This window comes from Antechinus flavipes, chromosome 5 (genome assembly GCF_016432865.1).
Source record: "Antechinus flavipes isolate AdamAnt ecotype Samford, QLD, Australia chromosome 5, AdamAnt_v2, whole genome shotgun sequence".
Lineage (NCBI taxonomy): Eukaryota > Metazoa > Chordata > Mammalia > Dasyuromorphia > Dasyuridae > Antechinus > Antechinus flavipes.
Genome location: NC_067402.1, coordinates 92,435,395 through 92,496,342, shown reverse-complemented (window position 1 = coordinate 92,496,342; position 60,948 = coordinate 92,435,395). Strand labels below are relative to the sequence as shown.

General features: G+C 40.4%; 3 protein-coding genes across 5 annotated transcripts; all 3 read left to right on the top strand.

The window, feature by feature from the left end:
• The first annotated feature begins 410 nt into the window (after window positions 1-410).
• On the top strand, window positions 411-21,057 carry ZNF212 (zinc finger protein 212). The gene is made up of 5 exons (XM_052000622.1): window positions 411-585; window positions 8,161-8,550; window positions 8,697-8,823; window positions 10,379-10,483; window positions 14,384-21,057. Exons 1-5 carry the CDS (start codon window positions 562-564, stop codon window positions 15,268-15,270), a joined length of 1,533 nt encoding a protein of 510 aa, XP_051856582.1. The 5' UTR covers window positions 411-561; the 3' UTR covers window positions 15,271-21,057.
• Window positions 21,058-22,208: 1,151 nt separating this feature from the next.
• Window positions 22,209-33,510, top strand: ZNF783 (zinc finger protein 783). 2 transcript variants are annotated; one of them, XM_052000621.1, is made up of 7 exons: window positions 22,209-22,559; window positions 25,030-25,431; window positions 25,521-25,647; window positions 25,903-26,019; window positions 26,606-26,734; window positions 29,552-29,662; window positions 31,385-33,510. In XM_052000621.1, the coding sequence occupies exons 1-7, from the start codon at window positions 22,536-22,538 to the stop codon at window positions 32,224-32,226; spliced, it is 1,752 nt and encodes a 583-aa protein (XP_051856581.1). In that variant the 5' UTR covers window positions 22,209-22,535; the 3' UTR covers window positions 32,227-33,510. The 2 variants fall into 2 exon arrangements, with proteins under 2 accessions (XP_051856581.1, XP_051856580.1); XM_052000620.1 differs by having other exon boundaries at window positions 22,349-22,559; window positions 29,596-29,662; window positions 31,359-33,510.
• Window positions 33,511-35,672: 2,162 nt separating this feature from the next.
• Window positions 35,673-54,468, top strand: LOC127564205 (zinc finger protein 398-like). Of its 2 annotated transcripts, none has more exons than XM_052000618.1 (6): window positions 35,673-36,139; window positions 41,831-42,220; window positions 42,713-42,839; window positions 45,332-45,445; window positions 49,357-49,473; window positions 50,888-54,468. In XM_052000618.1, the coding sequence occupies exons 1-6, from the start codon at window positions 36,116-36,118 to the stop codon at window positions 52,081-52,083; spliced, it is 1,968 nt and encodes a 655-aa protein (XP_051856578.1). In that variant the 5' UTR covers window positions 35,673-36,115; the 3' UTR covers window positions 52,084-54,468. The 2 variants fall into 2 exon arrangements, with proteins under 2 accessions (XP_051856578.1, XP_051856577.1); XM_052000617.1 differs by having other exon boundaries at window positions 50,885-54,468.
• Window positions 54,469-60,948: the final 6,480 nt, after the last annotated feature.

Sequence of the window (60,948 nt, the reverse complement as noted above, 5' to 3'; positions counted from 1 at the left end):
GAAATTTAAAACTGCACCATACTCTTAGGAAATCCTGTATAGATCTTTCCTCCCTCGACAGAGGACAATTTCTTGCCCTTATTAACTTTATCTCATGTGTTCATTTTATTTCGCTTTCAAATTATCTTTGTATCTCCCCACATTGCTTTGCACACGGTAGGCGCTTAAATAACTTCTGAAAAATGGATGAAAGAAACCAGAAAATTTCAAAGTGAAAATACCCTGTCAAGCAAATTATTTGCTTTTGAAAGAGAGAACGGGTTAAAAAAGATGGCCTCTGCCCTTGGCCCGGTCCTGGCTCTGCGCATGCGCCGGACGCTCTGGTTGCTTTCCCTCCTCCAGAGCTAGTGGTGGCGCTATGCATCGTTCCGCTGCTCGGCTGATAACCGGAGGCTGCTCTTGGCAGCGTAGGCTGGCGGGGCGGGTCGCGGCTCCCAGGATGCAGTTTGTATCAACACGGCGGCGGCGGCGGCGGCTGCCGCTCCTCAGGGGGTCCGGACTAACCGACGACAGTTCGGCCTGGCACGCGGCCCGGTTGTGCGAGGACAACGGCGGGGAGCCATGGCCGAAGCGGTTTCTCCACCGGTGAGGTTCTCCGGGAGGGCCGAGGAGCTGGCCCAGGGAGGGGTGGACGGAGGCGGGCCCAGGGGGACCCCGAGGCCTGACCTGAGGTACTGGGTGCAGAGTGGGGACTGGCTCTGCCGGGGAGCGCCGCCCCTTAGGGGGAGGTGGCCCCCGGAGACCTGCGCTCTGCTTCCTCCCCAACGGTGCGGGGGCTGCGCTCTGCTGTCCTGGGAAGCTGGCGACAGCCCACTCCCTGGGCTTGGAATATCGCCTGATCTCAGCTCTTCATTTTACAGATGGGGAAACTGAGACCCAGGGAGATTTGCCCAAGGTCACGCCGAAGAGCCACCATATGCGGCGCTAGAGCATATAGAGGGGTTACGGATCAAGCGCTAAGTCATCTTGTTGGTTTAGATAGTCTGGAGGCCGGACCGATTTTGAACTCAGGGCCATGGACTCCAGATTCAGCGTTCATTTCACTAGGTGCTTGTTCCTGGGGTGTTTGTCTTAATCGGGCCTTTTTCTGGGGGTCCGGACCTGGGGGAGCGTCTTGGACCCGGTGCTCGGCGGCCCTCGGTAGGCCTGCAATTAACACCGTTTGTAGTCAGGCAGTGACAAGCTTGTCTTGTTTCTCCAAGCTCGTCCGGTTTCTCGCCTCCCCCTTCGTTGTACGTGACTCTCCTGAAACTTTTATTTCCTCTGCCTGGCACATAATCGGCGCTTTGTAAATGCTGACTGGCTGGCGGATCCAATTATAACATAGTCATTCTTTACATTCACATAGTGTGTAAGATACTTCGATGCTCTTCTTTGAGTGCTCCCACATGTCATCCCCATTATTATTGTGTTGTATCACGCCCTTCGTGACCCCTTTTGGGCTTTTCTTGATGAAGATACTTGGAGGGATTTGCCATTTCCTCCTCCAGTTCTTTTTACAGATGAGGCAACCGAGGCAAACAGTTAAGTGACTTGCCCAGGGTCACTCAGTAGTAAAGGTCTGAAGCCAGATTTGAATTCAGAAAGATGAATATTTCTGATTCTAGGCTCAGCACTCTATCCTCTTGGCCACTTAGTTGCCCCTATTTTACAGATTTGAAAACTGAAGATCGGCAGGGTTAATTGACTATCCTTTACAACATAAACTCGTGGGGACTTGATCGTGTTTAATTTCTGTCTTCATATCCTCAGAGCTTAGCACAGTGCTGCGCACAATCGAAGTGGTTAAATAAATGCTGCTTGAGTCAAAGTTTTTTTTTTTTTTTTTTTTTTTTTAAGTATATTACACTGAAGTGTATTGAACCTGCAGCCCCATAGCTCCCTCTCAAAAGTTAGTGTCTGCTTCTGGGCCTTTAGGCTGGACATTCTTGGAAACCTGCTGTTGCTTTGTTACTTCTAGAATTCTCTCAAATCCTGCTTTCAAACTTTAGCGTTGCCATGGTATATGTTTCTTCGGGCAAATCCTTTCTTTTTCTAAGACCTTAATTCACTTTGAATAAAAATGTGATAGTTAGGTTTGGTGATCTTTAAACTCTTTTGATTTTAGCATTTGGTGTAAAATTTAAAGCTCTCCTTATATATATATATAGCACTGGATAATCTTGTTACTTTTCCTCTGGAAGAGTTTGTGACTGGAATATTGGTTGGAAAGTGATTGACTTTCATTATAATGTGTGCTGGCCCTTTGACAAAAACTGAGTTTTGACATAAAGTACAGTTTAGATGAGTTCAACAAATATTTATTACTGTACTTGGAGTGAGAGGACCTGAGGTTATTAGCTTACAGCATTGATTTTTTTGGAGAATGCTTTATAAACTTTTAATGTGCCATATATATAATTAGAGTTGTTGTTGAATCCTTTATTTAGTTTCAGGGGATAAAAGATGAAGAATAACTCATTCCTTGTTCCTAATTATTGATTAATTATGTTTGAATTTTTCTGTTTTCTATTATGAGTGAATTTCAGTGGAACTTGATAATATATTAAGTAGTTTGACTCTTTATTGGGCTAAAAGAAGGTATTTCCAAAGGTGATAGCAAATTAATATCAACAAACATTTATTGAACACCTGCTACCATTAGGCCAATGCTTTCCAGACTTATTTAGACACAGAGCACTTGTGTTTTAATGGAACCCATAAATGCTGTTGCAAGAAAAATGGTGACTTCCTCTGGGATAAAAAAGGGGTGGGGAGGGCTGGAAATTTTGGAAGAAAATAAGCTTGTAGCCAGTAGTTTTGGTACGTTAAATAACTTATTTTATATTTTAGGAATGGAAATTATCATCACAATGGTATTACAGAACTCTCATATTTCTTGGTAACAGATTTCTGAGACTATCAGACTCTTGGTAGAATCTGAAATGTAACTGCAGCTATGTTCTCAGTTCAGTTTTAGAAACCATTTGTTTACATAACAATATGAGATTTGCATAACTTAAGATGGCAGTTGAGAATTCAAGGCATTCATTACTTATCTAATTGCCAAAATAAATGGTGCACTAATAGTTGTCTCCCTCTCTTAAAAACACACACACACACACACACACACACACACACACAAAACCCACCAAAAAACCAAACCAAAACAAAACCCAAAAAACTATTATACCTGAATTTTCTGTGACTTTATGGAAGGCTGGAATTGGTGCTGCTTTGTCTAAAAGTAGGAATTTTCTATTGCTATTTCTAACCACATAAATAACCTAAATCTAGGATTTGTGGGAGAATTGATCAGTTTGACTGTTAAATTTGAAGTAATTAGTGAGACTACTGGTGATATTTTAATAGGCCCTTGGAAGAAATTGAGGCCTGAGAGTCATTTACATTGATATGATAATTTAAACTTGGTTATAGATTAAGTCACCTGGGGAGAGAAAGTAGAAAGAGAAGAGGATTGACATCTAAACCTCCTGAATAGAAAGAGGAAAAGTCTCTGAAGAACACGGGTATGGGGTAAAAGAACCGGCAAAGTAGTTTCAAAGAAATCAATGATAATCCAAAGTCAGGGATGGACTTGTCCTTTGGGATTAGAGACCTTGGAGCTATTTCTGTAGAATGTAGAGGTGGAAGCAAGATTTCAAGAGTTTGAGGAATGGGTGGTTCCAAAAGTAGGTGAGAAAAATTAAGCAGTGAAAGAGGGAAGAAACAAATACTGTTTGTTGTAAACCACATTAGGCATACATTAAAATGGGTTAATGTGTATTGCCTTGTTGTTCTCTCTTCTTTCTGCTTGTAAATCCTGTAGGTAAGGGTATCTTACAGTATCTGTGTTTCCATTATGTTTTGCTCATATTAGGAATTCAACAAAAAACATTTGAATTCCAAACCAGCACATATAGTTATCGGATGTTGCTGGACTTCAAATCAGGAAGACCTGGGTTTTTATCTGCTCTCAGATTAACTGTGTAACACTGAGCAAAACACTTAAATGTTAAAATGAGGATAATAATAGCACGTAACTATTCCAGGGTAGTTGTGAAGATCATATGAGGTACTGTAAATTGCTTTTCCCAGTGCCTGGAACAGAGTAGTTGCTTAATATATTCTCATTCCTTTCCACTATTCTGTTAGAATGCCTTGGCCAGCAGGGAACTGTCATTTTTTATATTGCCTTCATTTTGGCACATATCCTTGTCTACTTTTATACCCTTGGAAAAGGTGTGGATGTATCTGTGTGTCTATATGACAGAGACAGAGAAAAAAGAAAAAGATCAGCAAAACAAAAATATTAATAGTCTTACAGTATCTATGACTTTTTTCCACTCATAGTCCCCCACCTCTGCAAAAATAGAAACGATATTTATTTCTTCATTTTTCCCCCTCCTGAGCTAACTTTGCGTAATATAATTATAATTTTCATTTTTTTATTCTTTGCTTTCACATTGTTATAGTCATTGTTTAAATTTTCCTAGCTTATTTTAAATTTTTTTATATCTATTGTTTTGTGTGACATAATATCTCATTATATTCATATAGCACTATTTGTTTAGCTCTTCCCTACTTCATGAGCATATACTTAGTTTTCACTTGTTTGCTACCACAAAAAGTGTAGCCATGAATATTTTAGTGTATCTGGGACTTTTCTTTGACATTCATTAAGTATACTTCCAGCTATGGGGTTTCAGCATAATTTCATATTACTTTCTAAAATGTTTGAACCAAAGCCAATAGTATTAATAAAAACCTGTATTTTCAAATCTCTTCATATAGTGACAATTTCCATCTTTTGTTATGTTTGCTAATTTTCTGGATATGAGGTGAAACTTTTTATTTGTTTTTTCATTTTCCTGAATATGAGTGAATTGGAACAGTCTTTTATATGACTGTTAATAGTTCTCAGATCTTTTAAGAATTGTTTCCACAAGCATTTTTATAACATGTTATGTATTTATCTTTTTTAAAATTTATTATAGCTTTTTATTTACAAGTTATATACATGAGTAATTTTACAGCATTGACAATTGGCAAACCTTTTGTTCCAATTTTTCCCCTCCTTCCCCTCCCCCCTCCCCCAGATAGTAGGTTGACCAATACATGTTAAATATGTTAAAGTAGAAATTAAATACAATATTAGTATACATGTCCAAACAGTTATTTTGATGTTTGAAAAGAATCAGATTTTGAAATAGTGTACCATTAGCCTGTGAAGGAAATCAAAAATGCAGGCGGGCAAAGTAGAGGTATTGGGAATTCTATGTAGTGGTTCATAGTCATCTCCCAGAGTTCTTTCGCTGGGTGTAACTGGTTCTATTCATTACTGCACTATTGGAACTGATTTGGTTCATCTCATTGTTGAAGAGGGCTGCCTCCATCAGAATTGATCATCATATACTCTTGTTGTTGAAGTATGTAATGATCTCTTGGTCCTGCTCATTTCACTCAGCATCAGTTCATGTAAGTCTTTCCAGGCCTTTCTGAAATCATCCTGTTGGTAATTTCTTACAGAACAATAATATTCCATAATATTCATATACCACAATTTATTCAGCCATTCTCCAATTGATGGGCATCCACTCTTTTTCCAGTTTCTGGCCACTACAAAGAGGGCTGCTACAAACATTCTTGTACAGGTCTCTTTCCCTTCTTTAAAATCTCTCTGGGATATAAGCCCAGTAGTAACACTGCTGGATCAAAGGGTATGCACAGTTTGATAACTTTTTGAGCATAGTTCCAAATTGCTCTCCAGAATGGCTGGAGGTATTCACAATTCCACCAACAATGTATCAGTGTCCCTCTTTTCCCGCATCCCCTCCATATGTTATGTATTTTTAAAGTCTGTTTTCTAAAGTGGAGGTGGACTTGTTTGATGGCAGCATTTCAAAACATTGGAGAGTGATATTGCATATTATATTGGGTAGAGGAGAAAATCAGTGATGGAAAGGGAGCTTCTAAATAATGAATTCATTGAAAGCATGGGATCTAGACATTTAGGGAACTGACAGCCTAAAAATAAGACAATGTTTAGAAAAAGCTTTCTAATGTCTTTCATGCCTTGGATTTGCCAAGTGATCCAGGTAGCAATCTCAGCAAGGATTTGAAGATTTTTATTCGTGTTTCTCTTCATCCTGATTTTCTCTGTTTTTATATTTATCAATTGATGATGGTCCTTTTATGAACCTAAAATTATAGGCAAAACAGACGTGTGTGTATAAGTTGTGTGTGTGTGTGTGTGTGTGTGTGTGTGTGTGTGTGTAAGCATCTTGTCTGTGTGTTTTGTTGTTTTCCCTTTTGACCATTTTTGGATATTTGAAGATGTGACATAGTTTTTTTGCCTGAGTATGGAATAGGCTGATAGGGCAGATAGCCAGGTTAATAACTCAGTTGCTTTAGGGCATGTTGCTAATGAGGCCATGCTTTTGGTCTTGAAACTCTTCACTTGGGCCAGTTGATTTCATGCTGTTTTGTAAAACTCTGGACTGTATATCTGACCTCATGCAAATGATTGATTGATCTATGCTTGTGGAACAACTACCTGGAAGTTTGAATGAGACCCATCATTAGTGATAGAATGACAACTTAAAATCCGTATCAAGTTTGAAAAAATGGATAGGGTGTCCAAGCATCACTTATATTTTGCTTATGTTAGCAGCCTTTCTGTAGACTCATCACACTTTGGAGCTGGAATAGACCTTTTTTTTTTTTTTTAATTAAAACTTTTAATTTGCAAAACATAATGCATGGGCAATTTTTCCAATTTCGACCCTTGTGTAACCTTTTGTTCTTTATTTTTCCCTTCTTCCCCCCATCTCCTCCCCTAGCTGGCAGATAGTCCAATACGTGTTAAATATGTTGAAATACACGTTAGATCCAATATATGTATACATATTTATACAGTTATCTTGCTGCATAAGAAAAATAAGATTAAGAAGGAAGAAAAAGAAAAATTGAGAAAGAAAACAAAATACAAGCAAATAACAGTGAGAATGCTGTTGTGATCTACACTCAGTTCCCATAGTCCTCTTTCTGGGTGTAGAAGGCTCTCTGTCGCTGCACAAGTAGAACTGAGTTTGAATATTCTCATTGTATTCAATGAGAATTGATCATCAGAATTGATTGTTGTATAATATTGTAGTTGCCATGTACAATGATCTCCTGGTCTGCTCATTTCACTCAGCATCAGCTCACGCAGGTCTCTCCAATCTCTGCTGGTCGTTTCTTACAGAACAATAGTATTCCATAGCATTCATATACCATAATTTATTCAGCCATTCTCCAATTGATGGGCATCCATTCAGTTTCCAGTTTCTTGCCACTACAAAGAGGGCTGCCACTAACATTTTTGCACATAAGAGTCCCTTTCCTTCTTTAAAATCTCTCTGGGATATAAGCCCAATAGAAATACTGCTGGATCAAAGAGTATGCACAGTTTGATAATTTTATGAGCATAGTAGAATAGACCTTTTTAAAAAATCTACTTCTGGTATCCTTTCCCTTTTTTCCTTTCCCCTTCTCTCTTACATTTTCTTTATTTTTTTCTTTTTGCCATTGTATCCTCAATGTGCTTGGAATGTACTAGATGCTTAGTAAATGCTTGTAGACCTGTTGACTGTGACTTCATTTGACAGATAAGGAAGACATTATTCATGCAACTAGTCAATCTTGGAGTAGGAATTGAAAACTTAGCTCTCTTGTTTCCTAATCATATTCTCCTTCCAATAACCCTGACACCTAGAACAGAATTTACCACACAGCAAAACAATAAATGGTTCTTCCAGTGGGATCTTAGCTGCTGAGTCTTCCCTAAGGTGGTTAAGTTGGTTGGAGGATTATTTATAGATTTCAGTTATTTGGATTAATACTGTTGTTTTTGTATTATGTTATTCCCACCTTCCCTCCCTTCTCCTCCCCCCCCCAAAAAAAAAAGAAAAAGAAAAAAATTCCAGAAAACCAAGATTTAGTTACACTGCTTTTGAGTTTCATCTTCAGTGTGTCTTCTACTTGTAGGATGATGCTAAATATCTGTAAGCTCAGTGAAATCTTGGTACTGCTTTTATTTTTTTAAATAGGCATTGTTAAACAACTTTGAAATATGATAATTTTTTTCATATTGTATGTTTTAAACTCTCATTTCTAATAATTCTGTCTTTCATTCCTCAGAACAAGGGAAAACGACGCTCTACACCTATAACTTCCTCTTCACTACTGCCTCCACCCTCAGAGAAAGATTCGTACCTACAAAGTACAGAGATCTCCCTCTGGACTGTGGTGGCAGCCATTCAGGCAGTGGAGAAGAAGGTGGAGTCTCAGGCTGCCCGATTACAGACCCTAGAGGGACGGACAGGGTCAGCAGAGAAGAAACTGGCTGATTATGAGAAGACAGCAGTAGAGTTTGGGAACCAGCTGGAGGGCAAATGGGCTGTATTGGGGACCTTGGTACAAGAGTATGGGTTGCTCCAGAGGAGGCTAGAGAACATGGAAAATCTTCTCAGAAACAGGAACTTCTGGATCTTTCGGCTCCCCCCAGGCAGCAAGGGCGAGGTTCCTAAGGTAATCGCTTTAAGTCTGGAGCTGGGGGTTAGAAGAGGATGCTCAACTTTATATACTCTTTGGTTTCTGGTTCTAGGCTTTTTTCTTGAAGGGTCAAAATGTGCCAATATGATGAGACACTAAATGTGAGACCTTTGTGATTTCAGGTTCCTGGGACTTTTGAAAATGATGGAGTCTATTTCTCAGAGCAAGAATGGGAGAACTTGGATGATTGGCAAAAAGAACTTTACAGGAATGTGATGAAGAGCAATTTTGAGACCCTCGTCTCTTTGGGTAAGGAAGCTTCCCTTTTTAGAATTATCTTAGTTATTCTAGACTCTGGGACAGTTGTTGATCTAGGCTCAAATTGTTGTAATTGGGCCCTTATAATATTCATTGCCACCAATTCATAATGTAGGACTCTTCCTTTTTTTTTTCTAATTTTGAAAGATATTTAGAAATCCCAGTGCTGGTCCTCTACCGTTTGTTGTTTTTGACCAACTTGGTAGGTCTTGCTAATTTTTCTTGCTAATAAGAGATGGGAAGAACAGTGTCAAGAGAATTGGATTTGTTTAATCACTTGTCTCTATATTCTTGGGTAAATCATTTTCCTTTTCTCATCAGGATAGACAATATATTTCTTATATCACTGGGTTTTTATGGGGATGAAATAAGAAAGTGATATTTTTGAAGGATAGTGTTGTAAATTGTATAGTACTCTTGCCTTTACAATCTAGTATATTCATAATATCGTAGATTTAGAGTTTAAAATATCTTAGAGATAATAAATGCAATCCTCAGCTTGATGGAATCACTTATTTATACTTCTCTTAAATTTGCTGTTTGAGTGAACTTGTGTTCCCTTATTAGTACACAACTTATAGTAGTAGAAGGTGGACCAGAAAATTGTAGAATGTGACAAAGAGTAAACTCGCTTGTCTTTCCTTGGATAATTTATGGTTGAGTTTTTAAGAATATTTCATGTTACTGCCCCATCCAGCAGCTTCATTACAGGTTCCTTTTGACTAAAAAAATTTTCTGTAAATTAGCTATAGATTCTATTCTATCCTCTAGGTGGAAAATGTTTTACTTTATTATTAAAACCTTATCTACATTTCTTTATCCGTAAAATGAAAGGGTTAAAATGATTTCCTTAGAAGCATATGTGTTAGAGCCAGGACTGAAACCGAGGTCTTTTAGAGGTCAACACCCTCATTCTTTTCATTATATCTTATTGTTTTTGCAATACTGCTGAAACCTTTCTTTTGCACTTAATCAGATTTTCTTTTGTATAATCATTATAAGTATTCATGTCTTTTCTGCTTTGTTAAATTATAAACTCCTTGAGAATAAAGTGTAGGTGATGCTGTTTTTGTATTCCCAGCAACTAACATAGTGTAGTGTCTTAGTGCCCATTTAATAAATATTTATGGAATTGATTAGGTTACTTAAGACTTTATTTCTTGTTAATATGTAAAATATCTCCAGAAAATAGAAAATGCATGAAATTGAAACACTTTGAGCAAAATAAGTTTAAGCACTCCTCATCTGTAAAATCAGCTGAAGAGAAAGTTATGAATCACTTCAGTCTTTGCCAAAAAAACCCTCAAAGGGACCACACAGAGTTGGACACAACTGAAAACAACTAAACAATAACAAAATCATACAATCTAAGAATTTATTAAGTGATCTAAGCAGCCTGGAAAGGGAAAATAGTTGTAGTTTTCTCATGAATCTTCTGAGGTCTAGCATTGGGAATTTTGGTTCCAATCATAAACCAGATGCTGTTTTTCTTTTCTTCCCCTTCCCCTCCGCCCCCCCCCCCCCATTCCCCCTTTCTTTTTCTCAGACTGTGCCATTTCCAACCCTGAAATCCTGGCCCACCAGGAAGAAGAATCCAGTACAGAGGACCTGGGAGATTTGGCTGGGGAGAGCCCTGGTGGTCCCTACCCAGGTAATGGGCTATGGGATACTTTTTTTTGTTGTGTTTGTTTGTTTTTTTGCTGAGGAGATTGGGATTAAGTGACTTGCTCAGAGTGGGATATTTTCTACTGCAACTTACTGTAGTCTCTTCCTTTGAAAGTCCTTATCCTCTTGCACGCCTCTGGAGCCTATCTTTGACTAGTTTGTGACAGATTTTAAATGAAGTGGTTTTTTTGTATTATTAATGAGTTTTTAATTAGCATTATAATAAACTTGTGAGCAAGAACCATACTTTATTTTCCTTCTGAATTCATTTTAAAATTCAGAATTCTAGATCTCCAGCTATATAATAGATGACATCATTGGGATAAAAAGGAAACTGTGCTAATTAAGCCACTGCCAGTTCCAATAAAGGAATTTGACTTTGGTCAGTCAGTTAATAGTCAACAAGTATATAAGCAACAGTAGTAACATGGTCCCTGATCACAAGAAACTCACAGTTTAATGGGGAGACAACATGAAAACAGCTATATATGTGGGATACGTTTAGTGTAAATGGGAGATAATCTCAGAGAAAGCACCATGTTTTCTTTTTAAAATTATATTTAATTTTCCTCCCAATTACATGTAAAGACAATTTTTTAAAAATGAGCTCCAAATTTTCTCTTTGTCTTCTCATTTCCCTGAGATAGTAAGCAAATTGATATGTTATCCATGTTCAGTCTTGCAAAACATTACCATATTAGTCATGTTATGAAAGAAGATTCATATTTAAGGGGAAGGAAATATGGGAAAGAAATACAGAAAGTGAAAAGTAGTATTTTTTGAGCCGCATTCAGACTCCCATTCATCCTTTTTTTTTTTTTTTTTTAGGTGGATAACATTTTTTTCGTGAATTCTTTGGGGTTGTCTTGGATCATTGTATTGCTAAAAATAGCTAAGCATTAACTGTTGATTATTCTACAGTATTACTGTTACTGAATACAAGAACTGCTGCTTTTTGCATTAGTTCATATAGGTTTTTCTGATATCAGTCAGCTCCTCAACCTCGTAATATTCTATTACAATTATATAACACAATTTGTTTCGCCATTTCCCAATTAATGGCCTTCCCCTTAATTTCAATTCTTTGTCACTACAAGAAGAGCTGCTATAAATATTTTTGTACAAATAGGTCCTCTCCTCCTTTTTAAAATCTCTTTGAGATACAAACTTAGCAATCAAAGAGTATACAGTTTTATAGTCCTTTGAGCATAGTTTCAAATTGCTCTTCAGAATGGTTGGATCAGTTTACAACTCTACCAACAGTGCATTAATTACCAGTTTCCCCCATATCCCTTCCAACATGTGTCATTTTCCCTTTCTGTCATGTTAACTAGGTTTGAAGTGTTGTTTTGATTTACATTTTTCTGAAAGATGTTTTGATTTGCGTTTCTCTAATCAGTAGTGATTTGGAGCACTTTTTCTTACACCTATTTATAATAGCTTTGATTTCTTTGTTTGAAAAGTTCCTTTTCATATCTAGCATTTATCATTTGGAGAATGACCTGTATTATATATTTGACTCAGTTCTCCATTTATTTTAGAAATGAGGCCTTTATCAGAGACAACTACTCTAAAAATTGTTTTCCAGCTTTCTGGGAAGCACCATGGAAAGGCATAGCACATGGGTAGCTAGATGGCACAGTGGATATAGAGGATGGATCCTGGAGTCAAGAGGACCTGAGTTCAAATGTGACCTCAGACACTTAACACTTAATAGCTGTGTGACCCTGGGCAAGTCACTTAATTCTAATCTCTTCAGCAAAAAGCAAAAACAAACAAATCAAAAAAGGCATAATACACAGGTCACTCAATACCCGCTTAACTTCTTTCTTTTACATGGGTGCTCTGCTCATCTTTGCTTTATACCTTCCTTCACTAGCATCCCAACAGCTCCCTTACTACCATTAAGCCAACTTTTAAGAAAAGGCTAAGGCAGATTCTTTAATTCTCACACGAGATGGGCCCCATGTTGATCAAACCATGTAGTTCTCAGTAGCCCTTTCACACAACCTATCCTCTACTAGCCAAAATGAGGCCATTTGGAGTCTTATTCTGGACATTCTTTCCTAGAGATAGAAAATTTCGGGGCACCTCAGCTCTCCTAGTTCAGCCGTTCCATACCAGACTCCATCTCTTCTATGGCTCTTCTCACATTTTTCATGCATTTGTGTAATTGCTGCAGTAGCAGAAGCCACAGAGACACTCTTAGGCACTCTGATTTCCACTGAAGAATTGGGAAAGAAAGGAGAAACTTAGTATCAATCATGTAGTACAACTCTGTTGTTTTGTTTTGTTTTGTTTTGTTGAGGAAACTTTAGATGCAGCAAGGATAAATGACTTGCCTTAGTTTGAAGATTTGTCCTTGAACTCTAAACTGGCTTTCCTTCTACTCATACCCTATACTTTAGCTATAGGGAGAGAGAGAGAGCCAGCAAATGCTTTCAGGCCAGAGTTATGTGCTTTTATTTTTGAGGGGGTGAGAAGGCCAGGGCCAGGATTGCCTTCCTAAACAAATAATACTTCTTTAATACAGGCATTTTGTGGTTTACTCCAGTAATAGTATCACATTTGTCTCTGCCTTCTTTGAGTCTTACTCAGTTACTCCTAATATTTACTTTCTGAAGTTCCTGAGTTTCTTCACATAATCTTCTAAATATAGGATGCTACTGTTCTATCCTTTTTATCTATTCTTTTTTTGTATAATGCTCTATCAGAGCATGTTCATCTTGTAATCCTACAAATCTTATGAAGCGATAGAGACCCAAGTTCCCAACATCCTGGGTCCCATTGCTCTACCACACCATCCCTTCCCAACTTTACATGACCTTTCTGCTTATGTTTATATCACTCATTCTCACTACCTTTTCTTTCTTAATTATCATGTTCAGCCTGGCTAGATAAAGGATATACCAACCTATTTCTATATGGCCACCCTGAGTAATCTAGAAGTGTTGCTATCAAAAGCCAGTAGTTTCCAAACTTTCTCTCACACTCCATCAGTAAAAAAAATTTGTACCTGTACCCCCAAAACATATGTATTTACTTGTAAATCAAATATATGCACAATTCTACTGATAATTATGTACATTACAAAACCTAAACAAAAAAGAGAATTTAAGAAGCAAGAGATAAAGGTAAAATAAGAACTCCTGAAGTTTATTAAGGAGCAGGGGGTGATATGATCAAACTTAAGCTTTAGGAAAATCACTTTTCCCCAAATCTGTATGGAGATTAGGTTAGAATGAGAAAAGACCTGAGTCAGGGCAACTAATTACAATCTATGATAATTTTCCCGGTGATAAGGCCCTTAACTAGGATGATTGTTATCTGAATGGAAAAAAAGAAGTATACATTTTTCATTTTACATTAAGTAGAGCTTTCCATGAAGTGATTTCTACATAATGCAAATTTGCAAACCCCCAAGGAGCTGGTGACAGAATTGAGAGCAGGAGGAGGAATATGTGGAATGCAAGGGAGAGGAAACAGAGGTATTTTTCTTTCTTTCTTTTTTAAACTTTTTATTTACAAAACATATGAATGGGTAATTTTTCAACAATGACCCTTGCAAAACCTTGTGTTCCAAATTTTCCCCTCCTTCCCCTCCCTTCCCTAGATGGCAGATAATCCAATACATGCTAAATATGTTAAAATATATGTTAAATCCAATATGTATACATATTTGTACAATTGTCTTGCTGCATAAGAAAAATCAAATCAAAAAGGGAAAAAAAAATGAAAAAGAAAACAAAATGCAGGCAAACAACAGAAAGAGTGAAAATGCTATGCTGTGGTCCAGACTCAGCTGTTTTAAGACATTTTTTGGTGTAGAGTTCAAGAGTGTTAGATTTCACTTTTTGTTTCTTTGCTTCTCTCTTCTTCTTTATAGTAGATGGAGTTATGATTAAACAGGAGATGAAGTACCATCAAGAAAGCCCTGAAGATTTGCCTGGAGAGTTTTCTGGTAGTGTTGAACAGCATACTCTGCTAATCCCTGAACAGGCTGCAACCTGGGATGGGCAGGGCAATTCCATCCTTTTGGAGACTGACCCAGAAGTTGCTAAATTAGAAGAAGCTATTGAGTGTGACCAGGACCGAAGTGAGGCCAAAACATTGGGTTTTCATCGGAAGCGAAAATCTAGTGGGCAGGCCCGATCAGGTCAGGAGTGCAGACAAGGCATGAGGTTGAAAAGGAGCTTGGCCCATCCACGAAGCCCCCCAGCTACCAATTCATATGAATGTTCTGAATGTGATGTTAGTTTCCGATACAAGCAGCAACTAGCTGTTCATATGAGGACCCATCCTGGTTGGGGGTCCTTTGGGGAGCCAGAGCCTGAGGAAAATCTACGGCCCAGGCCTCAGCTCAAACCTCAGGCCAAAAAGGTTAAGCCGCATCGGTGTGAGGAATGTCTGAGAAGTTTTAGCTGTAAGGCAAGCCTTGTGACCCATCAGCGATGCCACCTGCAGGAAGGTTCGAGCATGGGTCAGCGAGTCCAGGAGAGGTTCTCACCCAACAGCCTGGTTGCACTACCCGGCCATATCCCTTGGAGGAAGAGCCGCAGCTCACTTATCTGTGGATATTGTGGCAAGAGCTTCAGCCATCCTTCTGACCTGGTACGGCATCAACGCATCCACACAGGTGAACGGCCCTACAGCTGTGCACAATGTGAGAAGAGTTTTGTCCAAAAGCAGCACCTATTACAGCACCAGAAGATCCACCAGAGAGAACGGGGAGGGCTGGGTCTAGAACCTGGAGGGAATGATGGGTTACTCTAAGGATGCCGGCCCCTCATCTATCCCTGGGGCAAGGGGGGCCGGCAGAAGCCCCCTAGAAAGTCACTGTGCAGGGGTGAGGCAGCTCTCAACTAGATCCTGCTTAAGAGCAGGGTGAGCTCAGCCACTCCCCTACCCTCTTCTCTCCTTTCTCCGACCAAGCACTAGACTGAGCCCGAACTCTTCCCTGAAAATCATGCTGAGATGGGGTAGGTAGCCTGAAAGCCAGGCTTCCTTATCCTGCCTTCCACCTGCTAATGAGTCAGCCATTCTTTGGAATCCTTTGTGCCTCTGTTTTTCACATTACCCCAGGGCTTGTGGGTTGGAGTGATCTAAGGTCTACCACCTGGTGGGAACTTGTGTTACGTTGCCAGGCCCTGGTAATTATCTTCACAAGAATCCCATAATAGAAATTCCTACAGATGCCCTTTCTACCCCTCCAGGTGACCTGAGATTGCCTCAAGGCCTATTTGGGTATTTTGTAACTGCCTCTGGGGGAGTGGGGCCAGAGGTATTAGCAATCCTGTGGCAAGAGGTTGGATAGCACAATATTGCATTTCTTTAAAAAAAAAAAAAAAAAGTTACATTGGTGTTAACATGTAGAAAGATTAACTTAAATGAGCCACTTTCCTTTCTCTGCTGGTATCTGTTTTGATCTCAATTTGAGGATTTTTTCATTTAATTTTTAAAACCAGAATTTCTGACAGTTGGGTTTTGTTTTGTTTTTGATTTTGATTTTTGTTTTTTAATTCTAAAAGAAGTGGTTGTTCCTAACAATGGGACTGGGCCCACCCTCTCGGAGGGAATAAAGGATATGAGGTTTCTTTAGTGTTGCCTTCACTGTGGACAAATCAGGGAGCAGAGAACATTTCTGGTGTCCTTCTGACTAGCTCCCGAAAGTTGTAAGTAAGAATGACTTTATAGAGGATCAAGGGGAAGAGAGAAAGTGGCCAAAGCTCTAAACCCCTGAAAGATTGTGAAGGCAAACTTTTAGCCCTTTCACTGGAATAAATGTAGAATCTGGTTTCAGGGCTTCATTTTTAAGCAAGGAACTGGGCCTATTTCTTCTGTAAGTATGTATGGACTTACTTGCTCCATGAGGGTCTATGGCCTTGGTTTATCAGGGTTTTTCAGGTTTTGGAATTGGCTGTGGGTCTTTGTTTCAGAGGGACAATAAAGGGAAGTATCCAGTTCCTCACCTCTGAAGCCGATGCCAAATGCTCATTACTATTACTGATGTCTCTGGTGGAAAAGAGGGAGAGGGTTCCTGAGAAAGACAGGAATTCCTCATTGTGCTCTGCATAGAATAAAACTGCTAACTAGCAAAAAGCCCTTATCTGGTGTTTTCCTCCTGTTAAAAATAGCTTTCCTACTTTTGGGAAGTTGAAGTGAGAGAAGCAGCCTTACTTGGAGTGTTATGTTGGAGGAAAATGGCTAAGTTGGACTTAAGGCTCTGTGGAATCAATAACTTCCATTGCATTTAAATCCAGGTCAGCTACGTGACACAGATTTGTCCTGCCATAGAACTAAACCTCTTAATATTTTCAAGAACACTCGGTGTCTTCTCAACTGTGTGTCCTTTCCCTAAATGTCTTCCTTTAAAGACACTCCTTTTAGTCCTCACAGGATTAGACTCATCATGTTTTTTGAACATTTGTTTTATAAACAAGAGAGTAATAGGCATTATTACTTACTTGGATAAAGGAACTGTAATATTTGGTAAATTTGATAACTAGCATTATTGCTGTGAGAAACCCTTACAGGTTCTTAGTCCAATTTCAGCTTTGATAGTTCATTTCTAATTAAAATTAGTAAAATCTACCTGGTGAGGCCACCACAATTTAGTGTGTCATCTTCGGTTTTGTAGTATTACAACTTTGACTTGAGAAGGACAGTGATGAGCTGATGAAAACTAACCACATTCTTAAGAGATGGCTTTTTTAAAAACAATGAAAGCTTACTAAGTTATAGTGGGAGACATGCCTGGCCTGAAAAACCATATCCTGGACAATTCAGGAGATTATATAAACATTTAGAAAGTTTGTTGAGCATAATAATAAAGCAAAAAAAGTTGGATGTTCCTTACAGATATTTCCATCAAGCTATGTATGTATCAAATCAAAGACATCATATTTGGGACCCTCTCAAGTTTATTATATGTCACTGTAATCAGTTGAAAATCAGTTGATCCTAGTGGATAATAGATAATTGAACATAGTATTGCATGTTTAACTTTGTTTTCAGAGCTTCATAGAAATCCAAAGGGAAGTCAGTTGAAAAGAGATGCAGGACAAGCCATTTTTAAATGCCTCCCCCCAAAAAATTTGCCCAAGTAATGAAGTTTAAGTTCTCAGACATTGAACAAAATATTTTTCATTTTGCTGAATTTTGAAAATTTGAGTTGCTTAAGTGAGCAACAGAGTTCACTAAGGAAATCCGCCAACCTAAGGCATAGAACTAAGCTGTAGAGCACTATATGTTCAAAGAGAACTACCATATTCAGGGAATGTTAGTGGGCAATATAGTGATAAGCAGGCATGTCAGGCAGGAGACAAGGCTCCAAATTCCAGCAGAGGTTGCTGATCATACCTGGATATAGACCTGCTTCATAGTAGAAAACTAATGTTTCCAGAGGAAGCTATCACCTGTCTGACCTTACTACCTTATATACCTGAGTAATTTACTTGGTCTATCCCCAGAAGAGTGTCTAGCTTAATAAAGGCTGATGATAATTTATCAGGAGATTGTTGGCTGCTGCTATAGATAAGATAGATAGACCATGGACTGCAAGTAAGTTATTACTACAAAATCTTGGTGTCATGAGATGTCATTGGCTCTTGAAGATCACAATAATCTAAGAGTGGCAGTGACTTCCATGATCTAATTAGCTGGAATGGTTTTGCTGCAGCAAAAGAAACAGGATTGTACCAGGAAGTTGCTGAAGAGATTGAGTTCTGATATATGTGGAGAAGAGTGAAAAGTATACACTAAGTAGTAGTCTGGTGACACTTGTTGCCTATTTGTGAAAATAGCTTGTTATGAAACTGACAAAGCTTAAGGCTTGTAAAACAAAACAAAAAGACAATCCACTGCAGAATTTCCCCAATATATTTTGGGAGTAGTATGGGGGCAGTACTAGTGAGAAGCAGAGCAAGGCCATTTTTCCTAAAGAGGTTTGCCATCAATTGCATTCTATGGTAAACTGATGGTCTGAAGGATATAATTGTTATACTTTCCATTTCATTGTTACTTCATTCATGTACTTCTTCCCCTGAAGAATTCAGAATCTTGTTACATCTGATGTAAAGGGTGGAGAAATTCTATGAATTAGACAAAGCCCTTCAGATTGAATCATTATAAACCTTGATGTCTCTGCCAAGTGGTAAGCACAGAGGAAGTACATAGAGTAGGGAAATAGCTTCTGTTTTAGTTTCATTAGTATAAGCAACTCCTAAGTGAGGAAAAGTTCTCTGCCAATGCAGGGTTGCAGTGAGCTTCAGAAAGTTGCCTAGAATTCTGGGGGCAAGCAGGTTTCCCAAGTGCTGCTTAGCTTTGAGGCCAACATGAAGAAATATATATATACATCAAAAGTTAAGAAAGCACACAGAAGCAAATTCTTTTGAGAAAAGTGGGAAGTTGATAGGGTCAGGTCAATGTGACAAAAAGTAAAAGTTTATATTTTAAGAGAAAGTTATTGATGTAAGGATCATTCCTAAATCAATTTCTATATGCAATTAAAGTACTGACTTAGAGAAAAAAATCTAAATAAGTACAAAGTTAAGTGGATTCAATTTGGGAATTTGGAATAATAAAAATGAAGAAAATAGCACAGTATTAAAATTGCAACCTTATCTATCTTAAACAAGTTATAACTACATAGAATATGGACTTCATTATAAGTTTTATGCAGATACTTAACTGATAGGAATAATTTAATACAAAAAAAGAAACCAAAATACTCTAGAAACTGCATCAACCACTAAACATGACTTGATCTGGCCAAGTAAACAGTGTCAAGGACAATACTAATTTAGAAAAACGGTTCATTTATAAAATCTTACAGAAAAGATGGAGAAGTATTGTTTTATATAACAGTGCTTTATATGCAAGCTTGTTGAAAGATCTAAGCAAAAGTCATCTGGAGGAATCTGATAAAGCTGAAAGGACAGCAAATAGATTAGAAAAGTTCTAGAAAAATTGTTATAGCAAACTTTACTGTCAAAGATAGTTGAGCCACCACATTGGGATTCAGTATAGTTCTGGATGTTCTGGTGGAGGAAATGAAAATGGCACTAAAGAAAACCAACAGAGAAAACATTTGGATTGCACTAAGAGGAGTTTAAGTGCTTGGGGTACCTAAGTTGGAAAGCCCTAAGAAATCATTTCTCAAGGTTTGTGAAAAGAAAGTGTAGAAATAAAAAATCTCAGATCCTCATCCCCCCCCCCCAAAATTTTTTTTTTCAAAAAATAGTTACCTATATGCCTATTTTCCTATTTATATAATTTTTTTTTTTTATCTTTGGCACACATTGAGGGAGTCTTTCATGAGGTTAAGGATACAGACACATTTCAAGCAATAGGCAAATATATGACTGAAAAGCACGAAAGATAACATCTATTGTACTTACTGGTTGACCATAAAAAAGCATTTGATTTTGTTAAGCAAAACATTTCCATAAAGGCTTTTCTCCAAAAAGTCTCCCATAATATTCAAATACTATCTTGAAAAATGTGAAGACTTTGTTCAGTGACCCTCAAAATTATTGGGGGCAAGTGGACATGTATACATGGCAAAGGTTAAATCTAATTTCCTATTAGTGGTGAGGTCCCCTTTGTGAATGACATGTTTATCAAACATCAAGCCCTGGAATATTGCAGATTTCTAAATGAGATCAATAACTCCAAGAACAAACTTTGGAACAAAGTTTCTGATAGTAGCGTATAGTTTTGAATTGGGAAATATTATTCTGAAGAACTGGAGCTAATATTCATCCACAGGCTTTGGAAAAGTGCATATTGGGTACATTACAAATGAGAAATTCCTGAAAAGTAGTGTTGAAAAGTCAGGAAAATTGATCAATTGAAAACGTCGTGTTGGGCATGTAGATTGAGAGTCCACACACTCCATTGGTATCCATTTGTTGAAAAGAAAGATCCTCAGCATATTGGGTGGCAGCTAAGCACTGGCAAATATGTGGGGCACTACAAATGAGGGTTGGATTTGAATAGGTTGAGATTTTTGTCTTTGGGTGGTGAACTCACATAGGGATGTTTTCTATTTTTCTTAAAAAAGCAAATCATCTAATGACTCATTCTGTCCCTATTACATGAGCATGGCAGAAAGATCTTGTTTACAGTTTATTAGGGTGACCTAGGAAAAGGAACCAAATCTTTCTAATTTAAGTCCAGCTTGAGTCGAATATGGCACAAAAGCCATGAGGAAGCGCCTGCAAAAGGAGATTGTTTCCTGGCCCCTCATGAGGCTAAAAGTTTTGGGGATTTTGGTCAGCTTGGTGCCCTGGCCTTAGGAGGAAAATGAAAGCTTAAGGGGTTCCTGATTCAAGAGTGATGTAAATGTTCAAAGAAGAAGATTCAGAAGATACTAATTTTTATTTCCTGTAAAATGGGAAAAATAAGTTTTTCCACATTAAAAACGAGTACCACCAGGTAACATATATCTGGATATACCAGACAGCATTTTAACAACTGAAATTATATGCAATATTTGTTTTCAACAATATGTAGTTACTTTTAAGGTCTGTAATGGGTAATTAAAAAAATTCCCTAAAATTTCTGGCTCCAGATTTATGTGATGTGATGCTCCTAATCCATTTTTGCTTACTATATAAATTCTTAAAATTACTAGTTTTCAGGATTTACCCCTACATTAATAGTTTCAGTGAATCTTAAAATCTTGAAAGAGAATCCTGCTATCGATTTTGGTAGTTTTCGAAGTAGTTTCTCTTTAGGGCATACATACTCTTCTAACTGGAGGTGGCTTCTCTTGATAACTAGACAGTGTTTTAAGGAAATGAAGCAGTTACTGCCAAATAGTGACAAAAATGACTATATAGGATGTCTTTTATGATAGAACCATAGCAGAAGTTATGGAGAGCGTGGCTTGTGATCCTCACCATTAGGCATAAGATTGGAATATATAATTTATATTTAAAAATTTTTCATGATTGAGCGTTAATCTTAGATGGGTTTTAGACAATTTTAAGACTTACAATTACATGTAAGAAAAATGGCCAACCCAATAAACATTTTTTAAACACGTGCTGTGTAGGGGGGGTGCCATTATTTAAAACCTAATTTAGACAAGGGTCTGTATTCCTATAGCTTAGTCCTAGTCTAGAGAAGGTTACATATCAGTATCTCCTTACTAGATAAATGATAAATTAAAATTCCGGTTACATGCGGAGTCCAAGGCCAGAGAGAAGGGAAGATTATCAAGCTTTTCATTTTTATTCATAAATCCTACGATTCTCATGTTCCTCCCGGGAAGGAGCCTTAGGGATCAGTTATTTTTGAAGACGACAGCAGATTGTGATTTGCCTAACGTTGGGCAGACCCCTCCCAGCCTGTTCGATGTCCCTCACGCTGGACGGGTCTTTTTCTTTCCCGGTCCCAGTTCATTTCAGCCTGCTAAGCGCGCCCCGACTCTCCCTCCAGTAACAACCCCTTTCAGGCTATTCGTCCTATTCCGGTAGGTTTGGGCCGCCTGGGGCCCCCGGAGTCTGGGGAGGGCGTGGGGCACCGATGGGAGCGGCCCCCGGCCTCCGGGGCTTTCATTCCCAAATTTAAAGACATTTGGTTTTACATTCTTTACATCCAATTTGAAAAAATTCTTTTCATCAGAACAAAGGGGAACTTTTATCATGGCTCTCGCCGAGATCATTCTCGTTTGGCAGATGGCGAAGGGGGTTTTCTAAATCCACTTTGTGTTTCTTCCCCGGCTACTGCTGGAAAGCCTGCAGCCCGGGAGGAACAAAGCGGTGGTCGCTCAGCAGCTGCGCAATGCGGTCCTACGGCCACAGGGAGCGCTGTCGGCTCTTCAGACTGACACTCGTTGTGCCCGGCGGCACGTGTCCTGGGGCCCGGGGCGGGGCTTGACAGGGACCAGAGGGCGGCTTGACTCCTACTGCTTCGTGTGGTCGGTGTCCACTGTTTCGTTTGCGGGCCGGCTTCGGCTCCGCACCCCGGCACCAACTCCTGCCGGGGGCCCAGACCGCGGGCAGGTCCTCCAGCGCAGGGCGGCTGGGACCATGGCCGAGGCGGCGCCCGCTCCGGTAAGCCCCGAGGCTGGGCGGCGGAGGCTGGCAGGAGGGTGGTGGGGAAGGAGAGCGGCGTAGGCCGGAGTCCTCGAAGCCTGGCGCGGGGCTCAGTCCCTTCGCCCACAGCGTCCGTGGCTTCCCAGCGTTTCCGGCTGCGTGGTTCGGCCCTGCCAGTGGCCGTGGCCGTGAATGAAGAAGGGGAGCGCCATAGGATGGGTGGGTCCGGGAGACCTGAGCTCAGGGGGGCGGCACTCCAGCCCGTTTGGAGGACGCTGCTGAGAAGCAGAGAACCCCACCCCCATCCCACCCCTCGCCGGCCGGCCCAATTTGTGGGAGCGCAACCCCCAACGGTGGCAAAAGAGGTAGATAGCTGTGATTGCCACGATTGTGAATCTTAGGACGGTGGCGCCTGGGAAGAATAGTGGGTCTCGAGTCTGAAGCCTTCGGTTCAAATTCTGCCTCAGCCACCTATGCTTGGGTGATGGTGGTCAAGTCACTTCTTTTCTCAGGGTAGACCTCTCTTGTATGATGAAGGATCAGAAGTTCTTGTAGTCCTTGGGTCCCACAAAGGGTAGTTTTACAAAGAATTCTGCAAGAAAACTGGTATAAAGGATGCGATCTACACAATTGTATGTACTAATGTTTGTCTGGCTGCTGAAGCCTAGGGACCCTTCCTCAGAATATTGTTGAAGACATAAAACACATAGCATTACAAAGGAAAACAATTATATTGCAAAACATATCAGAAAATATATGCATGTGTATATATAATGTATACAAGCACATTTTTAAAGTAGTGACACTAAAAAGATGGACATATTCTATAATGAGGGAGGGAACGGTTGATAGCTCTTATGCTTCTGCTCCATTTGTATCCACCTGATTTCTGAAGAATTCAAGGAAACTCCTGCACTTTTGGGTAGGTTCCCAGTGATTCACCTGGGAGGTCACGAACAAGAATCACTGGAATCACAGACTCATTAGAGATTTGAAGTAATTTTAAACTGTGTCAATAATGTCTGCTTTTTTTCTTCCAGCATGATTTCCTCCATTAACATTGACTCTTTGTGGGATGAGGGGAGGACAGGTATGAGGTACCAATGATTGAAGTGTCTTACCTCAAGGCCACACAGCAAATTAGTGACAGAGACATGAATAAGAAATCCAGTTTTCCTGACTGTAGTCCAATTTTTAACATTAGACCATAGAAGTATTTTCTATTGTTTGAGTTTTTATTTGGAGGAAGAAAAATTTCCTTTTTCATCCTATGAATTTTGACAGTGTCTGGCTGTGTTTGGTAATTAGTTTGGAACGTTTGGATGTTCTATACCACAATCTTACCACATTTATTCTTTATTTTAATTTTTTAATATTTTCCTTTGTTTTTTAAATTACCTACATTTTTCTTCTCCAATCCTATTTTAGAGAGCTCTTGTAATCTCTTGTAATAAAATAAAGAAGAAATAAGCTCCATGAAAGTAACTAATATTTCACAAAAGACACATTGAATGCAGAATTCCACACCTTTTGTCACCCATCTCTGAACAAATGAAGGAAAAATATCTTCTCAAATCTCTTCTTTAGAGCCAAACTTGGTCATTATAATTTCATTGAATTCACTTTTGATTGTTTTATTATCTCAGTATGTACATTGCTATAAATGAGCAATTGTACATGTTATTTTTGTATTGATACTTACTTTTACATAAGTTCATTTGCCTTTCCATGCTTCCCCGTATTCGCTGGCCTCATTATTTATTAAATACCAGTGTGTTCAAGTACCAGTTTGTGTAGGCATTCCTCAGTTTATGGGCATCTACTTGTTTTCAATTCTTTTGCCACCACAAAAAGTGAAGCTATAACTATTCTGCTAGACACATACACACTCTTTTTTTGTTGTTCCTCAGGTACATGATTTTGAAACTTAAAATATAATTTGGCTAGATTGTTGTAGAAAATTGATATATAGACTAGATAATTTGCTATAAAGAATCTGCATCTACTAATTCAGATTGACACCTGTTCTGTAATTTATGACCTTAGTAAGGTTAGACAGTTACTGTTAAAAAAGATCATTTAGAGAACAGTAGAAGTAGATATGCCTATTAAATATGTATATTTACATTACAAATATAAATTTGTATTTAATTCTATTATAATAATCTAGGTAAAGAGGGCTGGTGCTTGAGAGGGATAGTATAAAGGCCTACTGTATCTTTTACAGTGTTGAGAATGTAGTAATAACTCAATTAAAAGTTTATTGATTTAATGAATACCATCCTGTCTAGTAGGCCTGAAAGTTTCTTTAGAGAAATCCATGATTAATTTGTCAGGAAGGGCATGAAGTGGAGGGACCTAATAGAGTTCTAAAGCCTAGGGCTTGTTTTTCCCAGGTTTTCTTTTTGGAGTGGTAAATGATTTAAACAAATAAAACAATGTGTCATCCTATAATCTTGAGACTATCTCTAATTTTCTTTGCTAATAGGTCCTTGAGCAGGATGTACTGTCTGGATCCTTGAAAGCTTTGCTGACCTCTCCAGCTCTGCAGGTGTCTGCTGAGAAAGATTCATGTCTGCACTCCCCAGAGATCACCCTCTGGACTGTGGTGACTGCCATTCAGGCTGTGGAAAAGAAGGTGGATTTGTGCTTGGCCCGATTATTCACGTTAGAAGGTCGGACAGGGACAGCAGAGAAAAAACTGGCAGACTGTGAGCGAGTGGCAGTGGAGATTGAAAACCAGCTGGAGGGCAGGTGGGCCATGCTGGGCACCTTACTCCAAGACTATGGGCTGCTCCAGAGGAGGCTGGAGAACATGGAGAACCTGCTGAGAAACAGGAACTTCTGGATCCTGCGGCTCCCCCCAGGGAGCAAGGGCGAGGTCCCTAAGGTAATCTCTTCTAGCCCAGGAATGGTGGGAGCTTGTGAGACCCAGATTGAGTGTATGTATGCAAGAGTGTGTGATACTTGTGATTCTAGGTGCCCTTGACATTTGATGATGTGGCCGTGTATTTTTCGGAGCAGGAGTGGGGAAAGCTGGAGGAGTGGCAGAAGGAGCTTTACAAGCACGTGATGAGAGGCAACTATGAGATGCTGGTCTCCCTGGGTAAGGTACCAGACTTGGTCCCCATTAAAGAGCTTCTAGGAGTCATACAATTCAAAATTTGACTTTTATTTGATCTCAGCACTTTATGCCTTTGTGTACTGACTTGTGGGAGGCTAGCAAGCAAAAGATTATGTGTTTCTCAAATGTGTTCCAGGCTGACATGAAGTGCTTTGCTTTGTTGTCTCCTTGGTTGAATCTATCTTCCCAGTCCAGGAATCAGACTGATTGTGCCTTCTTCTTCCATACTGTACACAGACTATGCTGTTTCCAAACCTGATATTCTCTCTCAGATTGAACGAGGAGAAAAACCGTGCCTTAAGGACCAGTGGGACTCAGATGAGAAATTACTATGTCCTGGAAAACTAAGTACTAGTAAGTATGAGGTAGAAATAATATGGAAGACTTTGAGAATGAAATGCTAAGAGGAAATAGAAGTGTTTATTTTTATTTACTGTGCTCAGCTTTTCTATTCCCATTTTCTTTGTATCCTAGGGAGGGTGGAATTAGGTATTTTGGTAATTTATGTTTTCTAACAGCAAAACACTAGACTGAAGACTTCAATTATAGGTCTCATTCTTAGTGCTAAATAGTGAAATCATTTCATCATTATAGGTCTCACATTTTTTTTATCTTTAAAATGAAGCCACTAAACTAGATCATTTCTAATGTCTTAACTAGTTCTAACATTCTAGATTTGATTTGGATTCTGAAAGAGATACAGGTATAAGATAGGCAGTGGTTCTGCACCTAGTCACTACCCCAGAGAAAAATAGCCACTTGAGAATTATCTGTTAGATAGTATATGTGAGATAATAGGTATTATCTATTAGATATTTGTTAAGTTTCTGTTAGAAATTCCAAGAGATTTCTGGTGAATTCTGGAAATATGGAAGATTCACCCTGGACTTATTTATATATTCTATTAGTGCTAGTTATGTATCATTTCCCCCTACTCCAGGCCTACCTTCTCCAGAGTATATTTCCAAGCACCTTCAACCTGCCCAAGGAGAAACAAAGGAAGAACCAATTCTTACAGATCATCAAGATTCAGAAACACAAGGAAGTCTGATTGAATCAAGCTTAACTGGTGAGTCAGAGCACAGAGTGGTAGCTAAAGGTAGATAAACGTTTGGCATATGACTTGAAGTCCCACTGCTAGAACTGCTTAGAGAGTTTTCTGTAGCTGCTGCCTTCCCAGAGGTGAAGGGAAGTATAGATTTTCTGAGTTCAGTAAGTTCTAAGGCAGGGCCTTAGAATTGCTCATTGAACAATAACAGTGATAACTCACAATTTCATATAATATTTGATATTCACAAAATGCTTTTCTCAAAATCTTTGTTCAAGTGTTTTTACCCATTTGGCAGTTAAAGAAAATAAGACCCACAGAGATGAAGTCACTTTATTCATTTTCATATCATTATTAAATGTCAGTAATTAAAACTCAAGGTTCAGGTTATTCACCTAGCATTACTGACCAAGTGTTCTTTCTGTTATTCTAGTGGACTAGTTTTTACTCACTGTTCCATAAATGGATTGTGCATTTTTCTACTTCCATTGTTGCTTATAACAGTTTTTCAACTTAGAATGACTGCCCCTCATTTCTTTTTTTGAATCCTGCCTTTCCTTGAAAGCCCAGTCAAAGTCTCATGGCATAGTGCAGCAGACATTAATTCTGGAGTCAGAGGACATGGATTTACATCCTACCTCTGATCCTCACAGTCTCTTCAATTGATCCTGGATAAGTCACTTCAGTCCCTGGGTCTCAGTTTTGTTAACTGAAAAAGAAGGAAATTGGACTAACTAGGTCCTGAGGTTCCTTCAACCCTGATCCTCTGATCTATGCTCTTCTACAGGATTGCTGTTTCTGACCTGCGCCCCTTGTCCATCTTCTGATAGAGCTTCCTGTCTGTGTTGCTGATTTTGCACTTATAATAACTCAAATGTATATAAAATTGAAAGGTTTCTAACCCTTTGGGACATAGAAGTTAAGAGACTGACTTGGGATCAATCAGGAAATAAATGGCCAGTCTGTGATCTGAGATCTTATGATTCCAGCTCCAAAGTTCGCTACTGTGGAGTCAGACTTCTCTTTCCCATTTAGCAGTGCTACCTTATGTTTATGTGGATATCTTCTCTACTAAAGAAAATGTTCCCCAGGGATATTGATTACATCTTATACCTATTACATCCCATGTGCTCCCTAGCACAGGGCCTTACATTCACAAAAATAATCTTTCCCTGTGAAAAGATCTGTGCTAGAAACTACCTTAGCTACAAAGATGTACATAGTCTAACTGATATGGGATAAATCAATAACATGATAGAGGGATAGTGGGTTCTAGTCCTGCCTGTGTAATCACAGGGAAGTCATTTGAGTTCTCTGGGCCTTAAGCAACTAGTTGCAGAGAAGTTACAGATCTGCAGTGGTGAAGAGCATTTCCATACAGGGAGTTCTCTGTGCTGATGAAATCACGTGTATGGACCTCAAAAAGATTAGTGTTAGCTGTGTCCATGGTGAAGTCATTTACCCTCTCTGACCATAATTTCCTCATCAGCTAAATGGAAATAATTTATATTTTCTATTTCACAGAGTTTTTGTGAAGAAAGTATTTTATATACCTTAAAATTCCATATAAATGTCAGCTCTTATCTATTTCTAGGGCATGGTCTCTTTCTTAAAGGATCTTCTAATCTAGTAAGAAATATACATACATAAAAATCTAAACATTATTGTGAAAAGATGCTATTGTAAAAGATGTCATAAAATGGTATGTAGGGTTTTTTGTTTTTGTTTCTTTAACCAAGTAAAGGGCATAGAGAATAAGTGCATTAGATCAAAGGAGAGATCAGGATGGTCAAGGAAGGCTCTTTTAGCAAAAGTAGGACTTGAATTTGATCTTAGTTTGAATAGATATAGACAAACTAAGGGGGAGTTGCATTACTTCTGGGGTAGAGAAAGTCTGGGATAATGCCAGATGAGTTTGGAGACTGTGAACATAACAGTTTGATTGCAGCAGAGAAAATATAGGGGAGTCATCCAGGGGGGATTCAGGTCTTTTCAAAGACATTGGGGGGGGGGAATGCCCTGGGAGTTGTAACTGGTGATCAAAAAAATTTTCTTAAATTAGATTGAAATAATTTCTGCCTTAATTTAATCTCATTTGTATGTAGATCTTCATAGGGATCAAGAACAACTGAACAGCACTGCACCTTTCAGAAAGATACAAGTATCTCCCTTTTTCCTCTTCCCTTTTTATACTCTCTAATCTCCAGAATTGTTTGCTGTTTTAGGACTAAGCCATTTACTACTGACCATATCCCTACTTGCTTTGAGCTAACTTTGTTGTTGTTGTTGTTGTTGTGTGTGTCTGGTGTGTTGTGTGTGTGTGTGTCTGATCTCTGTGATATCTCCACACTCTTGGGGCAGCCTGTTAACAGTCCAAACTCAGGAAATTAACCAGCGGATGTCAGAATTGGGGAGTCCTAACCCTTGGTAGCTGAGTGACTTTCCCTGAGACTCAGTTTCCTTATCTGTATAATGAACAAATTAGGCAGATGCCACTTACTTCCTAGGACTGATTAGAAAATGTGTAAAATCTAAAGCACTATAGAAATGTCAGTTTTTGTCATTAACAGGCTGACAGCAACCTGGGCTTCTTGGCCTCCGAGATGTTGGCCTCATTAACTCTGTGCTCTAACCTCCTGAGCCATGGTTGATGGGTGACTGACTTCAGGTCCTCAATCTGGAACCCGATGGGGATCCTCCTTTACCAGTAGGTATCTGCTCAGAGTGTATAAAGATGTTTCATACCGCTGGGGAAACTGTGATGCTGAGCCCCATTCTTGTACCACTTAGGACATCCAGCATCCAAGGAAGACCTTAATAGGATTCTCTCTCTCACAGAGCCCTCTCCAGCTGGCATCAATGTTTTGTCCTCGATTAAACAGGAGGAAGAACCACCAGATGGAGAAGTCATCTTCCCACAGAGAGAAATCATGCCCTACCTGAGACTGGGTAAGTGATAGGGGGAGGGAAAAAGCATGTGTTAAGTGCTTCCCATGTATACCAGACTAATAATAGTACATCACAAATATTATCTCGTTTGATCTTTAGAACAAGCCTGAGGGGAAGTAGGTGCTATTATTGTCCCCATTTTGCATTTGAGAAAACTGAGGTAAACAGAGTTACATGACTTGCCCAGGGTCTCATAGGTAGTAAGTGTCTGAGGCTTGATTTGAATTCAGGTCTTCCTGACTTCAGACCCAGCTCTCTCTTCACTGAACCAGAATACCCATTCTATAGCCAACGTTGAAAAAAAAAAAAAATTAGCTCTAGTTGGCTGATTTTGAGTTAGGCCCCAAAGGTTCTGCTTCTTTCCTCTAGCCACCTTCCACTCATCTACTTAATTCTATCCCTAGGGGATGTTGTGGCAGTTATGGGATTACCTCTTATAGGGTTTGGGAAATGGGAGGATCTAGATGCTGGGTTTTTTCACCCCTTTACCTCTTATTTCTATTTGGGGCTTTTGCTTGTATACTGGCTTCTATCCCCTGGCCAAATGGCCCACTGCTAATTTCTTCACTCATTTATCCTCCGTTATCTCTATTACTAACTTCCCACTGTCCTTAGTATGGAATAGACTCAGCTCCAAACAAACTAAACTAATATCAAGGAAATCCCTGCTGTCTGTACTGAGGTGGGTGGAGCCTTGGACTATAACAAGAAGACACAACCTACCCTTTTGTTTGGATAGTAAGAGGAAGGGAAGAGTAGCAGGAAATTGCTTAGCTACTGCTCTTGTAGCAGTTTTCTAGGATAAATGAGATTTCCCATAATTCTCTGTCTTCTAGCTTAGTCTTTCTCTAGCTACCACTATAACTGGGCTTCGGCAGGCAGGCAGGCACTCCTGTTATGGACAGAATGATGATAATAGAAACAGCGATGATGATGATGATGATGATGATGATAGTAGTTCATGGTTTATATAATGCCTTCAAGTATATATGCTACTTTCTTTACATTATTTTATTTGATAATGATAGAACCACAGCCCCTGACTTCTAGAAGTACAGACTATTTGAGGAAACAAAATGGTATAATAGCAAATTAGACTCAAATGCAGGGTGGTGTGGTTCAGACTGTACTCCTACAGAAATTCAGATAGAAGAAATAATGGTAGGGGGATGCATGGTCAGGGAAAGTTTCATAAAATGCCTGGGATTTCATTCAATCCTTTCAGACCAGAGGCCCAGTTCCAGAGGGTGTACTGGCTCAGCAGCTAACAAGCCAGGGGGTGGTCTTCCTTCATTGAGCCCCACAGCACTTTTCCTTCCATTCATTTCCAGCAAGCCTCTGCCTTTGAACTTACTGGAGCCAGGAGAGAATTGCAGTCAGACAAAACACTGCATTCTTTTCAGCTTAGTACTTTTTACTGTCCTTGATTGCTAGTCCTTTCACCTACTTGCAGTGTGTCTGGGAAAGTCATTGCAGCTCAACTTCAGTTTGCTCATCTGTGACATGCAAGGGCCGGGCTTGGTGATCTGAAGGTCCCTGCCACTGAAGCATGCTAGGATTCTATGTCCTTAATGTGGAGAAGGGAGAGAATCATATGGTGTGACAGTGCTTGAGGAAAGCTTTGTGGAAGGTGGACTGGAATAGAAGTGTGGATTTGATTAGCATGAAGTTGGAAATGATTCTGATTTGTTTGAAGGACCGCATGTGGATTCTTTTCACCAGATCATGGACTTATGGGCATCAAATCAGAGAGTCCAACGGATGAGACAGTCCCGCAGCAGCTAGACTTGGGGCAGGGCTCCAGCACAGCAGAGCACGGAGTCTCTAATGGAGGCGGGGAAGACATGGCTGAGCCAACGGAGCTGAGCCGAGGCCGCCCTGGTCTGCCCAGGGCTCGGGGAAGGGAGAAGCCCTTGCCTCCTGTTGCTAGTGAGCCCCCTCGCATTCTTCCCCGGCGGAGAGAGCGGGCCTTTCCATGTCCAGACTGTGGTCAGAGCTTCAGGCTAAAGATCAACCTGACTATTCACCAGCGTAGCCACTTGGAGGATGAGGACTGGGCATCCCAGAGCAGCTGGCCAGACACGTGGGGAGGGCCTGCTGCCCCCCTGGAGCCAGGGGAGGTGGTGGTGCCAGGCCCCATCATTCAGTGGCTCCCTGAGGAACCAGACAGCCACCAGGCCCTGGCTGGGCAGTCATGCCAGGAGCAGCGCCCTTCATCCAGCCGGGCATCCAGGCTATACCACTGCAGCGAGTGCCTGCGCCTGTTTGAGCAGCGGAAGAGCCTCCTGTTGCACCAGCGTCTGCATACCGGCAACAGCCAGGGCTGTCCCACTTGCACCTATTGTGGCAAGGGTTTCCGGCGACCCTCAGATCTATTCCGGCATCAGCGCATCCACACAGGCGAGCGGCCCTACCAGTGCTCTGAGTGTGGTAGGACGTTCAATCGCAACCACCACCTGGCTGTCCACATGCAGACACACTCCAGGAAGCATCAAGATAGCCCCCACTGCTCCAGAAAAGGAAGTCTGGCCCTGGCCCGCCCTGGTCCTGCTGAGGAAGGTTGAGCCCAACGGGGCCCCTGGGGTGGGGTAAGCTCTTGTCCCCTTGGAGGGCCCTCCTCCTCCCTAGTGGCAAGAATCTGCTAGCTTGATGCTGCTGCTCCACCTGGAGGGAATGGCAAACCTTCTGTCTCTCCCTGCCTGGCAGTTTTCTCTTTGTTTGGCAGAGCACTTGCCCCAGGACAATTTAGGAAAGTTTTTCTTTGTACTAGAACATTGGGCAGGTGACACATATTTGGAATCATGAGTGTGGTCAGACTTACATTTTCTATTTTCCAAGTCTGAACTTGTCCCTCAGGGTCACTGAGCCTCAGATGATCAAAGAGATGGGCTCTTGGGGCAGGGGAGCCTTATCCCTGGGCACAGTTGGTAGGCTGGAGGTACTGGGACTTCCTCACTCTCCCCAACTTCCAGGGCTTTTCCCACCAGAACTCTGAGATGGGCCTGGGTGCCATTTTGTATGCTCAGTCATCTGGAGTGATAGGCATTTTGGTACATAGTTTCCTTGAGCAAAATCACTGTCCTGATTGTTCTCTTGTTCTGATGTTTGTCATGAAATTCTTTTCCAATGGAGTTTTTTTTAATTGCTTGCATAAGTGGTCTGAGTTATTTCAAAATAATATAGTAGGGACCTGACACAAGTTGACATACAGTGCCTCTGTGAGTGAGTGAGTGTGTGTGTGTGTTTATGTGTGTATTTGCCATGCAGTGGTCCTGATTGTATGTTTGAGTAGACAGAGGCTGATACAACATGTATGTGGTTCTGATTGTTTATAAATCTATATGTATGTATATAAATGCATGTACTTTGTGTATGCACACAGATATACCTATATATGTGTGTATTTGTATTCACATACATGCATGTCCACACATAGAAAACTAAAAGAAAGAAAGCTTCAGTCTTTTTTTTTAAGAGAATTAAGCCTTGAACTAACTAGGATTCTAGAGCCTGTGATTACTATCCTCAGGTGTGGTATTTGTCCAGCATTTTCCTTAAATTTTTTTATCCAAAAAATTACAACATATCAATACTACATCACTACTGGTAATAATTATTTTATATCTTTCTAGCTCTTTATGGTTTATAAAATGCTGTCCTTTTGGCTGAGGTATCTGAGGCAAGAATCATCATCCTCCTAGAGATAAGGTGAATAAGGTTCAGGATAGCCTGACTTAATTGTTTCCACTAGTGTTTTTTCCACTGTTCGATGTTATCTGTTACTTCATTCAAATTTGACTTGTGCTTTTATGGAAAAACCAGAAAGAATACAGTTCTTCTAGACTATATTTGCTCATGTATAATGTTATTCTAGCCAAACATCTGTCTTTATGGATAATAAAAAATTAGCCTGAGAAGCAAAAACCCCATCATTTATCCCCAGCAGAGAGGAAGGCAGCTGATCTAGCTACCAGTGACCTTCAATCAACTTCATTTAAAAGCCCTTATGTATTGTTTGAAAATACTCATCTCTCCCAAAAAAAAAAAAACCCTACAATGATAACAGACACTGCCTGTTGTGTCGTACATATAGACTTTATTGATTAGTTATTCCATCTCAGTTGTCACGGGTAAATCAAAATAAGCCTGAACAGGAGTGAAGAATGTTAAAAAGTTTCCCCTAAATCATTTGGTAAAATCATAGGATTTTTCTAGGTCCCAGTTTTTTGATCTGTTGGTTAGGGACAATAATTCTTTCTTTTGTTTGGAAAGGTGATTGTTGGGCTACAATAAGATAAGGAAGATAAAAGTACTTGGGAAAATTGTGTCACTTTCTAGGGATTGTCCTCTCCACCCCAAAGCACCCTTTTACTTATTTCCTCATTTTCTCCATCCCCTAATCAAAATTTGCTTTTAGTAAGAGAAAAATAGCTGATAAAACTTTTGTAAACTGGAGACAGAACCTTTTGTTTAAAAAAATCTTAAAAGAATTTTAGGTACCAACCAACAGCCAAATATTTGGCAACTTTGATATTAAATATGGATGACTTTCTACTTGGTTTGTGCATGAGGAGCCCTCAGTATGAGGATTATTATAAAGCCCTGTCATCATTGAGGCTATTGTGAAAAGCAACCTCTGTTCAGGTAAAGCCTTGTTCTTGAAAGTGGCACCAACTACCTCCTTCCCATTCCAAACAACTCCCCCTCCCCTGGTTTCTCAGGAGGTGGTAGCTGTGAAGAAGGCTCTCCCATTTGTCCTTTTGCTCTTGAACTGCCGAATAGATATGTGCATTGGCCACTTTTCCCCCTTTCTCTACCTGCTCCTTCCCCCTTCTTACAGGCCAGCATGGGAGTTTGGAACATGGAGAAATCTGCCCTAAATTCATTTAATTGAAGAGAGGAAGGTAGGTCATACAGATCGGCTGGAGCACCTTCCTCTTCCTCTGCCTGCAGGGGGAGAGGGCTGCTAGCAGAGCTTACTTGAGCCCTATCATGATTTAGGTAAAGGAAGTGATTTTTTTTTACTGAAGAGAAATGTAGCCACCTCAAATTGTGGCATTTGGGCAGGAAGTGGTTGGAGTGGAGATAAGACACATGCTTGGTGGGGAGAAGGAACGCCATTTCCTCTTGGAACCTCAGCATAAAGTTTTTCAGGGTAAAGCTCCCATTGTATTTCTTGCAAATATCCGGTTTGGGTCCCCAAATCCCCTTTCTCTAACCTCCCCTGCATATAGATAAACTAGGAGATAGCTGGTGCTGGTGCTGTCTAATGAGTGCTCAAGTGCGCAACAGGTTCAGCTCAGCCCCTTATTGCCCAGTTCACCAAGTGCTGGGGCAGGCACAAATTTTCTTTGGCTACCAGCGCCTTTGCCTAGTAGTGGAGAGAGCATGTCATGCAAACACCTAGAGGAGAGCTTCCGGCTTCAAGAGAGGGGACCCCGTAAATCAGGAAGTGCCACATGGGAGGTGGGCTTGGACTTGAGCCTACAGGGGAAAAGTGTAGGGTGGTGATGTTAGGGTTACCAGGGTGTGGATGAACCTCAAGCAGGTTTTGACCCATAATCTTCAGCTGCTCAGCAAGAAAGGATTCCGGGTCACTAGAGCTTGTTGGGGGAAGGGGGACATCCCGGACACCCGAGTTGAATTCAGTCGACTTCCGAGGGCTGCTCTGTCCTCTACAGGACCCCCAAACGTCTCAGTGTCTTTTTTAGCTTTATAGATCGTAATAAGCTTAAGGTGGCCCGGAGACTCTGGGACCCCTGTGTGAGAACATTCATGTGATGGCGCAGACAACACGTGCAATCGGTTGTGCTCAGCGCTGGGAAGGCCTTGCATCGGAGGCCAGGCTCAGACCACGTAATGGGCTAGGGCCGCAAGGACACTGACGGAACCCGCTCCGGTGCCGCCTTTCTGCAGTTCGCTCCTACGGGCCCTGGGGGGCGCTCAGCCCTCCGCGGCCGGGAGGAGGTGCCGAGCGCTTCTCCTTCTCCGCCAGCCAATGAGCGGGCTGAGCTCCCAGGATGCAGTGGTTATCAACACGGCGGTAGCTGCAGCAGCTGTGCGGCTCGCGCTGCAGAGTAGCAGGAGCGGCAGCCGCAGCAAGGCCGGAGACAGGTGCTGCAGAGCCGGGGCCGGACGCTGCGGAGTCTTTCACGGGGAGGACCGGACCGGGCCGAGCCTGAGGCTGAGGGGCCTGAACTGAGCGCGAGGCCGGACGCGGCAGAGGCGGAGACGGGGGGGAAAGCACAGCTCGGGGCCGGCCCTCTGGGAGCTCACGGCGGCCGGGGGCCCCCTCTAGGGTTTTTGGATCCGCGCCCTCCCCGCTGACGGCTTCAGGGCCTAGCTTGGCCAAAGGAAGCCCCTGCGGGTCCCTTGTGCAGAGAGAGGAGGGTCGGACTGCTCCGGAGCCCGCTTGGCAGTACCTCAGCCTCCCCGGGGCCTGGGAACGAAACCATGGCCGAGGCGGCTCCTGCTCCGGTAAGAGCCCCCTACTCCCCGACCCCAGTTCGGATTTGTGAAGAAGGTTCTTCCCATCCCAGGGCCCCGGGCCCAGCTCCTCCGAGCACGGCCCGGGGCGTCGCTTCAACCCTCTAGGGTCAGGATGGAGGCCTGAGGTCAGAGGGCCAGTCCAGGGCCAGTTTGCACGAGTTACTTCGAGAGGAAGGTCCTGCGGGGGCTAGAATCCCCACAGCCTGATGACATGCACGGAGATATCTCCCGCTCTTCACCTTAGGTCCGTTCTGCTTCCCCGATGACCTTCATTCAGCTTCATTTCCCAGCCCAAGACCACCATCCCACTTGACCCATCCTGCATCCTCCATTAGGACTAAAAGAGGCATGTACTCATGTGCTGTATGTGACCACTGTTCTGCTCACCTGCTGTCCAAAGCAAGCCCCTGGCCAAACATTTGCATCAGAGACCCCAGCCCCCCTGTCTCTCTCCGTATTGGGGCGGGGAGGGGGCAAGACTGCATTAAAGTAGTCTGCTTCTGCTTTTATCAGGTCCCTTGCCAGCTTGTACGGAGGAGGGAAGAAAGGGACTATCATCTTATGTAATTTAGGCCCACTGATTTATAATTGAGTCTTGTAATAGCGGCATTTCAGCATTTGAGCCATAGCATGGCTTGTTTTGTAACAGGGAATTAGTGTCTTAATGAGGCTCGATTGTATCCAGTTCTGTAGGAACTACCACCCTAAAGAAATGGCTGCAAGAAAATTTTAGACCAATCTCTTGGGGACAGATGAACTATTAAAAGGAAATAATCCTATTTAGGGAATTTCTTGATTTGCAATAATTAAGGGGAAAATAGCCGTTGGCTTCTCTCAGCCTTCCTTTCTTCCCTCAATTAGAGAATCAAACCCTTGGTGGAGGGAGTTTGGGACTGTCCTATAATATAATACCTTTTCTAAGGTTTTTCTTAATTTACAAATCCCAGGAAGACATTGTAGCACCTCCCTTATTCTTCTCTTTTCTGTTTGTTTGAAATGTTTACCATGAAGCTTTTAAACTATTTCTGTTCTTGTTCTGGGGTGGGTGGGCCTGACCTTGCATAGATGTGACCCAGGTTGGTTGGAGGCTAGAAGTTCACTGAACCATAGAATTTGAGAGCTGGAAATACTTGACTGAATTAATATTTGGGTATGGTTCAGTTCATTTTCAAATGAGGAAGCAGGCCTGTTAATTGAAGAGGGCTTATTTCTCTGCCTGAATCCCTGGGAAGTTTCTCGAGGCTTGGATTTCATCTTCATGTTCAGTGGCTCCTATCATAGCGATCATATGAGTTTTTCTATTTTGTCAGTCTTTGTCCTAGCTGGGAAAGATCAAAAAAGCAGTAGGAATAAGCTTCAGCTGAAATATTCAAATACCTGATCTCCCAACACCATAATCTGAGTGAACAAGTTGGTTATCAGCAAACATTTAGAAGTTACTACCAGACCATTATACAAAATGATGGAGAGATTCATAAAAAAGACAAGCTTAGAGGATACATTATATTCACAGATAAGTTATAGATATATATAATGTTTTTGAAGTTGATGGCACTTGATCTGAGCCATAAAGGAAGCTGGGGCTTCTAACACGTGGAGTTATAGTGGGTGGAGGTATAGAATGAGAGCAGCTCAGGCATGAGAGAGCCTTGGCAAAGACTAGCTTATGAATATAATATACAAGGACTAGCAAGCAGGTCAATTTGACAGGAACACAAAGTTCATGTGGGAGAATGATGTGTAATCAGCCTGGAAAGATAGGCTGGAAACTCCCTCTTGTTAGATTTTCTCAAAATAATGGCCACAAAATACTCTAGGGCTTAAAATATGTGGATAGAACCCATAAATGTTGACTCCTTTAATGAATGGGAGTGATGGATCTAGGGATTTGTAATTCTCCCACTATAAAGAGTGTTGAGGGAGTTCTTTTGAAGGAAGATAAGAGAAATTAAACCATTCTTCATGCTGGAAACTTTCCATAAATATAAAGAATTTGAAATACTATAGTGAAAAACATCACTAACATTGACATTTCTCTCTTGTAACATTTATTCACATAGCATAGAGCCATCTGTATTAGACAGGTCACTTCACCTCTGAGCCTTTGTGAAAATAAAGGGTTTATATTAAATGATGTCTAAGGCCATGTCTGATCTAAACCCTAAAATCTTGTGGAACTCAGTTTGAAGAAACTAGTCTACTGAATCTGTATTCTTCTGCATGATTGTCAAGGCCTTCGCCAAGATGGCCAGCACATCTTGTTCTTTCCTCCCTAACTTGTGTTCTCTGCTTCAGCCAGGATGAATCCTGTGAACAAAGCTTGTTCTTCACCCTAGTTGATATTATTTCATCCTGTTGCCCCTCATAATTGGAATTCTCTTTCTCTTTCTCTCAATTTTTCCAAGTTCTCTCCAACTTTGAATAGTCAGTTCTTTTCAACCTATCTCACCAGATTTTTCTGAATTTTAAAAAAGTCTTTGTCACTTAGCATTTAATTTTTTTCTGATTCTTTTCATGAATATTAATTTTGCCTTTCCAAGTAGATTGTGAATCTTTTTAGGATATCTCCCATATTACCTAGCATAGGCTGGGTTGCTCAAAGAGTTGGAAGAGGCCATTGAAAATCATGGAAGCCAACTCCTTCCTGTGAGAAAGTAGGCTCAGAGGAGTAAAGCAACTTGTTCATAAGGAGAGACTGTAAGAGTCAAACTTGAAACTAGGACCCAAATTGCTCCATCAAATATTTCTTCTGCTGCACTATTTCTCAAATCATTATTTTCCTTTGGAATGTAAGCTTGTTGAGGGAATCGCCTGGAATTGTGCCAGCACAAAGTAGGCACTTCATAAATGTCTACTGAATGAATGATATACATATTGGGTTTTATTTTAACTGCCTTGAATTTTGGTCATATCCTGCCCCTCCTATCTTGTCAGACTTGGAGACTGGATCAGAGATTTATCCCCCAAAAGGTGTCTACTGATAGTGTCAAAAGTAGTAGACATCAAAAACCGAAGCTCTAAAATGTCAGTTTGAAGATCCTAAACTAATTATCTTCTGTCCCACCCTTTATCTAATTTGATTGTATCTCCACTGTTTATTGGTGAGTTAATGCCTTAATAGGGAAGGGACCATGTTAGCATACAAAGAATGTTTTTAATTGAACTCAGGATACTTGTGTTCAGTCCTTAGATCTAATACTGAGCCTATGTGATCACAGGTAAGTCACTCAACAGGTCAGGACCTCAGTTTCCTCTATCTCATAGGGTTATTATAAGGAAAAAAAACTTTGTACACATTAAAAATTAGATATGTGAGTTGTTGCTTCTCTAAAATTACTTTTTCCATGTCACTTTGTGATTCCCTCAAAATCTTTACTAATTGATCCCTCCTACTAGTGAATTGCCCCTTTCTCCCCTCTCTATAGCACGGATGTGTATCATATCATAAACTACTTTATGTAATTTATTTACAACTTAATTGTATGTAAAATATAACCTGAGCCACATTTTAAAGGTATTAAGGGAACTTTTCTTTAGGAATCCTTTTGATAATCATTGGCTAGCTCCAATTGCTGTTTTTATATATTTGAGATTCTTATTTTTTTGAGGGTTTTCTTTTTTTTTTTTAATAGTATGCTATTTTTCCTATTACAAGTAAATGATGGTTTTCAGCATTCATTTTTGTAAGATTTTGAGTTCCATTTTCCCTCCATTTCTTCCTCCCTCCCCCAAGACAGCATGCAAACTGATATAGGTTATACATGTACAATCAGGTTTTAACATTTCCATATGAGTCCTATTGGGAAAAAATCTATGAGAAAACAACAGCAAAAAAGGTTTTTTCTTAAAATCTATTTAAATTTTATTTTTTCTCTTTTTAAAATTAACTTAAGTTATCCACAAATATTAATATTTCTATAGACAGAGAACAAAAAAGAGGATTATATATAAAAATGAACATCAATTACATAACTCATATCACATGATGGACCTTATGGTCATACACTGCTTTGATATCCTTTATGCTACTTTGTATCGTATAATTCATTATTTGTAGTATTCTGTGGCCTACTTTCACTCACCATATAATCCTTTAGTTACTTTTCAGTGATCTGCAGTTTTTCTTTTCCTGTATCCCATATTTCAAAGCCATAGAGTAATAATAGAAGAAGATTGGTGTTATGAAGTATACATTATTTATAGATGCAGTGCTTAATAATATCCTTTGCATATAAACTATTTAATAAATGCTTTATTCATGTTGGGGTTTTGTTTTAGGGAGAAACTTAGGGTTATTGAAAGCTCTTGAGAAATTTCCCAAATGCAGTCTAGCCTGTTTCCTTTCTGTTCCTCCATTTTCTCTGTTTCCTCATTCCTTTTTCTTCTTATCCTCCTCCACTTTCTAAAATAGGTTGTCGGGACAATCCACATTTCGTTTTCCTATGTAGATGGTTAGACTGAATTTTAATACTAACAAAGTTTATTTGAGGCTCTGAGCAAAATGATTGTTATCTGTCTAGAGCTTCTTGGGAGTCTTCTTGGTGCAAGGAATTGTAGTCCATAGGGATATGGAAAAACACAAATAACTATATCTCAAGGAGTCCTCTCTGGGGCAATCATTATAATTCCAGGAGAGCCCCTATTTCTCTAAAGCAACTAAAAGCATTATTCTATCTGCTAGTCTCTTTTTTACTGATGTTTAAGCCAATTTTCCAGCAGATGGTATTTACTCAGTATTTAGAGAAATAATTAACTCTAAGGAGACCTTGGTTTATTAGCAATGTGAGAAAATGAATGAGGTGAAGGAAGGCAAAACCGACGAAGAGCAATAAATTTAAGGCTTTCTGTTTTGATCTTATCTCCTTTTCATATGATGCTATTTGTCTTCCCACCTGAAGCTAGAAATTTTTATAGGAAGAAGAAATCCATTTATAATCTCTTTCCTATTCTGTGCAATTGTTGTTTAGTAAATTTAGTTGGCTGTTTGAACATATTGGTCCTGGGAGGAGGTAGTAATTCATGTTTCTGTAGCATTTTTTTTTATTATTTCTGTATTATTTTAAAATTTATAAGGTACTTTGCTCTAGATAGAACATTGGGTCTAGAAATCAGGAAGACTTAAATTAAAAACTTAAATCTAGCTTTTGATACTTACTGTATGACTCTGAACAAGTCACTTACTCTGCCTACCTCAGTTTCTTTATTTTTAAATAGCGATAATAATAGCACCTAACTCCTTGAGTTTTCTTGTGGACAAATGAAATTATTGCAAAATCCTTTGCTTTGAAGTGCTATGTAAATGCTAGCTGTTATTATTATAGGTAGTATAAAATTTATTGACCCTTTTTACAGATGAGGAAACTGAGACCCAGATAAATGAAATGTAATAGCATAAAATCTTCGTTATAGTGTGGTCTCAAAATTATATACTCTTGAGTCCAAAGAGTTTTTGAGATTAAGAGCAATGAATTAAGAGACAAGGCCTAAGATGTGAAGTGAGTGACTACCCAGCTGGCACTTGAACATGGCATAATGGTCCTCAGCTAAGGTTTTGGTTTCTTGAGACTAGGACTCTGCTTCCAGTTTTCAGTTACTGTCTCTGTTGCTAATTATGATAAGTGAAAGTAACCTCCTCCTACTCACTCACCCTCAGTTATTTCTGTCTCTCCTTCTGTTTAGTCTCAGGAATGGGAAACTAGTCTACAGCACCCAGCGCCTCCAGCATCTCCTACGGTCCCTCAACGTGAAGCCCAGATCCAGTCAGCCGAGATCTCTCTACTAGCTATCCTGGCTTCTATTCAGGCTGTGGAGCAGAAGGTGGAGTCCCAGGCTGCCCGCTTGCAGACCCTGGAGGGGCGGACAGGGACAGCAGAAAAGAAGTTGGTTGATTGTGAGAAAACAGCAATGGAATTTGGGAACCAATTGGAGGGTAAATGGGCTGTGCTGGGCACCCTGCTCCAGGAGTATGGTCTTCTGCAAAGGAGACTAGAGAACATGGAGAACCTACTCAGAAACAGGAACTTCTGGATCCTCCGACTTCCCCCAAGCAGCAAGGGCGAAGTCCCAAAGGTAATTTTCTGAAGGATACTAATTTGGCACACAGTGTACTTAAAAAGTCAGGGGCAGCAGGCCAGTACATGGCAGAATTCTTTGTCCCTAAAATTAGTCAACCAGTTAATTCCAAGGAACATTGGGTTGTTGGAAAAAACAGAGGTCAGGATGTAATCATTCTGGGCTGAAGAAAAGGAAGCATTTTTTGTCAAAAGAGCTGGGATATTTAGGGCGAAGTCACCCTGGTAACAGGTATACTAGGAACTATCAAGTAGAGAAGAAACCTGTGAAGATCTATAAGTAGCCTGAAGTTTGGAGCTGGTTGTGGGGAAGGCATATGGAATAGGAAAAGGAAAATTCACCTCTTAGCTCGATTTACCCTTGAGCAGCTTGAGCCCTAGGGGAAATTAATACTTACCAGAATTTTATCAGATAGCCTTAGAAATCACCAGGATGAGAACTGGATATCCTATGTGACTCTGAATGGATATCTCATGTATTGGTTTCTAGGTACCTGTGATTATTGAAGATGTGGCTGTGTATTTCTCAGAGCAGGAGTGGGGGAACCTGGATGAGTGGCAGAAGGAGCTCTACAAACATGTGATGAGAGGAAACTATGAAACATTGGTGTCCTTGGGTAAGAGGCGGCTCTCTGTGTAAAGAGATCTAAGTCTCTGTAGAAACCCTGTTTTCATTTTTACGCACTGGCTTAGCTATTTAGAATCTTTTATTTGAGAAGCAAAAGGAACTTTGAAAGAACATCTGTACAGGTAAGGCAAGAAGCAATGATTTGCTCAGAGTTATAAGCTTTAAAAAAGAAGAAGAAGAATGTACAAAAAGCCTGGGACCCCTGCCTCTGTAGCTGCTCTTGTTATGGGAAGACATAGAGAGATAGATAATTGTTATTCCATGGGTGCACATCTGTATATCTGAATTATCTCCTTCGATGGTGCTATAAGCTGTGAAATAGGTAGGAATTTTGTCTTCTGTCTTTGTATCTCCCAACACTTAGCAGAGGGCCTTATCCATTGAACGTGTTCTGTATATATATTGGCCAGATGAACCAGCTCATAGCAATGACTCATTAGCTTCTCTTCATTTGAGACCTTTACAATCCACATCTTCCATTCAAAATCATGGTAGCTATTTTCTATAGATTTCCAGTACATTCTTCTTCCTTCCTCAGTGAGTGCCAGTCTCTGCCTCACAGTCCTTCTCAACTACCCTCATACTAGGGAATTGCCAACAAATATATTGACACTCTCAGGTTCCACAATTGTTAAATTCCTTAACCTACTAACTTCCCATGATCTATTCCTCTATCCCACCTCAACCACATACAAACATGGTCATATCTTAGATCTTTCTATTACCCACAAATGGGACCATCTTTATGTTCAAGAATGCTAAAATCCCATCATCTGATGTACCTTTTTGTCTTCCCATAAGAAATCCTACACTTCTCTCTATTCCATGACCTTTAGTCCTTTAACTCCTCAGTTTTCTCTCAGGCTATGTCCTCTACTCTAATTTCTCCCTCTCTTCTCCCCTTGATCCTCTAGAGAAGAAAGGGAGCTGTGAAAAGATTTAAAAGGACTGATGTGGAGTGGGATTGCCTAGCAGCAATAAGGATTTAGTTAAGATCTAGAACAAAATTTGTAGAGGGTCCAGTCAGAATAATTCCAAGATTTTCTCCACTTTCATTGATTAACACAAGTGTAGTAGCCAAGACAACAAATGAGAGTGATCAAAGGCTGAAGCCTGTCAGGACACAATAGGCAAAATGATGAGCAGTCTAAGGACTCAAATGAAGAAGTCACTGTAGTCTTTTCATGTCTTCTTATTTTCCCTCCAAATCTTTTTTCCTTTCAGATTTCTCTATTACTGTCAAGAATATCACCCTAAGTTCCTGAAGCTCACAATCTAGATGTCATCTTCCCCTTCTCATTATCCCTCACCCCTTATGTCATATCCAGTTGTAGCTAAGATCTATTGATTTCACCTTTGCAACATCTCTCATATATGCCCTCTTCTCTCCTCTGACCCTGCTACCACTCCAGGGCAGGCCCTCAACATCTCACACCTGAACTATTGTAATAGCCTATTAGTGTATCTGTCTGCCTCAAATCTTTCCTCACTCCAATCTGTCCTCCATTTGGTCACCAAAGTGATTTTCCTAAAATATAGGGTGTTTTACACCATACTCAATAAACTCTAGTGATCTATTTACAGGAAATCCTTTGACCTTCAAAGTCCTTGATACCACCCCTACCCCCAAACCTTTCCAGTCTTTTTGTACCTTACCTCTCCCTACATATTCTTCATTCCAGTGACCATCTTGTTCTTCCAGGAACAGGACACACCATCTCCCAGCACTGGGCATTTTCTGATTCTTTTTTTAGGACTAGAGTGCATTCCCTTCTCATCTTTATTGGCCTCCCTGGCTGCCTTTAAGTTCCAATTAAAATCTTGTCATACACAAGAAGCCTTTCCCAATCACTCTATTTCAATGCAATCTTTTTGTAAATTGTCCTATTTATCACACACACACACACACACACACACACACACAAACTTATTTGTTTTCTTCCTCATTAGCTTATGAGCTCATTGAGGAACTGTCTTTGTGCTTCTTTTTTTTTATCCCTAACCCTTAGCACAGTGCATGATACATAGTAGGCATATTAAAAACATCTACTGAATGATTGACTCAGGCTGGGAAAGGAGTAAAGGGAAAGAATAGAATCTTAGTTCCCATGTTCAGTAGTGTGATCCAATCTCAATGATTTGTTTTTTCCCAGAATACATGGATAAAAAGCCACATGTGTATGTTTGTATTATTTGAAATATGGCTGGGATCAGAGTTGGCCCCTCAGTTACTACTTAAGAGTGCTAACCCATGACAAAGTAGGGAACAATGGGACATGGAGGTAGAAAACCTCAAAGGTCTAAATTAGGCCTTTCCTCATAAAGTGTAATTGAGCTACATGAAGGATCTGATGGTTTTTCCTTCTTACTTTCCTGCTGACCCCATTTGACTGTCAGAGAATTAGAAGCCATGACTTCAAGTCCTAGATGTGAACAACCTAGCTCATGTCTTTCCTAACACTTCACCTTTTTCCCTACCAGATTATGCCATCTCCAAGCCAGATCTTTTATCCCGAATTGAGCAAGGGGAGGAGCCCTGTGGTCAAGAGCTCTCGAACACAGAGGACAGGGAGAATCCAGGCCATCCCAGTGCTGGTGAGTAGCTCTGCTATGGAGGGGGGATGCAAGAAGGATATTCATCAACTACTGGCAGTACCATGGCAGGGAAAGCATGGGGATAACTGGGTCTTTTCAGAGTAGGATGGGACTGGCAAAGTCATTTTGTTCATCTTACATAGGAGAAACTGGGGCTTAGAGAAGTACCTTTTTTTAACCAAGTTCATAGACTTGACAGGGCAGAGCTAAAAGTAGAATCCCAGGTCTCTTTACTTTTATATTTTTTATTCTTTATTTCTTCCCACTATAGTAAGGAAATGCTTTACCTTGGGGATGAGTCTTTTAATCTTTTGGGACCCTGGCTTCCTCATATAAAATTTTTGAAAAAAAAATTGATTAGATAATCTTTGAGGTTTCTTTTAGATTTAAAAATCTAGCCTTTAATCAAACACCACCCTAATAAAACCAAAGCCATAGTTTTTTCCTCTCATATGACTTGGTTAGTTCTGTTTACTAACTTAACCATGTGTTTATTATTAGGGTTGTAAATCTCTCACTTTATTCAAAAAGGGTAACAGCACTATGGTCTTCTTCCTAGACTATGGATAAAATTTCCTTCAAAGAAGACTGGAACATGACCCTGTATACTCATTACTGATTCTAAAGTCTGAACTGATCCTTCTTGGGATGTTTCTTTTCTTTTTTAATTTATTTATTATGAACTTAATTAACAATTACAATCATTTCCTTCTTTGTTGTTTGAAATGTCTTATTGATTCTTTTTTTTTCTGTCACTACCTACTAACTGACTTAGCATCCCTAGGTAGAAGCTTTCCCTTATAAATTTATGTAATGGAGCAAAACAAATCAATATAATGGGCATATCTGAAAATATGTTTCATTCTGTATCTTTGAATCGCCTTTCTATCAAGAAATGGGAAGTGTGAAACTGATAAGATGTTAAGCCTGGAGTCAGGAACACCCGTTTTGAAATCTAGTCTCAAACTCTTCCTAGTCATATGACCGTGGGCAAGTCACTTAATCTGTATCTTGGTTTCCTCAGCTGGGAAATGGGGGGAGTAATTCAGGGTTAGGATCCAATTGAGGTAATAATTATAATTGAACACTTTTAACAGAAGTCCTGGTAAAAGAAGAGATACTTGATAAATGCTTTCTATCTCTCTTCCTTTTATTATCAGTCCATTAAAGTCACAATAGATCCTTTTGTTAGCAATATGAGATCTTTCAAAGTTTTCTCCTTACATAAATTGTGCCATTGGTTCTGTTTGTTTCATTCTGCTTCAGTTTATCTTTCCAAGTTTTTCTTTCTTTTGATTTCCAGAATACATTCATCAGCAAATTAAAGTCCATTGGGTTAATGCTACCAGGACTTGGGTGGGGTTTGTAGCTTTCCCCTGACTGGAAGGAACGGGCAGCATCATACAGTGTAGTGAGTGCTACCTCTGAAGTCTGCTTCCTGTGGGATCTTGGACAAGTCACCTAATATTGCTAGGTCTTGAATTCCTCAATTGTTTAAAATAATAAAAATAAAGGAGTTGGATTAGATGTAGTTCCAGAGGTTGATTCTAGCTGTAGATCCATAATCCTGTGATTTCCTGAGTCTAAAGAATAGTTTTCATCAGTTCTCAGGCAATCTTAGAGCAGATCCTTCAATCAAATGTTTATTTTTAATAAAATCATACCTCTCTCATCCTTTGCTATGTTATATAGAAATGAAAAGAACCAAATATTTCTGGACAGCTAGACCTATTCACTAAGATAAAGTGAAAATTCTAGCTTTTGTGTGGTGTCATGTAACACTCTGGAAATTTTGATTTTATTCCATGAACTTTTCTTTCTTTCTTTTTAATGATATGGATATATTTTATTTTTTATTTTGCCTACATTTCCCATTATATTCTTCCTTTCCACCCCTTGACAGAGATCTGCTCCTTATATTAAAGAATAAAAAGGAAAAAACTTCCCCAGAACGAACATAACAAAAAAGTATGTTATCTCATACCTGTATTCCCCCATGCTTTTGCAGAAGAATGTATTTCTTTGTGACCAAAGTTGGTCACAATTTAGGCTGGTCAGAATTTAGGATGATTCCGCTTTGATATTTTTTTCTCCATTAAAATTTTGTAATTATGTGTATGTTCTACTGGTTCTGCTTCACTTTGCATGTGTTCACATGTCTTCCCATGTTTCTCTGTATTTGTCATGTTCATTATTTCTTACAGCACAGTAATGTCTTTTTACTTTTATGTATCACAGTTTGTTTACCTATTCCTTAATCACTGGTTATCTATTTCTGTTTCTTTGCTATTATAAAAATTAATAAGTTAACAAGCATTTTTAAGCACCTTCTGTGTGCCAGAAGTTTGCAAAGGAAGACAAAGAAATCTCCAGTCCTTTCCTTCATCGAGCAGTTTACAGCCTAATGGGGGAACAACACACAAATAATTATAGAGGGATAAGACATTCATGGGATAAATTGGTGATCATCTCAGAAGACTGACAAAGGCTTCTTGCAGAAGATGGGACTTAGCTTCTCTGGTTCCTATCAAGTCTCAGCTAGTTGGTGGAAATGATGGGATAGATAGTTATCAGCTAATGAAAATGCTTTTATGTAAGCACTAGCCAGGAAAATGTAGTCCTTGGATCGGAGAATATGCGTAGGGGAGTGTGATGGAAGAAGAATGGAAAAGTAGGAAGGAGCTAGGTTTTGAAGAGCTTTGAAAGCCAAACACAGGATTTCATATTTGATTTTGAGGAATAATAGGAAGCCCTTGGAGTTTTTTCAATAGGGTGGTGACATCATCAGATCTGTACTTAAAGATCATTTTGACAGCTGAGTGGTACATGAATTGGAGTCGAAAGAGATTTGAGGGAGGGAGACCAATTTCTGTTAGTCTATTGCAGTAGTCCATGCATGATGCAATGAAAGCCTGGACCAGGAGGTAAAATTCTCATGGGGAGAGAAAGGGGCATAGAGGAGCGTCATTACAAAGGCAGAAACAGTAGGGCTTGGCAACTTAATGGATGAGAGGGGAGAGAATGGGGGAGAGATGGAGAGGAGGGGATAATAAAGAGTAAAGAATGATATGTAGACCTTGAGCCTAAGGGACTAGAAGGATAATGGTTCCTTCAATAGTAATTGGAAAATCAGAAAGAAGGATTTAGGGAGAAAAAATGTGAGTTCGAACCATTTTGGAGTTTGGGTTTCAGATTAGTCTTCGGCCCATCCGATTTGAGATGTTCAGCAGGCAGCTGAAGGTTTAAGAGATTTTGAGAAAAAAAAGGTTTGAGATCTGGAAAACATCTACTTAGAGAGAATAATTCAATCATGGGAGTTGATGAGATTGCCAAGTAAAATAATGTAGAGGAAGAAGAGTAGAAGGACCCAGAACAGAGCATTGGCAAATCATTTTGCTTAGATGAAGATGAGCAGTCAGATGCTAGGAGAGAGGAGAGAGCCATATTCCAGAAACAAAAGAAAGTATTCAGAGTTGCAGAAAAATCAAGGAGGACAATTGAGAAAAGGATATTAATTTTGTCAGGTAAAAAAAATCGTTAGTGACTTTGGAGAAAGCAATTGAGTGAGGTCAGAAGCCAGATTGCAGTCAGCAGAGTGAGAGAAAGGGAAGTGGAGGTGCCTTCTCCAGAAGTGTAGCAGACTAGAACTGTCCCCTGACTGGCAGTGTAGTGGGGTTTTTTGTTTGTTTTCTTCCATACCCACACATCTCCATATCATCTGAAATCAACCCTTTGATCCTTTTAGTATATCAGGGAGATTTCATGAGCTTGTAACATACCAGGGGCAAATTGTGTATTGAATCATGTGCCTTGCTGCTTTATGTCTAGCTTCTGACTGTACCATAGGCAGCATGTCCCACAAAGCAAGAAAAAGCCCAGTGGTTTGTAACCCTTAATTCTTTCCTCTGTAGAAACTAGTACACTGGTTTCTTCTCAAGATGTACTCCCCTGGATTAAACAAGAAGGAGGATGTGGGAGGAATCAACAGGGTTTGCAAGAAAGTGAGATATCCACTGATCTCTGCACAGGTAAGGGTTGAATCTCTTCTCCCTCTAATGATGGGAACAGCTGTCAGGGAGAATATCAAGGCAGGTGTCCAAGGTTCCCAAAAGAATTCACTAGACATGGCAGTGCCAGCATATCTTGGGAGAAATCCTCTTCCCATAGCGAAGCAGATGTTGCCTTACTCCAAGAATTCCCCCTTGAGCTTTCCCAAGGAACAAGTTCTTGCAGGAGAAATGACAGGGAAAGCAACCAACATAACCAAATTTAGCCTTGGAAGGATCCTCAGAGCTCATCTGGGCCAGTCCCCTCATGATAAAATGAGGGCATTGAGACAATGCCATGATCACAATGGCTCCGAGTCATGTTTGAACTTTAGGAATAATTCCTAGATTGAGTTCTAAACTTTTGACTTAGGACTGTTGCCTGAAGTCCATGATATACCTCACTGTGATTGCTCTTCCTTTTACTAGGGAGAAAGAAAATATTTTGAACCTGAGAGCCAGTGCCAGGGTCTCTTTATCTCATTTATCTTGTCTGCTGAGGCTTCTTCTCAGGCAGCTTGATTTAATAAGGCATTATTTCAACAGTTGTTGATGTCTTCATTAAGCAAATTTATGTTAGTCTTTGGAAGGAAGTGTGTGGGTGTGTGAGAGTGTGTGTGTGTGTGTGTGTGTGTGTGTGTGTGTGTGTGTGTGTATTGGGCATGTGTGTGCATGTAAGGCATGGGGCATATAAGTTGAGTAGATGGTACCATAAACTGTTCCCTACCTTCAAGGAACTTACAGTCTAGGTAAGGAAATGCAACTGAGATATGTAGAGTGTATGCAAAAACAATACTGAAAAGTCACAAGGTGATTTTCCAGTGATTTTCCATAAATGCTTCAAGTTTGAGGTTTAAGGCTGTGAAGTCAAGGGTTCTAGGGAAGGCCTTATAGAGAAGATAGAGCTTGAGGCAGGCCTTGAAGGATGAAGAGGGTTGAGAGAGAAATGGAGAGGAGTGGGAAGGACATCCCAGGAAGGGTTGTGGCCTGTTCTGTTCAGAGAGGATTATAAATTAGAAAGATTGGTGTGGAGATGTGACATAAGAAAGGAGTGGGGGATAAAGATTGAGACTAGGTTGTGAAGAGCTTAGAATGCCAGGTCTGCATCAGTCCTCACTGACTAGAATTATAAGACTCTAAGGTAAAAGATGGGAAGGAGCTATTGTATCTTATTTTGTTCTAATTATGCATAGAGATAATTTTCAATGTTCATTTTCTCCCTCCCCTCTCCCAAGACAGCAAGCAGTCTGATAGAGCTATCTCTGTGCAGTTATGTTAAATATTTCGCATTTGTCACATTCCAGAGTCTTGCTGAACCATTGTTTAAAGAAACCAAAGGCAGAAGTGATTCACATGTGTGCGTGTGTGCATGTGTGCGTGTGTTTTCTCCCAGCAGAGGACTGGCTGGTCAGTAAAGAGAAGGAGAAGAACCAGGAGAAAGGGTCCAAGGACCTGGACCCAAGTTGGGTTTTGCAGGGCCGAGAAAAGGAGAGCCTTCATCAAGCCCCAGATCTAGGTTTAGGAGGGGGGTCTTGTGAGAACCCTTGCAGTTCATCCCTTCTTAGAGGTCCACCCAGCAAGTCTGCCCCATGGGAGCGAGACTTCAGTGCCCTTCCTCCTAGTCCCTACTGTCAAGATGTTCCAGCATCAGTTTCAGTGGAAAGGCCTTATCCCTGTGCTGAATGTGGCCAGAGCTTCAGCCGAAAGGAGCATCGAACACAGCACCAGCAAGCTCTCCATAGCCCTCGTCCCTTTGCCTGTCCGCAGTGCCCTAAGAGCTTTGCCCAGCAAGCCACTCTCACCAGCCACTACCGCATCCACACAGGGGAACGAGCCTATACCTGTGCTCAGTGTGGGAAGAGCTTCATTCACCAGTCTACTCTCACTACTCATTACCGTACCCACACTGGTGAGAAGCCCTATCCCTGTGCAGAGTGTGAGAAGCGTTTCAGCCGATTGTCGACCCTCTTGGAGCATCGGCGGACCCACACTGGCGAGAAGCCTTACCAATGCACTGAATGTGAACGCCGCTTCAGCCGCTTGTCAACGCTGGTGGAGCATCGGCGGACCCACACTGGTGAAAAGCCCTATCAGTGTGCCGAATGCGAAAAGCGTTTCACGAGGCTGGCCAACCTGACAGTACATCAGAACACCCACTCTGGCGAGCGCACCTACAAGTGTGCTCAGTGTGGTAAACGTTTTGCCCAGAAACCCAGCTTCTTGCGCCACCTGCGCAGTCACACACAAGAGAAGCTCTACCCATGTGGGCAGTGTGGCAAGAGCTTCATTTGCCGTTCCTGGCTGGTTCGACATCAGGGCAGCCACGTTGGTGAGCTGCCCCGTCCCTGTACTGAATGTGAAAGGGGCTGTCCGCCATCTAAAGATCCTCCTGCTGGCCCCCTTGGAACTGGAGGCCAAGAAAGATTACAGACTCCTGAAAGCCTCTTGGGAAAGCATGATGAAGGGGCTAGGACTGGGCAAGACCAAAAGGGACGCCGAGGGGCCAGAGAACAAGGGAGTAGTGCCCAAGGGAGCCTTGGGGAGCCACTGCACAACCCCCATTCCTATGTGAAGATGGAGAATGCGGGTTAGTAGCTCTGGAAAAGCCCTGCTCAGAGCTGAGGGTCAGGTGGGATAATCCCACCTTCTTTGGAAGGGAACTATGGGGCAAGAACACAGCATCTCTGGGCATGAACGACCACATTTTCTCAGGAAAGAAAAAAATGATTAAGGGGTGGGATGAAGCACGTGAGGGCATTTCTGCAAGCCCAAGAGATGTACTGAATGGGAGCACTCCTTCCAGTTGAGCTTTCATTATATTCAGCTGACTGCAGTGACACTAGGAGAGGAGATCCTGGATAGGTGGGAATGGGGGGGAGAATACAGACTTTACTCTCCTTATTGTTCTGAGGTTGGAAGCTCAAGCCTGTAGCTGCTGTTTCCTTTGAAGCCCCAAGTTTTTAAGAAGAGTAAACTTTTAACTATGCAGATTCTGAAGCACTTCCTCAGACTGGATTGGAGGTTTCTCAGTGAAGAGTATTCTAGTTTTGCTGGTCCCTGTCTTCTCATTTTTAAATGACCACCATAGAGGACTAGAGTTGTACCTTTGTTCTTCCATACCCTTTACTAATCCCTACCTTGCCATAAAGGCTTGAGCTGGAGGGTTCTCTCAGCTCTGCCCTCACTTAGGTGTGAGGAGAAGGTTGCCAGAGCTCTCTAGATGAATTAGCTAATGTTTCCTGGGCCACTTGGCTTGGACAGGTAAAGACTCATGGGTTCAGCATTGACACCTGCTCGATTGACTTCCAGCCCTCTCCTCTATTAAAACAGAGATTGTGTGGGTGACTTCTAGGTTCCCTTCTAGTTCTGAATCTATGATCCTGAGAACTCTTCCTGAAAGCGTTCTGTCACATTTGCACTAAGTAGTGCCCGTGGGCCCTCACAAGTCCCCTCTGAGAGGATCTGGACTTTGCTTAAGGACGAGCTTTACCTAGCCCAGGTTACTGATTGCAAGGTAATTACAGTCTAGCTGCAGATAGGCTTGGAGCTCATAGCACATTTATATCTGGTTCTTTTTTTTTTTCCTTCAACTGTATTTGAGATTTCTAACCTTTGATAAAGATCAGTTTTGTTTTTTGTTTTTTTGTTTCCTTTTCTAAAATAGCTTAGTTCTGTTATTCATGTGATCTCAGGACAGTATAATCATCCCTTGGTCTTACGCTATTCTCCAACGACTAGAACTGAATTCTCTTATTGTTTCAGAGCTCGTGTATCCTTACTACTGGGCTACCGGATGCTTTCCTATTTCTGGCCAGACAGGTGCCCCTTGTTCTCAGCTCTCTTATACAGTAGGAGATGACTGACAGATGTGATCAAGTCTCTGATCAATGACTGATCCCAAGTCTCTCCTTGCTCAGGTTACCAAGTTTACCCACTTTGCTAAGTTCTCTCCTGTGCATCATCCCTTCAAGTGGATTACTCCCCAGAGAGGAATTGTTTTCCAGAATTCTGTCCTTAAAATTTCACAGTATAAAATAATCACAGTCTGGTTCTGTGTTATGGGGATTGGGTATACAAAAGCTTTCTGCCTTTTTAAGGAGATTATATATGCACATGAAAAAGGAAGCAACACCACCAAGAGTTACTTAGTACCCATCCCAAGGATTTAAAGGGCCTCTTCTCCTTTTGAAAAAAACATACTTGATAGATTTTAGGCCTGTCATTTTTGGGGCTTCTAAGGGTGAATTTGACCAGATAACCAGCTTGGGAATCCATCTATCTTAAGTTGAATTCCTACTCCTTTGCTGGAAATTTTTGCCAAAGCTGGACTGATTGATCCAGCCAATTGACCACTTGCCCATAGTGCAGTTATAGCCTCAAACTTTATCCAGTTTTCCAATGACTACAGCTGCAAGGATCTCTTCCCTTGGCAGTTAATCTTGAGGATAGCATTTGAAATATATGTACACATTTAGGGTACATATCCTAATGTCTTTTATAAGAATGGGTAGAAAGAGGTGCTACCTATTATCTTTGTCCATCCCTTTTCTTGGTTCTAGGATACATTGGGAAACAGTAGCAAAACTTGCTACCTATTATCTTTGTCCATCCCTTTTCTTGGTTCTAGGATACATTGGGAAACAGTAGCAAAACTTCTCACCTTGAAACTGCACTGGGGGGCGGGGGAGGGGGGACAACCGAATGTTTTTTTCTTTCATTGCCTCGTAGTGTCTGAGGCATTTGTATGTTTATTTGGGAGGCAGGTGGCAAATGTTTTGGAACTTCCACGAATTGGTTAATTGTCATGTATACTTACAAACTCTGTAATTAGGCAAAATATTTATGCAGTTTTGGAGTTGAATTTCTCTCCTTTGCTTGTTATTCCTTTGATGGTTATTTCTTATTTATAATTCAGTAACTGTGTTTTTGACTACAGGATCTGAGCAGTGGTGAAATAAAGCTATTTTCATTTGTGCATATTCTTTGAAAAAATTTTTTTATGTTTACAGTGGAGTCTCCAGGGTAAATGGCAGAAACTTTGTCCTAACAGTGTTTAAAAAAAAAAAAAAAAGGCATAAGAAAAAGAGAACTCAATTCAATTCTAATTTTCATTTGTTATTGGTTATGTGCAAGGGACACCAGACTGTCAGTCCCAGGTGACGTTTTCCATAGCATTGGGTAAGTATAGCAAAACCCCTCTCCGCCTCATTGGTTGTGCCTGTCTACCTCCTAGCAACTCTGCTCCCTACAGAGCCTTTGTAGTCCCTAACCCTGTCTTGCTATAAAATCCTTAACTTCTTAGCCAAGATAAAGGCTGGCAGAATAATCCTACTTATTCGACATCCAGGGGCCTCCAGACAGGTCTTTAAACTTAAGCTATCTCTGCTACGATTACTCCATTTGGACCTCTCACTCTCACGCTAGGGTAGACTCAGCATATTACTGGAGAAACACTTGAATGCCTGATAATTTTAGTGTTTTCCCCAACTCATTCCTGAGGAGTGGAGGAAGGGTTATGAAGAAAAAGGTAAAGTCAAAACATCAATGATATTTTGTAATTGAGAAGTTGATGGAACCATTATAAAAGGAAATATTTTCTGTTTCTGTGGTTTGGTGGGACCCAGGAAGGAAGAGTTCTTTTGGGGAGGGAGGTTTGCTCATTGAATTTGAAGTACCAATGGCAAGTAAGATTGGAAGGGAGATCAGCACTGCAAAAATGAGTCTTCCTATTAGAATTGACACCATGGGAGATAGCAGAGAGAAATGTGAAGTTTGTTGAATTTAGTTGAAAATATAAACCCTCTCTAATTTACTGTGACTAAGTTTAGCTCTCTAGAGAAGAAGTGAGAAAATGTATTTCCTCTCTTGTGGGTAGTGGGAAAGTATAGAGATAAGAAGTATCAAATAAGTGTGAAATATTGTGTTTATTGTCAAATGCAGTTGATATATAGATTGGTTTTTGTTTAACTTTTAAAGATTTGGTGCAAGGAAAGCTTAGGGAAGTGGGAGAAATATACAGTCAGAAAGCATTGTGGTATTATATATTGCCCATTAGCCATCACAGAATAGTCAGATTGGCAACCCTGCCCCAGTCCCAATATTGCTCTAATTTTTAACACTGGTGAGTATGGTGCCTATCCTGGTCAGTTTTCCTGTGCCTCCAGGTCCTTTGGGGACATAACCTGTTAAATATGATGTTTTCTCTTTAATTTGGAGCCTTGTCCTGATGTTTACTAACTGAAACCTTGGGCAGATAATTTAATTTCTGTGGCCCTCAATTTCCTTTGTGTAATAAAATAAATACAAATAATGTGTTTACATATTATTTATACTTATTTATTATTCATCTCTATATTAAAATATAAACATAATAAGCTATATAATAAAGACTAAATAAACCTCCAAGGTCCCTGTGAGCTCCAAATGTGATCCTGAGAAGTAAAATCAAGCTTAAATAGGAAAAAGGTTGGAGGCCTGATGAATCTGAGTCACCCTCTTTCCACCTATATGGATCCCTTGCCCAGAATTTACCAAGCACTCAGCTATGTTGCTTCCTCGAGGGAACATGTAGGACTTCTTTGCCATCCTTCAGCCTCCAGCTCCCTTCCCTGGCATTCCATCCTTGGAAACCAAAGTCTCTTCTGACTCCTGGAACAGCCAGGGCCTACCATTCATCCCCCACATTTACCAGTCTGGCTCAAGCTGATACTCAGCCCACAAGTTCTTCAGGCTTAGATTATATATTCTGTAATGCTCAGAAGCTTACCACTGGGCATCATGACAGCATGGAGCTTAGAGGCCCTAGTTCAGAGTCTATGTCTGATGGTTGCCATCTGTGTAAGCTAGAACAAGTCACAACCTCCCTAGGGCTTAGTTTCTATGTCTGAAAACAAAGGATTTGGTTTAGATGACTTCTGGGGTCCCTCTAGTTCTCAATCTATGATCTTAAGTTCTCATGTGCTTTCTTAATAACTGTCCAGGGAAAAAAAGGGACAAGTGTTCCTGTTGTATAGCTGAAGAAATTGGAAGAGTTTAATGATTTGCAAGGCTTAAAGAAACCCTGGGACTGGGGTTTCAAACTTGGGGGGGGTTGAAAATCAGTGCTCTTTTTTACACTATACCTAGCGATTGCCACAAATCACAACTTCCACATAAGGAGTGTTCACCCAAATGTGAATGTATTAAGTGAACATACAGTAATATTTTTCTACAATTTCTACCAGTGATATGAAAAAGTGTCATTTGATATCTTAGAGAGAGGTACCTGAGGCATTTAGAAGTAACTTATTAGGAGACAGCTTCCTCATTAGGAATTCCTTATGCTAATGAAATCAGAGATCTGGGCTCCACCCAAAAGGTTTGATCACTGGGGAGGATCTTGGATAACTAAAAAGGAGAATATTTCAAGAAAGATAATTTGCCCTCACATGCTATAGAGAGACAAAGCAAAAGCCACTGAATTTGTGACTAGTAAGATCAGAATCAGCTACGTGGATAGAGTACTGGGCTGGGAGTCATCAAGAACTGAGTTCAAATTTTGCCTCAGACATTAACTGTGTGATCCTGCCTCTGCTTCCTTAATCTACTGAAGAAGGAAATGGCAAACCACTTCTTTGCCAAGAAAATCCCATAGAACAGAATTGGCTAGTCTGCTGTGGTTCATGGGGCATAGAAATGACTGAGCAACAATGTCACTAAATGCTAGAAACAGATGTACGAGCAATGGAGAGAAACTAAGGAGTCTCAGACTCATCTTCCTCCTCCTAACCACTTCCCACCTCCCCTTTCTATCTCCAAGAGAGATCCAAAGTGGTAGCTTATTGGGAACCCTGTAGAATGGATTATTAGGTCTAGATTAGCCAAGATGGCAGTGAGGTCCCTTCCAGCTCTGTGATTCTGTGTAACAAAATTTCAGGAGATCCAAGAGGGAAGAAATGACAAAATTGTAGTATGAACCCATGAAAATAAATACATTGATTATTGGACACTGAAGGAAAGGAAAGGACCAGTGGGTCAAGACAAGAATGTTGAGGTGGCAGAAAGATGTGTGAGAATAGAAAGGGAAGGAAAAAATGGATTGTGAAAGGATTAAAAATTGGATGAAAGAGGGTATTGATGCCTGATGCAAGACAAGGACAGGTATGCTCTGCATGCCAGTCTATTGGGAATTGGAAATGACAGCCAGAGCAACTGCAACAGCTTCTTTAAATGTAGTATATGTAAGATCTGGGAATTCTTGTTTCAACTAATACTCACACTGAAGACTTGGGTTTCCCACAGCAAGACTAATTAAATCTCCTTTTCAGGGTTCTAGGGATACCTCCAAGAGATTTCTGGTGTCTTTTTCAGTGCTCTAAGAGGACCCCATTGATGTATTTCCAGTTATGATTTTCAGGGAGTTATCAATTAGCCAGATTTAGTTATCTTTTAGAAAGGGATATTTATTAAGGTATTCTGGTAAGAACAGGTTCAAAGCATCTCCCACAATTTTATGACATACTCATATTTGCAATCCAGGAGAAAGTGGACTTAATTTACAGAAATCCCTTTATTGAAATCTTCAAGATACTCTTCTTACATGTGGTGTAGTTTTTATGCATTGGAGAGCCTGGAAACTGCCTCTAGTTTGTGTTATCACTTCCCAATGTTGACATTGCTATCTGATGAACAGGGGATGCTGCTAGGACATCAGCAGGAAGATGGGAAGTGCATCAATCTCTGAAGTTTTCGAGGTGAGAGAGACTACAACTGGTAGCTTAGGGCATTCCCAATTGGTTCCTTTTCAAAATTTAGCTAGAAGACTCTTTTTTGTCTATTTCTTTGAATCTCTTGGGTTTTAAAGTACTTCCCTGATTTTATACAGGGTATTTCTATGTTTTCTAAGCCAATTCAAACATGGTTCCCAAGTTATGATATATCACCTCTGCCACTATGGTCTTTGCACATTGTCTAAATCTACCATTGATTTGACATGTTCTCAAAAGATTAAAGTATCAGAGGACAACATTTTATTATTTACTTTAAATGAGTTGAGGTGACTTAATAGATTGATTTGCTCAATCTACCCCTTACTCCTACACTCTCCTCCCACTCCCAGTTTTAATGTGCTGTCTTCAGCAGACATACTGGAATGTTTTTGTCAAATTCCATAGTCCCAAATCTTTGATCCTGCATGACTTAGAGAGGGCCTGTGTTTCCTTTTTAAATGTTTGTACTACATACAGAGTCTTGTAAAAGTCTACAAATGTGGTACAATTGTTAATCAAATCCGGTACTTCACATTCTATCAAATAAATTGTTTACTTATGTCCAATTCTTCATGGACCCATTTCAGGTTTTTTTTTGACAAAGATACTGGAGTGGTTTGATATTTTCTTCTTTTCAGCTCATTTTACAGATGAGGAAACTGAGGCAAACAATACTAAGTATCTTTGCCTGTCAAACTATAGTCCTTGCTAGTCCTATGTCATGTCTCCTATAAACTGATGAGATATTTCCTTCAGGTTTAATTGTTAAAAACTACTAAAGGTTACATGATTCCTCTGTAGTTTTTGTGTCCTCTTTTCTTTATTGTTTTGAGTTTCATCAAGCACAAAGGCAGAAAATTTTTAAAATTTGGTAAAATTGTACTGGTTTGTTAAATTCTATCATTATTTATTTGGAAGAACAGCTAAATAGTACAGTGAATTGTGTTGGGCCTAAAGTCAAAAAGACTCATCTTCCTGAGTTCAAATCTGACCTCAGATACTAGCTGTGATCCTAGGCAAAGATACTTAGTATTGTTTGCCTCAGTTTCCTCATCTGTAAAATGAGCTGAAAAGAAGAAAATATCAAACCATTCCAGTATCTTTGTCAAAAAAAAAAAAACCTGAAATGGGTCCATGAAGTTTGACCCAGAGATCTGTGTATAGCTTAAAGATATTTTAAGATAACCTGGAAGGGGCTAAATACAAGAGGAGTGAACCAGAAAGCCAAGGTAGTAATACTCCTTGTGCAGAGAAAGAAGTTGCCTTAGCAATCCAATTGAGTAATATGGGCCACAGACTTACTAAGAAATTGAGATTGATATTAGGAGGAGCTGAAATGATGTGATTCAGGTTCAGCACAAATGATAAGATTTATATTCAGGCAACAAATGTTGAGATTCAGTCAAGTGAGAATTCACAATGGCCATTCTCTTTGCCAAAAGGGAAACTTGTTTAGGGAAAGAGGTTACAGATAAAATGAAGAGATATAATAGACACCAAGAGTGGTAAATATGAAATACATTTGGGAGAGCATATAGTTAGAAAGGAAGGAGTTTTGGGTTTTTTTTAACAACAATAGAAAAGGCAAGTTCCCTAGTGGAACTCACAATTAACGAGGAGAAAGGAAATCCTCCATGAGGTGTGACTATATAATTGACTGGCAGGCTAAATCTTAAGAATTAGCTATAAGAAGGAGAAAGATACCACAAGGCAGAATGGTGGGTTAACCCCAAAAGGGATTCAGCAGAGATGGTGTGGGCTGCGGACAGATTTTATAGGGGACTTTATAGGTTTGACATAACTTGTTTTTCAGGCTTGACATAGCAAGGGGAGGCTGCCCAATACCTCCACAGAGAATGGGACTACAAAGTTGAACTGATCCCCATCAGTGCCCTTCCCTGCTTGCCTCCGGGTACTTGAGGCTTTCTCTACCAACCCTACCTAGTTATCAGGACCTTACCAGGAGGGCCTAAAAAGTAGGTGATACATGGATTTGAACCAGGGACCTCTTGATCTGCAGTGAAATGATGTTCTCCTGGCCTGCAAAGCTATCTTCAGTGAACACCTTTCCAAGCTTCCAGCCACAATTCTTTGCAGCTGGGACTCCAGTAGTTCTTCAACCACCAACCAATCCCTGGTATGCCTACCTATCACTCACCTATCAATCCAGCCACCTCCCTGTTGGGCTCCATGGGAAAACTTTTTCTACTGGTCCTATAACTGTTCATGGACCCCATTCTCAAGGGTCAATAGTTCTTAGAAGGGAGCAATCTGCAATACTAGGGAAGATACTCTACATACTTGCTTGTCTGCAAGTTTTACTTAGACCTCTGAAGTCATTGGTCACATTTATAAATCCTCTTCTCTAATATGGTCCATGGAACGTCATTTCACAATACAACTCCAATTCTAAACTCCCAAGATTGTGTTGTTTTGAGAGAACCTGACCCCAAAACACAGAGGTGAAGCATAATGGAAGTAGAAAGGGGATTCAGGCCCCTTCTCTTCCTCTATTTCCTGACTGTATTTCCCTATCCTGGACTCTCTGGGAGAATATATTAAATAAAGTTTAGGGTCTGTATAAATAGAATTAACATGGCTTTTTCTAGGGAGAAAAAAACTATTTAACATACAAAGCACATATAGTAAATACCAAGCAAAAGACTATTATTTCCCTTAGCGACCAATATTTAAAATACAAAAGATTCAT

Coding starts and splice junctions, on each gene's coding strand:
- ZNF212 (XM_052000622.1), top strand. CDS start 562: ATGGCCGAAGCGGTTTCTCCACCG. Junction 8,824..10,378: donor TGAGACCCTCGTCTCTTTGG/GTAAGGAAGCTT, acceptor TCTTTTTCTCAG/ACTGTGCCATTTCCAACCCT. Junction 10,484..14,383: donor CCCTGGTGGTCCCTACCCAG/GTAATGGGCTAT, acceptor TCTTCTTTATAG/TAGATGGAGTTATGATTAAA.
- LOC127564205 (XM_052000617.1), top strand. CDS start 36,116: ATGGCCGAGGCGGCTCCTGCTCCG. Junction 36,140..41,830: donor CCGAGGCGGCTCCTGCTCCG/GTAAGAGCCCCC, acceptor CCTTCTGTTTAG/TCTCAGGAATGGGAAACTAG. Junction 49,474..50,884: donor ATCCACTGATCTCTGCACAG/GTAAGGGTTGAA, acceptor GTTTTCTCCCAG/CAGAGGACTGGCTGGTCAGT.
- ZNF783 (XM_052000621.1), top strand. CDS start 22,536: ATGGCCGAGGCGGCGCCCGCTCCG. Junction 25,432..25,520: donor GCAAGGGCGAGGTCCCTAAG/GTAATCTCTTCT, acceptor TTGTGATTCTAG/GTGCCCTTGACATTTGATGA. Junction 25,648..25,902: donor TGAGATGCTGGTCTCCCTGG/GTAAGGTACCAG, acceptor TACTGTACACAG/ACTATGCTGTTTCCAAACCT.